Below are 72,089 nucleotides of genomic sequence, written 5' to 3'. Positions count from 1 at the left end.
TGTACTTAATTAACAAGGAATGATTTAATAAGTAAGATTTTAATTGATTTTGAATTCATAAATATTAGAAAAATCACTCAAATTATAATTTTGTCCAATATGATATATATTATTATAGGGTAAAAAAGACGGACGACAATTCGCTAAGGGCCTTCGTGCTTTTAATATACACGCGTTGCGGTGTATCCCGTCTCAATGAGTAAATTTTTTTAAGAAAACATAGAAATATTATATTAAAAATAATGTTCGAATTATAAAATAAAAAGTCTAAACTCTCGAAATTGCTAAATGTTGATCTTATATATATATATATACATAGCTAAATCAATCCATTTCTTCAGCAATCTTGCTAGTGAAAATTTGCAACTAAAGGTCGTAAAAAGAAATATTATGTGAAAGTTAAATGTAAATTATTTCAAATGCCAAAATGTTACACCATAAAGGGAGCGTCATCGGTCCTAACCGTGTTTTCTACATTGTAAACAAAACAGAGCACACATAAGAAAAATAAATCGAAATAACGAATTGGATAATTAATTAAACATTAGTTCCAGACATTATTCGTCCCAACGTTGTCTTTGATATATATAGACTTTTTAAGAGACTGCAAAATTTGAAGTTATCAACAATCAATACAAATTTTACTTTAGAATAATCAACATCTTGACATAAGAAAAATCAAATTCTGCAAAAAGATGGATATTTTCTAGAGAAAATTAAGTTAGCAATGGCTCATGGCCCATGGGACAACTAACACGATAAAGAGTTTTGACTTACATATTCTTTGCATGTTCCTCCATATTTGTTTTGGAACGTGGAGTAAAATTATTGTGTTGGAATTCTAGTTGCCGCCAGATTTCTTAGGTTTCGGGAAGCCATATACTTTGAAGTTCCATAGACTTTAAACTTTGTTTCATTCGTATATGGACAATAAAAATAAAGTTAAACTCTCTTTGTTTGATAAAGGAAGTTGCGGCGAATTGCAGATTTCGTGCATTTAATTTCATTAGGCAAAGAGATATAGTATATTTTAAATATGGAAAGATTTAATAACCAAAATTTTAGCGGAATTTAAATCCTAAAAGTTAGAAAAATAACTAAATTACAATTAAGTTCAGTGTGAACTCTATTTTTAAAGGGTAAAAAAGGCGAACAACATTTCGCTAAAAACCTTCGTACTTTTAATATAGTATAGACTACTAAAATAATTTACGCAAAAATAATACCTCACTCTAGTAGTGTTTTCACATGGAAAAAGATGCACATAACTTGCACATGACTCATTTGTTAACTCCTTTAAGGACTAAAATCTCATATTTACTTTATTGTTGTGAAAATAACTCATCAAGTAACATTAATCTCTCTAGTATGCACATAAATTCTTTTATTATAATATTCGTAATAAGATTTATTTACTTTAAATATATCCATGCCCTGGTCGCGGAGGATGAGTTAATGTAGGTTTAATCTTTTCTCCTTTGGCTTGTGACAAATTAATTACTAAAAATATGAGTGTTCAAGGTTAGTATTATCCAACTAACCATTATTAGCATTTTCTATGTTGTGAAACAGGAAATATCATAATATATAGTTTTAAATCTTTTGTGCTTCATATTGCATGTCACACTTAAACAAGTTACAATCTTGTTGGTGATTCCCATTATATTGAGTGACATCAATGTTGGAAAGTCACCAAAGTGGATTTTCCTTGCTTATAACTCCATGGTGCTTTGGGGCAGTACCAGCACGAAAGCAGTAAATATGGCAGAATCTCACAACTTTTGTTATGGTTGGAGATGGTCCTTTGCCAGTCGTGCGTTTTTTGCTTTGCCACTTCTTGTACTGTCTTTCGTTCTTAGTGAGACTCCGAGGTTTCTCATTAAGAAAGGGCGTATGGAGGAGGCAAAAGCGTCCCTTAAGATGTGGAGGAAACGTGGAGCAGAAGCAGAGCTGCAGATGTTTGCAGGCATGATGGAAAATGAAGGCAAGAGGAAAAGGAAGAAATTGTCACACTCACCTCTTTTACTGCTTAACATATTGGCTCAAATTTTCCAGCAAGTGTTGGGCTTAGACTCAATACATTCTTTGGACCATTACTTCTGCAGTCAGCTAGATACACCTATAATGCCTCATTCATCGCTCCACTCATTGCCGAAATTGTTCGAGCTGGAGTTGCTGGACTTACTTATTCGAGTTACAGCTTCTTCGGCCGACGGATGACTCTAGTCTCGGCATGTTTAGGCATGCTTTTAGCACATGTACTTCTTCATTTCTTTCTTATTTAGGTTTCCTTTGTATAGATTAATTTTTATTAACTAAAATATAGCATATCTAATTTGATATCACTTTTCTCGGATTTTTTCAAGTTTCCTTGCCGGGTATCTTCCTTTTGGTAGGAGACTATATCTATCAACTGAGCCAAAAGAGTGCCTATGTTCGCATGGCATTTGCCTTCCCCCTCACAGGCTGCTATTCAATGTTCTCACGGCCTTCTGAGTGGACTGAAGAATCGTACGCTGAAGAATTAGGACTTTAGGCGCATGCTGGGAGACGAGCATATCTTTGCTCATGCCCCTAAACACGAATCCATTCGTTTTGCTACTCCTTTTTGCTCTCAAGGCTATGATATTCATGCTATTTGCTGCTCTGACATTGGGAATGTACTTCTCAATTTATAAATTTTTGTCCGAGAGAGAAAAGAAAGATGGCGAAGGAGTTGAGGAAGATCTCTTCAAATAACATTGGTTTTGGAAGAGGTTTCTTCCAAAAGATGGCAATGTTGAAGCCGTGTAGCTGTAAGTTATTTGTTTACTGTAAAATTATAATTTACATTTATTGTTCTTATGTATTCCTGAGATTTTGGGTATATATTTTTTTCTAGGATGGCAGCAACACTCTACTTATGTGGCAGCTCAGGAGCTTAATTCTGCATATTAACCAACCGATGGCTTTAGGGAGGTTTCAAGTAACACATTGGTGCGAGAAACAAAATTTTAGTTGATTAACTTGCTAATGTAGGTGTAGTTGAAAGACAAGAGATATTCTTCACTGAGACTCTCTCTCTCTTTGCAAGTGCAAGCCAAAGCCTTACTGAAAAATTATAGAAATGGCTATCAAGTGACTTTGATTTTCTTTCCTATTTAATTAGAATCTACTAAACTAAATTTTATACTAGCATTATGCAGATATTATTATTAATAAAATAATTTACGCAAAAATAATACCTCACCCTAGTAGTGCTTTCACATGGAAAAAGATGCACATAACATGCACATGAATCATTTGTTAACTTCTTTAAGGACAAAAATCTCATATTTACTATATTGTTGTGAAAACAACTCATCAAGTAACATTAATCTCTCTAGTATGCACATAAATTCTTTTATTATAATATTCGTAATAAGATTTATTTTCTTTAAATATATCCATGCCTCGGTCGTGGAGGATGAGTTAATGTAGGTTTAATCTTTTCTCCATTGGCTTGTGCCAAATTAGTATCTGAAAATATTAGTGTTCAAGGTTAGTATTATCCAACTAGCTATTATTAGCATTTTCTATATTGTGAAATAGAAAATATCATAATATATAGTTTTAAATCTTTTGTGCTTCATATTGCATGTCACACTTAAACAAGTTACAATCTTGCTGGTGATTCCCATTATATTGAGTGACATCAATTTTGGAAAGGCACCAAAGTGGATTTACATTGCTTATAAGTCCATGGTGCTTTGGGGCAGTACCAGCACGAAAACATTAAATATGGCAGAATCTCGCAACTTCTGTTATGGTTGGAGATGGTCCTTTGCCAGTCGTGGGTTTTTTGCTTTGCCACTATTTGTATTGTCTTTTTTTCTTAGTGAGACCCCGAGGTTTCTCATTATGAAGTGGCGTATTATCACGTCCCGAAATTCCCACCTTCGGACCGTGATGGCGCCTAACATTTTATTTGCTAGGCAAGCCAACGTTAGAATAATATTATCCATTTTAAAATAATTTTTAAATGTATTAATAACAAGGAAACAAATGCGGAAGTAAAGTTTGAAATATAGTAAAATAATCCATCAAATAACGGTGTCTAAATACCATCCCAGAATTGGTGTCACAAGTGCACGAGCTTCTAGATTAAATACAAATAAAAGTCTGAATAAAGTAAAGCTGTCTGGAAATAAACACACAACTAAAGTGAAAGAGACGGGGACTTCAGAACTGCGGACACCATGCAGTTATACCTCAAGTCTCCTCCGAGTAGCTGAAATCCGAGAAAAACTATGGCACGCCGCTGGGACCAACTCCAAAATTTGCACAAGAAGTGCAGAGTGTAGTATTAGTACAACCGACCCCATGTACAGGTAAATGATGAGCCTAACCTCAACGAAATAGTGACGAGGCTAATGCGGGTCACTTACATTACCTGTATGCAATATTAGATACAACAACAATAATAAAAATAAATCAAGTAACTCATTTATAATAATTGAAGCCAACTCAGCAGTCATAACCAATTATCATTTCCATCAATTCAGTTACAGCGCACAACCCGCTCCTCCAACATATTCATTTTAATCAAGTCTGTTGCGGCATGCAACCCGATCCTCCAATATTAAATTTTAATAAGTCTGTTGCGGCATGCAACCCAATCCTCCAATATTGACTTTTAATAAGTCTGTTGCGGCGTACAACTCGATCCTCCAATATTTACTTTTAATAAGTCTGTTGCGGCGTGCAACCCGATCCTCCAATATTTACTTTTAATAAGTCTGTTACGGCGTGCAACCCGATCCTCCAATATTGACTTTTAATAAGTCTGTTGTGGCGTGCAACCCGATCCTCCAATATATTCATTATAATCAATTATGTTGCGGCATGCAATCCGCTCCTCCAACATTTTCATTTACCAATTCTTATAGAAGAAATTTTCACCATTAATATAACAATTAATATAAAATTACGAGACAACAAGCATACAATAATTATGGTTTAATTATGAAGCAAACAATAACAAATAGCAAATTATTATGGAAATCAGGGAGCAAATAGGCAGTTTAATATTTATTATGCTAAATATCAAATAATAATTAATGCACATAATTCAAATAGTGTGTAACCATTAATGCAGGAATTCAAGAATTTATATTTGCAAAGAATAAGAGAGAAACAGTTATTATAATAATTAATTTATAATTAAAAACAATTTATGATTTTTCAAGTAAGCAGGCAAATAATTAATTTGACGATGTATAGACACTCGTCACCTCGCCTATATGTCGTTATATGCAATTCACATAACAAACAATTTAAGGGTTCTATTCCCTCAAGTCAAAGTTAACCCCGACACTTACTTCGCTTTGCAAATTCCAATCAATTATTCAACCACAACTTTTCCTTTTAAATTTACCTCTGAAAGCTTCAAATCTATTCACAAACAATTCAATATATTCAATACTAATCATAGGAATTAATTCCATATGAATTTACCAATTTTCCGGATAAAAATCTAAAATTTATTAAAATATTCGGCAGTGGGACCCACGTCTCAAATCCCGAAAAAATTCGCCAAATCTGAACACTCGTTCCGATACGAGTTCAACCATACAAAATTTGTCCAATTCTGAGAATGAAAAAAGGATATACTTGCATATGTAGCTCGGTGTCTGAATTGTCAGCAAGTTAAGTACGAGTATCAGAGATATATTGGTTTGCTTCAGAAGTTAGAAATTCCTGAGTGGAAGTGGGAGCGTATCACTATGAATTTTGTTGTTGGGCTCCCACTGACTCAGAGAAAATTTGACGCAGTTTGGGTCATTGTGGATAGGTTGACCAAGTCAGCCCATCGTGATATTGCATTCATGGTTGGAGAACGAATATTGCTCCGGGTTTCACCTATGAAAGGTGTAATGAGGTTCGGAAAGAAGGGCAAGTTGAGCCCTAGGTATATTAGACCCTTTGAAATTCTTGAAAGGGTGGGTGAAGTAGTCTACAGGCTTATATTACCACCTAGTTTATCAGCGGTTCATCCGGTGTTCCATGTGTCTATGCTCCGGAAATATCATGGTGATCCGTCCCATGTGTTAGATTTCAGCTCAGTCCAATTGGACAAAGATTTGACTTACGAGGAGGAGCCGGTGGCTATTCTAGCCCGGCAGGTCCGACAGTTGAGGTCAAAGAGTTATCCTTCAGTTCGGGTGCAATGGAGAGGTCAGCCGGTAGAGGCATCTACTTGGGAGTCCGAGTCGGACATGCAGAGTAAATATCCACACCTTTTCTCCATCTCAGGTACTTTTACTAACTCCGTTCGAGGACGAACGTTTATTTTAGAGGTGGAGAATGTGATGACCCAAAATGTCATTTTTAAATTTAATAAGTAATTCTGTGTTCTAAGACCTCGAAAAGCACCATTTATCATTCCTCGACTTGCGTGCGCAGTCCGTACATTTTTTTCGAAAAGTTTTCATGTGAAAAATGAATTAAAATGTGAAATAGAGCTTTAAAATTCAAGTGAGTTGACTTTGGTCAACATTTTTAGCAAACGGACCCGGATCAATGTTTTGACAGTTCCGGTAGCTCCGTATCATGATTTGGGACTTTAATTTGGAGGTCCCTAGCTCAAGTTATGACCATTTAACGAAACTAGTAATTTAAAGGCTAAATATTTCAAGTTTGACTGCGGAGCTGACTTTTTGATATCGGAGCCGGAATCCGATTCTGGAAATTTGAATAGCTCTGTTATGTCACTTATGACTTGTGTGCCAAATTTGAAGTCATTCCGGATTCATTTAATATGTTTTGGCACGAGATTTGCAAATTAAAAAGTTTAAAACTCAAAGTTTGAATCGAGATGTGAATTGTAATTTCAGCGTTGATTGACATGATGCGAGACCCCGAGTAAGTCCGTATTATATTATTGGACTTGTTGGTATATTCGTACGGGGTCCCGAGTACCCCGAGAGTGAAATGGATCGAAATCGGAACAAGAATTGGACTTAAGAAAAATCTGAAATTTTGAATTCTGGTGTAATCGCACCTGCGAAATTTTGACCGCAGGTGCGAGCTCGCAGAAGCGAGACTTCCATCGCAGATGCGGTCTTTGCAGGTGCGGCCCTTTTGCGCAGAAGCGGACATCGCATGTGCAATATTTTTGTCCGCAGATGCGAAACCTTGCCTGGTAGCCCCACTTCGCAAATGCGAGACCGCAGGTGTGAAAATATAGCCCGCAAATGCGAAAATGCTAGGCAAAATACATAAAATCGGGTCTTAGCCATTTTTACTCATTTTTGAGTTTTAAGTCTCGGATTTGGGCGATTTCAAGGGAAATTTTTACGACTTTGAATTGGGTAAGTTTTCTTTAACCAAAAGTGATTAAATTTCACAAATTCATGTCTATATTACACATTTTTCTCAGATTTAGATGGAAGAAATTGGAATTTTTGTAAACCTTTTCAAAAACGAAAAATTAAGATTTGAATGTCCATTGGATATCGGAATTGGACAAATTTTGTATGTTTGAACTCGTATCGGAACGGGTATTCGGAATTCATGAGTTTTTCCGAGATTTGAGACGTGGGTCCCACTATCGAATATTTTAATGAATTTCAAATTTTTATCCAGAAAATTGGTAAATGCATATGGAATTAATTCCTATGATTAGTATTAAATATACTGAAGTGTTTGTGAATAGATTTGAAGCTTTCGGAGGCAAATTTAAAAGGAAAAGTTGTGGTTGAATAATTGATTAAAATTTGCAAAGCGAGATAAGTGTCGGGGTTAATTTTGACTTGAGGAAATAGAACCCTTAAATTGTTTGTTATGTAAATTGCATGTAAATGACGTATAGGCGAGGTGACGAGTGTCTATACGTCGTCAAATTAATTATTTGCCTGCTTACTTGAAAAATTATAAATTATTTTTAATCATAAATTAATTATTATAATAATTATTTCTCTCTTATTCTTTGCAAATATAAATTCTTGAATTCCTGCATTAATTGTTACATGCTATTTGAATTATGTGCATTAATTGTTATTTGACATTTAGCATAATAAATATTAAACTGTCTATTTGCTCCCTGATTTCCATAATAATTTGCTATTTGTCATTTGTTTGCTTCATAATTAAACCATAATTATTGTATGTTTGTTGTCTCGTAATTTTATATTAATTGTTACATTTATTGGAAAAATTTCTTCTATAAGAATTGGTAAATGAAAAAGTTGGAGGAGAGGATTGCACGCCGCAACATGATTAATTATAATGAATATATTGAAAGATCGGGTTGCACGCCGCAACAGACTTATTAAAAGTCAATATTGGAGGATCGGGTTGCATGCCGCAACAGACTTATTAAAAGTCAATATTGGAGGATCGGGTTGCACGCCGCAACAGACTTATTAAAAGTCAATATTGGAGGATCGGGTTGTACGCCGCAATAGACTTTTTAAAAGTCAATATTGGAGGATCGGGTTGCACAGCGCAACAGACTTATTAAAAGTTAATATTGTAGGATTGGGTTGCACGCCGCAACAGAACTGAATGTGGATATATTATGAGAGCGGGTTGCACGCTGCAACTGAATTGATGGAAATGATAATTGGTTATGACTGCTGAGTTGGCTTCAACTATTATAAATGAGTTACTTGATTTATTTATATTATTGTTGTTGTATCTAATATTGCGTACAGGTAATGTAAGTGACCCGCCTTAGCCTCGTCACTACTTCTTCGAGGTTAGGCTTAGCACTTACCAGTACATGGGATCGGTTGTACTGATACTACATTCTGCACTTCTTGTACAGATTTTGGAGTTGGTCCCAGCGGCGTGCCAGAGTTTTGCTCGGATTTCAGCTACTCGGAGGAGACTTGAGGTATAACTGCATGGCGTCCGCAGTTCTGAAGTTCCCATCTATTTCACTTTAGTTGTGTGTTTATTTCCAGATAGCTTTACTTTATTCAAACCTTTATTTGTATTTAATTTGAAGCTCGTGCACTTGTGACACCAATTCTGGGATGGTATTTAGACACCGTTATTTGATGGATTATTTCACTATATTTCAAACTTTACTTCCGCATTTGTTTCCTTGTTATTAATACATTTAAAAATTGTTTTAAAATAGATAATATTATTCTAACATTGGCTTGCCTAGCAAGTAAAATATTAGGCGCCATCACGGTCCGAAGGTGGGAATTTCGGACGCATATGGAGGAGGCAAAAGCGTCCCTTAAGATGTCGAGGAAATGTGGAGAAGAAGCAGAGCTGCAGATGTTGGCAGGCATGATGGAAATTGAAGGCAAGAGGAAAAGGAAGAAATTGTCACACTCGCCCCTTTTACTGATTAACGTAGTGGCTCAAGTTTTCCAGCAAGTGTTGGGCTTAGACTCAATACTATTCTTTGGACCATTACATCTGCAGTTAGCTAGATACATCTATAATGCCTCTTTCGGCGCTCCTCTCATTACCGAAGTTGTTCAAGTTGGTGTTGTTGGACTCACTTATCCGAGTTACAGCTTCTTCGGCCGACAAAGGACTCTAGTCTCTCCATGTTTAGGCATAATTTTTGCACATGTACTTCTTCATTTCTTTCTTATTTAGGTTTTCTTTATATAGATCAATTTTTATTAACTAAAATATAGCATATATAACTTGATATCACTTTTCTCGGATTTTTTCAGGTTTCCTTGCTGGGTCTCTTCCTTTTAGTAGGAGACCATATCTTTCAACTGAGCGAAAAGAGTATCTATGTTGACATGGCATTTGCCATCCCCCTCATAGACTGCTATTCAATGTTCATGGGGCCTTCTGAGTGGACTGAAGAATCGTACGCTGAAGAGATAAGTGCGTTAGGCGCATGCTGGGAGACGAGCATATCTTACCTCATGTCCCTAATCATGAATCCATCCGTTTTGCTGCTCCTTTGTGATCTCAAGGCTTGGATATTCATGCTATTTGCTACTATGATATTGGGAATGTGCTTCTCAATTTATAAAGTTTTGCACGAGAGAGAAAAGAAACATGGCGAAGGAGTTGAGGAAGATCTCTTCAAATAACATTGGTTTTGGAAGAGGTTTCTTCCAAAAGATGGCAATGTTGAAGCCGTGAAGCTGTAAATTAATTTTTACTGTAAAATTATAATTTATATTTATTGTTCTTATGTATTCCTGAGATTTTGGGTATATGTTCTATTCTAGGATGACAACAACACTCTATCTATGTGGCAGATCAGGAGCATAATTCTGCATATTAACCAACTGATGGCTTTAGGGAGGTTTCAAGTAACACATTGCTATTCCTCATTTTTAGTTGATTACCTTTCTAATGTAGGTGTAGTTGAAAGACAAGAGATATTCTTCAGTGAGGCTCTCTCTCTTTGCAAGTGCAAGCCAAAGCCTTGCTGAAGAATGATAGAAACGGCTATCAAGTGACTTTGATTTTCTTTCCTATTTAATTGGAATCTACTAAACTAAATTTTATACTAGCATCATGCACATAATATTATTACTAAAATAATTTACGCAAAAATAATACCTCACTCTAGTAGTGCTTTAACATGAAAAAGGATGCACATAACATGCACATGACTCATTTGTTAACTCCTTTAAGGACTAAAATCTCATATTTACTTTATTGTTGTGAAAATAACTCATCAAGTAACATTAATCTCTCTAGTATGCACATAAATTCTTTTATTATAAGATTCATAATAAGATTTATTTACTTTAAATATATCCATGCCCTGGTCGTGGAGGATGAGTTAATGTAGGTTTAATCTTTTTTCCTTTGGCTTGTGCCAAATTAATTGCTGAAAATATGAGTGTTCAAGGTTAGTATTATCCAACTAACCATTATTAGCATTTTCTATGTTGTGAAACAAGAAATATCATAATATATAGTTTTAAATCTTTTGTGCTTCATATTTCATGTCACACTTAAACAAGTTACAATCTTGCTGGTGATTCCCATTATATTAAGTGACATCAATGTTGGAAAGTCACCAAAGTGGATTTTCCTTGCTTATAACTCCATGGTGCTTTGGGGCAGTACCAGCACGAAAGCAGTAAATATGGCAAAATCTCACAACTTTTGTTATGGTTGGAGATGGTCCTTTGCCAGTCGTGCGTTTTTTGCTTTGCCACTTCTTGTACTGTCTTTCGTTCTTAGTGAGACCCCGAGGTTTCTCATTAAGAAAGGGAATATGGAGGAGGCAAAAGCATCCCTTAAGATGTGGAGTAAATGTGGAGCAGAAGCAGAGCTGCAGATGTTTGCAGGCATGATGGAAAATGAAGGCAAGAGGAAAAGGAAGAAATTGTCACACTCGCCCCTTTTATTTCTTAACATATTGGCTCAAATTTTTCAGCAAGTGTTGGGTTTAGACTCAATACTATTCTTTGGACCATTAGTTCTGCAGTCAGCTAGATACACCTATAATGCCTCATTCGTCGTTCCACTCAGTGCCGAAATTGTTCGAGCTGGAGTTGCTGGACTCACTTATCTGAGTTACAACTTCTTCGGCTGATGGAGGACTCTAGTCTCGGCATTTTTAGGCATGATTTTTGTCACGACCCAATTTCACCTATAAGTCGTGATGGCACCCAACACTACAGCTAGGCAAACCAACTAATAAATTAAGCATACATTGATAAAATTTAAAACCAAAAAAATATAATAAAACCCAAACTCTACCAATGTGTGTGCCAAGACCTGGTGTCACAAGTGTATGAGCATCTAGTAGATTATAAAAAACTCCAAATACTATCTAAAATGAAATAGACAGAATGTAAATATAAGAAGAGACATTGGTAGCTGCAGAACGACTCAGAAAGGCAGCTCACCACTATGCCTCGGGATGACGTGGATATGTGATGATAGGTCATCCACTAGTACATGTCTCAGATCCTGCACAAAAAGTGCAGCAAGTGTAGTATGAGTACGTAAACAACGTGTACCCAGTAAGTATCAAGCCTAATCTCGAAGTGGTAGAGACGAGATGACCGACTTTGACACTCACTATGGGTCAATAATAATAACTGAAATACAATTAGGATATTTAAATCAGCATGATTTACAGAATTTAAAATAATTTATTTAATCAGCGGAAATAATCAAATTTCTTCAAACGCAACAATTCTCAATATATTAACTGAATCCTTCAATTCAAATAATTTCCAATTTATCAATTAAATATCATTTACACGAATAACAATTAATTCTTTAACAAGCAAGAATAATAATTCATTAAATTCCAAGGATTTTTCAATTTATCAATTTGCTTCGCAAGCTGAAATAAATTATTAAAGTATCGTGTAATTATTATTATTATTAAGCACGATTTCTGCCGAGGACGTACGGCCCGATCCAGAGTGTCGTGTACACTACCGAGGGACGTGCGACGCGATCCATAGATGCATCTATCCTGCCGGGGCGTTCGGCCCGCTCCACTGGAACGGAGGACATTTTTCTTATGTACCTCCGGAATGAGAGTATATTTTTTATAAGATAAATTCAGGAGGAAGAACAATTTCTCTTAACAATTAATTAATTAAAACAAAAAATCAAGTATATAAGATTTCCATCCTTTAATATTTTTAGCTAACAATTTACAATATATATATATATATATATATATATATATATATATATATATATATATCAAGTAATATTAATTAAACAAGGAATACAATTTACACAAGTAATTCATACTTTGAGTCCTAAACTACCCGGACTTTAGCATTAATAGTAGCTACGCACGAACTCTCGTCACCTCGTGCGTACGTAGCCCCCATAATTAGCAACAATTATTTAATTTTAATCACCTATGAGGTAATTTCCTCCTCACAATATTAGACAAGAGACATACCTCGTCTTGCTCCAATTTAATCCACTAGAAGGCCTTTTCCACGATTATCCAACTTTGTCTGGCTCGAATCTAGCCAAAATAATTCGATACAATCACTAAAAATTATAGGAATCAATTCTATAAGAAAATGCTACATTTCCAATCAAAATTCCGAAATTAATTATCAAATTCGTCCATGGGACCCACATCTCGGAATCCGACGAAAGTTACAAAATATGAACATCCATTCAACCACGAGTCTACCCATACCAAAATCACTAAATTTCGATAACAATTCGGCCTTCAAATCCTCAAATCTATCCAATATTGAGTTAGGAACACTTACCCCGTTGTTTTCTCTGAAAATCTCCCAAAAATTACCTAAATCCGAGCTCCAAATCGTTAAAAATGGAAAATATTTTCAGAACTTAAACTCTCTACCCAGTGATTTCTTCTACGCGATCGCGTAGCACAAATTTTCTGCCCAAACATTAACCCTACGTGATCGCATCAAGTCCCACACGATCGCGATGCACCAGGTTCTGACTCTACGCGATCGCATCCCTCTTCACGCGATCGCGTAGCACAAACGCGTGGCCCAGCTTCCTCTCAAATTTCCCCTACGCAATCGCAAACAATGACACGCGATCGCGATACACACACTAGCCAATCCTACGCGATCGCGGACGTGTCCACGCGATCGCAGTGAATAAATTCCTAGCTGCCCAAATTAACTCTATTCGATCGCAACCCCATTCACGCGATCGCGTAGAACAAATCCACCTCTGCCTAAATTACTCTACGCGATCGCAGACCAACTTACGCGATCGCGTATAAGGATACCAGAAGAAAATACCAGCAGCTATCAGTAGTGTTCCAAAGACCAAAAGTGATCCGCTAGTCGTCCGAAATTCACCCGAGCCCCTCGGGACCTCAACCAATTATACCAACAAGTCCCAAAATATCATACAAACTTAGTCGAACCCTCAAATCACACCAAACAACGCTAAAACTACGAATCACCCCTCAATTCAAGCTTAATGAAACTTAAGATTTTCAACTTCTACATTATGTACGAAATCTATCAATTCAAGTCCGACTGACCTCAAATTTTTCACACAAGTCATAAATAGCATAACGGAGCTATGAAAATTTTTAGAACTGGATTATGACTCCGATATCAAAAGTCAACTACCCAGGCAAACTTCCAAACTTAAATTCCTATTTTAGCTATTTCAAGCTTAATTTAACTACGGACTTCCAAATAAAATTCCGAACACGCTCGTAAGTCTAAAATCACCATACAGAGCTGTTGGAATCGTCAAAATTCTATTCCGGGATCGTTTTCTCAAAATGTTGACCGAAGTCAAATTTTGCACTTTAAGACCAACTTAAGGAACCAAGTGTTCTGGTTTCAACCCAAACACTTTCAAATACCGAACCAAACATTCCCGCAAGTCATAAATCATTAAAAGCACATACAGAAAGTTTTATTTTAGCTAACGGGATTCTAAAAGTTAAAATGACCGATTGGGTTATTATATTTTCCACTTCTTAAACAAATGCTCGTCCTCGAACGGGTTTAGAATTGTACCTGGAGTGCTGAATAAGTGTAGATATCTGCCTCCCAAGTTGCTTCCTCGACTGGTTAGCCCATCCACTGGACCTTTACTGCAGAAATCCTCTTAGACCTCAACTGGCGAACTTGTTTATCAAGTTGGCAAATGGCTCTTCTTCATAACCCAAACTCTGATCTAGTTGAAATGTGCTGAAGTCCAACATATGTGATAGGTCAGCATGATACTTCTGGATCATAGATACATGGAAAACTGAATGAACTCCCGATAGACTGGGAGGCAATGCAAGCTCATAAACAACCTCCCCAACTCATTTCAACACCTCAAATGGGCCTATAAACCTTGGGCTCAACTTGCCCTTCCTGCCATGTCCCGCCACGTCCGATGTCGGGCCATGGCCACGTACAACCACGTCCTGCCATGTCCCGTCATGTTCTGCCTCGTGCGATGGCCATGTCCTGCGACGTCCGACGTCGTGCCATGGCCACGCCCTGCCATGTCCTGCGTCCTGCCATGGCCATGTACTGCGTCGTGCCATGGCCATGTCCTACGACGTCCGATGCCATGCCATGGCCACGCCCTGCCATGTCCTGCGTCGTGCCATGGCCATGTCCTGCCACGTCCGACGCCGAGCCATGGCCACGTCCGACGCCGACCCATGGCCACACCCTACAATGTCCTGCGTCCTGCCATGTCCTGCCGTGGCCATGTCCTGTCATGTCCTGCATCGTGCCATGGCCATGTCCTGCGATGTCTGACGCCGTGCCATGGCCACGCCCTGCCATGTCCTGTGTCCTGCCATGTCCAATCTATTAGTCACGGAATGCGATTGCATAGAATGCAGAATGCATTCATAAGTCGCAATTGTAGATTACGGTTTATAAGTCGCAATTGTAGAATGCGATTTATCTCTAAATTGATTATGGCGCAATTGCTGAATGAATAAGTCCCATTTATGTAGTGGAGAAGGCAAAACAAAGTGTTAGTAGCAAAATGATAAGATGGATGAAACCTGACTCTCGATGGCTGAAGCTAAACACAGATGGTTGTCGTAAAGGTAATTCGGGAAGTGCTGACAGAGGCGGTGTCATCAGAGACAACCTTGGACGATGTATTTTTGCATATGCTGAAAACTATGGCAAATGTAGTAATAATATGGCTGAGGCTATAACTTTGAAACATGGAATGAATTTATGCATTGATAGAGGTTTTCTTTATGTGATGGTGGAATCCGATTCCAAATTGATTATTGACATGATTAACAACAAAATGAAGGCACCCTCGCTGATCCAACATATTATAGACCAGATTGTTCAACTCTCTAGCAAAGGTAATTTTGTTTTTGTCTATACTTTCAGAGAGGGAAACACAATGGCTGATCAACTAACTAATTTGGGAGAATCAATAGGAGGTCAGATTATAATGGATGATACTAGTTCTCTACCGGACATAGTGCAATCCCTACTGAAGTTGGATCAAGATGGCATCCCAAATTTCAGATTTAAGACAAAGAAGAACAATTTTGTTATTAATGATGCCAGTTCTACATAATTTTGTACATTGTATAGTGTTGCTAACTATAGGCATAGTATCCTGTAGTTTAGAGCTTAATTGTCAAATTGTTATGGAGGAAATCTCCCAACTTAGGCAGAGTTCTTGGCATCTGTTCACAAGGATGATCCATGTCATTTCTCACCATGTTCTGGAGGCTATGTTCTATGTCCTTCTCTGTGTTTTAGTTCTTTTTGATAATATACGAGTTGGGGTCTATGCCTAAATCCCAACTCCCACCATGGTGAACTTTTTATTAAAAAAGAAAGTCCCATTTATGATAGGAATAAGTCTCACGCAGAAACTCTCTAAAAAAGGCTCCAATTTTCATATTTCGCCAAAACATTATGTCTCATATGATAGCTGTCACGGCTCAATTTTCCCTCTGTATGACGTCGTGACGACATCTAGTCTCTATGACTAGGTAAGTCTAATATTTTCGGAATAATGAAATAAAAACATGAATTAAACAACTAACTGTTCAAAATACACAGTAATCCCAAAACCCGAAACATCGTAAGTCACAAGCTACAAAAAGAAACTAGTATCTCTATACATCAGAGTCTAATAACAGAAGTAAGGAAGGTAAATCACATAGGAAAGAATAGAGAGGGACTCCGAGGTCTGCGAACACGACAGATATACCTTGAAGTCCCCGTACAACAGCAAGCACTCTCTGCTAGTAGCGGGGCTGATAAGAAGTACCTGGATCTGCACACAAAACATGTGCAGAAGAGTAGCATGAGTACACCACAATCGGTACCCAGTAAGTTCTAAACCTAACCTCGGTAGAGTAGTGATTAGGTCAGGTCCGGGCCCTACTGGAATATGATAATAAAGCAAGGCAAAAATGAAATATCGTAGTAAAATAAAGACTGAAATTTAACAAGAAAGAATTTATAGACTGTAACAATTCAATACATAAAAATACAACAGGGGATCTCTCGAGATACCGTCTCGTAGTCCCAAACGTAAATGTGCAAGGGGATCTCCCGAAATACCGTTCCGTAGTCCCAAAGTAAATATGCAAGACAGGGGGATCTCTCAGAATACCGTTCCGTAGTCCCAAAGTAAATATGCAGTACAAAGGGATCTCCCGGAATACCGTTCCATAGTCCCAAAATAAATATGCAGTATAGGGGGATCGCCCGAAATACCGTTCTGTAGTCCTAATGTAAATATGCAGCGCAGACAATAGAAATACAACTACATCACGATATCTTACGATTGAGACTAAGTACAAGTCAAGGAATAAGCAGGAAATTCACTAAGCATGCTGGACAGAGTTCACATAAGCAGTTAAGACACGTAGACATGTTGTATTAGACTAAACAGGATAGCTACACATATTGGAATAACTCAATTAAGAATGAAAATAGATTGTTACTCATTAAAATGGTATAACTCAAAATAAAAGGAAAACAAGTTGTTGCTCAGTAAGAAAATCGAGTTTTTCTACAACTAGCCCGTGTACGTACTCATCACCTCACGTACACGGTGCTCACATATCACAATAGTTTCAAATCTTAAGGGGATTCTCCCACACAAAGTTAGGCAAGCCACTTACCTCGAACCAAGCTCAATCAATCGGTCACAAAGCCTTTCCCACGAATATCCGGCTCTGAATGGCCCAAATCTAGCTAAAAGCAATTACATATCATAAATACAACCATAATAGGCTCATCTAATTAATAAAATCAATACTTTAATAAAAATTCTGAAATTCGTCCTAAAAAGTCGACCCGGGCCCACGTTTCGTAATTGGGTAAAATTCACAAAATTCGAAAGCCCATTCACTTATGAGTCTAACCATATCAAATTTACTAAAATCCGACACCAAATGGTCCTTCAAATCCACAATTCAAACTTTTCAAATCCCTAGTCTCAAACTCCCAAATCCCACCTTAAATACACACTAACTAGGTGGAAAAATAAGTGGGAAAGCAAGATTATTGATCAAAATAAGCACAAGGGACTTGCCTCAAGAAATCTCTCGAAAATGCTCTAAACAATCGCCCTAAACCGAGTTTGCAAAGTCCAAAATGACAAAAATCAAGAAGCCCTTCGATTTTAACCACTGCGCAGGTATTTCCGCACCTGCGGAGCCTGGGCTCGCCCCTGCGGGTGCGCTTGTACGGAAAATATGCGCATCTGTGCAAATCACTTACCTTCTCTGCCTCGGCACCTGCGATGAAAGGGCCGCACCTGTGCGTGCGCGCATGCGAAAATCTCTTCCGCTTCTGCGGACCTTGCGCACGTGCGATGACCCTAACGCATCTGCGGGCATCACAGATACGGAATTCACCTCGCACCTGCGACCCCTGACACTCCTCCACTTTTTCGCTTCTGCGCTTGTCTCTCCGCACGTGCAATCCCGCACCTGCGGTCTCTCCACCGCAGGTGCAAAATACCAGATGCCTGAAGGCTTCAGCAGCAACACAAATCCAACTTTTTGATCCATTAAGCACTCAAAACTCAGCCGAGGCCTCCGGGACCTCAACCAAACACATCAACCAATCCTAAAATACCATACAAACTTAGTCGAACCCTCAAATTACATCAACTAATGCTAAAAATACAAATCATCCTCCGATTCAAACTTAAAGAACTTGAAACTTTCAAATTCGACAACAGATGCCGAAACTAACCAAACCACGTCTGATTGACCCCAAATTTTGCACACAAGTCATATTCAACATTACGGACCTACTTTAACTTTCAGAATCGAAATCCGACCTCGATATAAAAATTTCACTACCGGCCCAAAACTCCAAAAATTTGACTTACGTCATTTCAAGCCTAAATGAGCTACGGACCTCCAAAACACAATCCGAATACGCCCCTAAGTCAAAAATTACCTTATGGAGCTAACGGAACCGATGGAATTCTATTCCAGAGTCGACTTCACCCAGTCCTAATTACGGTCCAAATCCTAAGGCTTAAATCTCCATTTAGGGACTAAGTGTCCCAAAACACTCCAAAAATCAAAACAAAACCTCCCGACAAGTCACAAAAGCAAAAATAAATATGGAAGAAGAAGTAAATAGGGGATCGGGGCTATTACTTTCAAAACGACCGGCCGGATCGTTACAATAGCAATGGCCTCTTAGCTCAAAATCCCACTTTCCCCCTCCTCAAATTGAAGAAATTAGCAAAGGTCGGTTATTTTGAAAAGAATTATACGGAGAATGGTTCAAAGAACCAATTGAGCGGGAGGATGGTTCTTTGCCTGATGTTAGGAATTTGGAGCAAACAAAAACGTTGGTTGCATTACTGGAGGTAGGCTTGAGATTTTCCAATTGTGTGTCTGTCGCAATTGGAGAGTACCAGTAATGGCCTCATCTTCTACCAGTAATGTGGAGAGTACAATTCTTCTATTGATGAGATGTAGACAGTTACAAATAGATGACTCATAGGATTGCCTCCGGAAAATGTTTGTCGCTGGTAATTTTACTTTGTTAGTTAGAGCAAAGGTTGATATCTATATGCTCTTTGTAATTATGGCCAATATTTTGGCTAATGGATTCTATCTCACATAAATATAAGCATCTTTGTAAAGTGTAGACTTTGTTGGCAATATTTTTTGGGACCCAAAAATATTACATTATGTGATGGACATCATTTGCACAAGTTGTATCGCTTCTTTTATACCTAAGAGGCCAAGGCTTTTTTGCATATAAAAGGGAAAGTCATTAGTTGATTTTAAACACACCAACAAGACTTGAGTCTTCATTTCTTGTTTCTTCCTTTCTTTCTTTTATTAAGAGTGTTTTGTATGAGAGTTAAGTGTTGGGAAGCACTTGTGTGAACCCTTTCTTTGGAGTGATCTTGTGGGGTTATTCTCTTGGGGTATTTGAGATTAATTAGAGTATTTAGTCTAATTTTATACTCTCTTTTGTATTCTTGTTGGTATAGTGAAATTACTCCTTTCCGCTTGTGGACGTAGGTCACTTTGACTAAACCACGTTAAATTTGTGTCTTCTTAATATGCTTTAATTATCGTTGTTATCAACTTTCATTTTCTTTGTTATTGTCATTATAACGTTGTTTGGCTAAATTCTGCACTATCCGGGTTCCCGATCCTAACACTATGTAGTGTTGTTTGAGATTATGCTTATTCCAGGTTCTTATTTGTTTAGTTAGTAATCAAGCTTTACTCCAAACCCTGACCTATAGCACCACACCTAGAGGTATTTTCAAGAGACAAAGCAATTTACGAAGCTGTTCAGAATGCTTTCGTTACAATTTTTATAAGGAAGAACCTAGTTGAACTGCTAGGAAACTCGTGAGTCTAGCCGTAGATTCAAGTATTGAAGATCTTGCTGCTCTGGAGTTGATAGTTAGAGCCATGGTGTCAAAAGGCGATATAACTACTAGCACATTATGTTCCTGAACTATATATCTGGCACCTCATTTTACTATGAATGAGCTGATATAATATCACCAATGCCTGGTGTCACGATCCAAAATTCCGTTAAAGGTCGTGATAGTGCCGTACACCACTATCAGGCAAGCCAACAACTAAATAGTTAATTAAATTCACATTTTAATATTTTTTTTTAAATCGTAAATTTATTTTAATTTATCTAGTAAAATATGAATTTACAGAATAATTAACAATGTTTTCCAATTTCAATACAGAACATCCCATAATCATCCCAGAACCCGGTGTCACAAGTCCATGAGCCTTTTCTAGAAATTTAAAATAAAATACAATAACTGTCCGGAATACAAATTTGGATAGGAAAGAAAATACAATACTCTGAAGGAGACTCTGCTGGCTACGGAGTGTCGTATAGAATGCAGCTCACCTAAGTCTCCGCCATAATCGCGCCTCTGCGCCCACAAAGTTGCTAAACATATGTGTACCTGCATAAAAATGTGCAGCAAGTGTAGTATGAGTACGTCAATCAACGCGTACTCAGTAAGTATCCCGCCTAACCCTGAAGAAGTAGTGACGAGGGGTCGAGTTCGACACTTATAATGGGATATAAATAGGATATCAATGATATAATTAAATATGGATTATATGAACGGTTGCAAGCTCAATATTTTGAAGTAAGTAAGCAATTCTTTTATAATTAAGAAATATCCAAAAAAATTTCCCCTTATTTAAAAATTTAACTCAGGCCGAGGAGGTAATATCATTATTTATAAATTTCAAGGCAAACAATACAAGCATGCGCAAATTATGCCGAGGTCATACAGCCCGATCCAACAAATATTTAAATTGTGCACTACTAGAGGGTCGAATAACGCGAACCATAGATGCATCTATTTAACCTGCCGAGGCGAACAGCCTGCTCCCATGAGAGTAGTAGGATATACCCCGCTCGCGAATCATATGTGCGACGCGGTAAAACATAAATTTAAGAAATCACCCCGCTCGCGGATCATACTTGCGATACGGTCAAATATAAATTTAACATTTAAAATCATATCTCTTTATTGGTTCTTTTCAAAATAAGGAAAACTCAACTTGTAGCGTTTTAAGAAAATTACCCCGCTCGCGGATCATACATGCGATGCGGTTACACATAGATTCTTCAGCTATTATATTATTCCTCAATTCTTTTCGAAATTACGAAGTTCAAATGAAACCTTTTAAATCTTAAGTTCTTCAATTTCAACTCCTTTCAAAACATTTAATAAGCAGACTCAATCTCGCTCCCTTTCAAGGCAAACAATAAACATAAATCAATAACAATATCAACAAGGCATAATGTGAGTCTAAAACTACCCAGACGTAGGCATAGCTAGTAGCTACATACAGATTCTCATTACTTCGTGCGTATGTAGCCCCCACAAATAGGAGCACACAATAATTTAGTTCACCTATGGAGTTAATTCCCTCTTACAAGGTTAGAAAGGAGACTTACCTCTCTCCGAAGTTCTATAACCGGCTCCGAAGCCATTCAATCAACTCAAATCGATGCCCAATGCTCCACAACCCATTATAATTGATGAATATGGCACTCCAATGTGCTCCAAAATCGGCACCCATGGGCGAAAATGAAATGAGATACAGCCAAACCCTCGCTTTAAAGGAGACACTACCTAGCCTCGACTTTCGCACATGCGGCCTCTTCGTCGCATCTGCGGTCTCGCAGGTGCGGCCAAAACCTCGCACCTGCGCATTCCCTCTGCCTAGCTCGACTCCGCACCTGCGCCTTTCCTTCTGTGTCAGCGCCTTCGCAGGTGCGGACAAACCTTTGCACCTGCGATCACTGCCCAGCTTCGCCCAAACCGCACCTACGACCATTAGCTTGCACCTGCGGTTCTTTTGCACAGGTGCGATCACACCAGATATCTGCTGCCTCATCTTTTCTTCCAAGTCCAAACTCGATCCGTTGACCATACGGAATCCACCTGAGGTCCTCGGGACCTCAACCAATTATACCAACATGTCCCAAAACACATTACGAACTTAGTCGAGCCTTCAAATCACATCAAACAGCGTCGAATTCATGAATCGCATCCCATTCCAAGATTAATGAACTTTAGAATTTCAAACCTCTACATTCGATATCGAAACCTATCAAATCACGCCCGATTGACCTCAAATTTTGCACACAAGCCACATTTGACATTACAGACCCACTCTAACTTTCGAAATCGGAATCCGACCCCGATATCAAAAAGTTTACTTCCGGTCAAACTTGTCATAAACCTCCAATTTCCTAACTTTCGCCAAACGACTCCAAAATGACCTACGGACCTCCAAATCCACTTTTGTACGCGCTCCCAATTCTGGAATCACCATACGGAGCTATTCCCAGACTCGGAATTCCAAACGGATATTGATAACATTGAAATGTACTTCAACCCAAATTTATGAACTTCTTCCAAATGCTAATTTTTGGAAGTGGGAGTTCTAGTGGTAATCACCCTCCACTTCTAATCAAGAGATTGTGAGTTCGAGTCAGCCCGAGAGCAAGGTGGGAGTTCTTGGAGGGAGGGAGCCGAGGGTCTATCGGAAACAACCTCTCTACCCAAGGGTAGGGGTAAGGTCTGCGTACACATTACCCTCCCCAGACCCCACTAGTGGTATTATAGTGGGTTGTTGTTGTTGTTACAAAATGTTAACTTCCACAGTAGGTGCCGAAACGCTCTCGGGGCATCCAAAATCCGATCCGAACATACGCCCAAGTCCGAAATCATCATACGAACCTACTGGAACCTTCAAATCCCAATTCCGAGGTCGTTTACTCTAAAATCCAATCTTAGTCAATTCTTCCAACTTTAAGCTTTCTAAACGAGAATTTTCTTTCCAACCCGAGTCTAAACTTCTCGAAATTCAATCCCGACCACGCGTACAAGTCAGAATACCTGAAGTGAAGCTGCTCTTTGCCTCGAACCGCCGAACGATGTGCTAGAGCTCAAAACGACCGGTCGGGTCGTTACATTCTCTCCCACTTAAACATACGTTCGTCCTCGAACGCGCTCTAGAGTTGTCTGAAATCACTACTTAACACCCCGTGCACCTACCCATGCTACCACAACTCAGTTGAGCACACTGGATTGAGTAAATCTGAAGATTCCCCTTTTTGCTTAGTCAAATTAGCCTTAGAGCCAAATTCCAACATCTGTAATCTTCTACCAGGCCTGTTTCTAACGTACGATCACCGTGTCAATCACCACACGATGTACCAAAACATGACTGCATTCCTTTGCTGAATTCACACCATGCGCCACATAATTCACATGAGCCTAATAACATCCTCTGATAACAATAGCCGAAATTCTACGAACCTGATGTCCGCAATGCACTTCATGACATATATAAGTCTGGTTCCAACTCTTGTAATGCTGCCGCAACGGAAAAGATGCGTAGAAATTTACAACCAACTGTCGAGTCAACCATTCATTGAGTTTCTCCCCTTGACAAGAACCATTACCTCAATCTGGATTGAATACCGATACTTACTCTTTAACTATGCCTCATACCGATCTGATCACACTGACCCCAGGTCCAATAATCACGTCTCTCCTAATATAAGCTGCCCAGACAATAAGCCACCTCAGACTCTGCCAAAATCTCATATGATGCCACAACGTGCCGAACTACAAACTTAAATGTGATACATAAGGAAAACGCACTCTGGAAAGAACTACTCAACCCACGTAACTAATTAAACAACCGAAAAGGTGTTATGAACCTTCCCCAGAAAATGAGAAACAAAACACACAAGAATAGATATAGGGAGTTGTACTCCACATCACACTGTTGTGGCGCGCAACTCGATCCAAACATAAAATCTATAAAAGGAGATACTTACAGAGTTAGAATGCTCATTATTACAAAATACCCGAATAGCGGCCACAAGCACGCTAAGTGCATAATACCATCCCTAGGGAGACATATAGTACCATACGCTACAAAACTCGAGCACAACTAAAGTGCGATATATGATCTGAAGCTCGAGAGCCATCCCGCTCACACAACACCATCTCTACGCGGAACCTCAACACATAGGAAATTTATCAAGACATTCCACAACTCACACGGCACAATATAGTATTACATGAAATAGTTGACGACGAAATAACATCCAATGTCCGAATATTCCTCCATAAGGAGCGCTATGCCAAAATGAACACATCCGTCCTGACATAGAGCCATATTCACTTTTAAATCCATACACATACCTCAAGCCGATTCTGATCGCACCGTACTAGGCTAATAACCTTTCAAGGGTCCATAATAACCCCTCTTTCCCATAACACATAAGAACAACCGTCATAACCGGAACAACTTCCACAGTCCACCACCAAATAAACCGAGCGCCCTCCGGGCATAAATTCCCAATTAGCGATATTACCAAAATCTTCATACTTGGTTTCCATTCTTCAATCAATCAAGTGACTACATGTCACACTTATACCATCTTCCCGTGGGATATGCTCCCATGACCTTCCGCACCAGGAAACAAGTCTGTACATTCATACTATCGGCCACACCAATTGTTGTAAAGCAAATTCAAGAATCCGCATTCAATATGCAAAGCCTCTTTACACCAGGCACCGATATCAGGTGACGCCAAAGACAATACCAGCTTACTCTAACCATTTAAATCCTTTCCCGCTCATTCGAGCTCTTGACTTTCTTGTCGACACGAAACTGCAACCTTGATCCTCAACTTCTGAATCCCATGCCGATCACTACACTTAGTCATGCCAATACACAACAGTACAGGAATTTCATCTTAACCTCCGAACTACTAATAGAGTAAACACTTCACCACATAGAAACCTTTTACTTAACTCGTTCCAAGAGAACCATCTCAACTTGTGACTAAATCCTCAAATCTGCAGAAAATACCAACCTCAAGTAGTGGTCTAAACCACCACAGTCCTTCAGGAATCCGTCTACACCTAACATGACATAATGCTCGAATGCCCTCAATTAAAATCAATTACGGCAGCCGTCAAACCTCACACGTACTGCCACAAATCACATGCACAAATCAACACGCTTAAGGAGCTAATCATTGCCATCATCATGCCAATTCAACCATTGCTAACCAAAACCCGACTTCTCCTAATTTACTCTGGATCTTCCTTAGAAATAACAACAGCTCCTTTATTAATATAATGAATTCAATCCACACTCATTCTGAGTGACCCTATTTCACGAGACCACATTGTCCCCAAAACCCACGAACCATTTCATACCCTCCTTGTGCGCATAATCGTGTCTTCAACTGATACACCTATTCTGATGATTCTTCTATAAATCCAAAGTTACATGCTCCCCTTCCTCTCATGATACCCCGTAGACCAAAGGTAACACGGAACACTCCAAGTTCCTTTATCATAATCCGCTGCAAAACTCGTTATTCAACCATACTATAGACTTGAAACCCTTAGACACCACACCTTAACTTTTAAATCTACTAGGACCGTTATTGAGAGTCACCCACTCTGACTTGGTCCCGAATATAATCAACTCCAAGGCTCCGCTAGCACATGAGTACCCTCTCAAAGAAGCACCTAGCCGAATCATCTTCCTTGTAACTCGCCTCTACACGAAGCATAAATCTTGAGTCTTCCCAAAGCCTGAGCATGAATCGATAAGGCCAACTATAGCACACATTCCTCAAATAGCTTACTCAAATTACCACTGATATTCTCTTTCCGTAGTCGTAGCAACCCATCAATATGCTGATACCTAAATATCTTACAAATAGACGACCATGCAATCCAACTGTAGGCGGTGGGACTCTCCCACTTAGCTTGAAGCTACTATTGCATAAACCTAGAACCCACCAAGATTCTTCCTTCATCGACATGATCCAGCACAATCAACCCTCCAAATTCCTCGAAATCCTTCTATTAACCTTTAATAAACACTCTGAACCACTAGCCACATTTACATATTAAATCTCTTACCGGGTAGCCAGTAGAATTCTTCGCAGAAGCTTCGTCAATCACCACATGACCGCTAACCTGCTCACAGGAGATAACCCACTTGTGGAAATTACATGCCGACATATTCCAACGTCGCTGCACTAGTTATAATTAGTACGAAATCAGTAGATCATCCTGAGTTTGAGCTCATTCACCAACTGCGCCAGTCTGTTCACTCCTCATAGACATCAACTAAAGGTGCGACAGTACATTCCAATCCAAAGTCATGTGGTATCCTTCTTCATATCATGCAACTATTTTTTGTTGTATCCAATCTACCGCCACATAATAGCCAATATTTCAAATTAAGTCCGTAGACCTAGTCACTGACCACCATGAATTCCAAATCACTCTAAACTTTCCTCAAGACGTGTAGTTATCCTATCATAGAACCACATGCTACTTTGACACTCTCCCACTTTGGTCAAACTCACTCCTTTAAGTAACTACCTGACTCATGTTCCTCACACTTGGCCTTTTATAAGTTTATCCACTGCAAGGCACCTCCCACATGACCTTCCTCATCCTTCGCTGCCCAGTTGTTGCCTTAAATTAAAATCTACCTCTGTAACACTTGAACCGATAGATCGCTACCAACTTTAAACCCTTCCGAAAATAATCTTTCTCGAGCCATCAATATCGGGAATTCCAATTCGATCCTAAACCACTGCATACTGTGACCTCTGACAACCGCTTTCTCGGCAACATATATAATACTTTTCCTCAAGGTGAATAGAAGGAAACCATAACACCAGCGAACTTAACACATCATAACCAATCGAGGACGATGACGCCACATCACAAGCGAAGATTCCACCACGCTCGAAAATATCGAGTCTCGCTACTCCATCAACCCAAGTCTGAACATTCTTAGTTCGATTGCCTTTCCTTCGTCGGAAGTAAAATACTGAATCCTTGAATCATGCACTAAGTAAACCTCCTTTCAAGTCATTCACTGCCCCAAAACATAGGCAAGCATCCTACCATCACATCAATATTGTGTGATAACAACTCATGAGCATCATAGCAACATGTGCATAGCCTCAAAGCTCTCAGAAGTACAACTATTGAGCTGAAATTACAGAATATCCTTCCACAAGGCGACGACAATGGCCCAATCAACTACGCATGGAGAAACATCCCGCATCACATTTGTAGAACCATTACAATTCCTCAATTCTCGATCGATAGCAAGCGTTTCATGTCGCATAAGATTGAATGTGAAGGAAATGAAGGCATAAGCCTCAAAGGAATCAAATCCCACGATGATAATCAAGATGGGAATTGCTCCTAACAACCTTGTAACCTCTCGAAAATAAGTACAGACGTCTCCGTACCGATCCGCAAGACTCTACTAGACTCGCTCATGACTCGTGAGACCTAAGTGAACCTAGTGCTCTGATACCATGTTGTCACAACCCAAAATTTCATTAAAGGTCGTGATGGTGCCGGACACCACTGTCAGGAAATCCAACACTAAATAGTTAATTAAATTCTCATTTTAATTTTTTTTTAAAATCGTAAATTTACTTCAATTTATCTAGTAAAATATGAATTTATAGAATAATTAATAATATTTTCCAATTTCAATACTGAACATCCCATAATCATCCCAGAACCCGATGTCATGAGGGGTCGACTTCAACACTTACTATGGGCTATAAATAGGATATCAATGATATAATTAAATATGGATTATATGAACGGTTGCAAGCTCAATATTTTGAAGTAAGTAAGTAGTTCTTTTATAATTAAGAAATCTCCAAATTTATCTCTCATTATTTAACAATTTAACTCAGGCTGAGGAGGCAATATCATTATTTATAAATTTCAAGGGAAGCAATATAAGCATGCGTAAATCATGTCGAGGTCGTATGACCCGATCCAACAAATATTTAAATTGTGCACTGCCATAGAGTCGAATGGCGCGAACCATAGATGCATCTATTTAACCTGCCGAGGCAAACGGCCCGCTCCCATGAGAGTAGTAGGATATACCCCGCTCGCGAATCATATGTGCGACGCGGTCAAACATACATTTAAGAAATCACCTCGCTCGTGGATCATACTTGCGACGCGGTCAAATATAAATTTAACATTTAAAATCATATCTCTTTATTGGTTCTTTTCAAAATAAGGAAAACTCAACTTGTAGCGTTTTAAGAAAATTACCCTGCTCGCGGATCATACATGCGACGCGGTTACACATAGATTCTTCAGCTATTATTTTATTCCTCAATTCTTTTCGAAATTACGAAGTTCAAATGAAACCTTTTAAATCTTAAGTTCTTCAATTTCAACTCCTTTCAAAACATTTAATAAGCAGACTCAATCTCGCTCCCTTTCAAGGCAAATAATAAACATAAATCAATAACAATATCAACAAGGCATAATGTGAGTCTAAAACTACCCAGACGTAGGCATAGCTAGTAGCTACATACAGATTCTCACTACTTCGTGCGTATGTAGCCCCCACAAATAGGAGCACACAATAATTTAGTTCACCTATGGGGTTAATTCCCCCTTACAAGGTTAGAAATGAGACTTACCTCGCTCCGAAGTTCCATAAACGACTCCCAAGCCATTCAATCAACTCAAATCGATGCCCAATGCTCCACAACCCATTATGATTGATGAAGATGGCACTCCAATGTGCTCCAAAATCGGCTTCCATGGGCGAAAATGAAATGAGATAGAGCCAAACCCTCGCTTTAAAGGAGACACTACCCAGCCTCGACTTCCGCACCTGCGGCCTCTTCGTCGCATCTGTGGTCTTTCAAGTGCGGCCAAAACCTCGCACCTGCGCCTTTCCTTCCGCGTCTGCACCTTCGCAGGTGCGGACAACCCTTTGCACATGCGATTACTGCCCAGCTTCGCCCAAACCGCACATGCGACCATTGGCTCGCACCTGCGGCCCTTTTGCGTAGGTGCGATCACACTAGATATCAACTGCCTCATCTTTTCTTCCAAGTCCAAACTCGATCCGTTGACCATCCGGAATCCACCCGAAGCCCTCGGGACCTCAACCAATTATACCATTACGCCCCAAAACACATTACAAACTTAGTCGAGCTTTCAAATCACATCAAATAACATCGAATTCATGAATCATATTCCATCCCAAGCTTAATGAACTTTAGAATTTCAAACTTCTACATTCGATGCCGAAACCTATCAAATCACGTCCGATTGACCTTAAATTTTGCATACAAGTCACATTTGACATTACGGACCCACTCCAACTTCCGAAATCAGAATCCGACTCTGATATAAAATATCCACTTCCGGTCAAATATCTCAAAAACCTTCAATTTCCTAACTTTTGTCAAACGACTCCAAAATGACCTATGGACCTCCAAATCCACTTTTGTACATGCTCCCAATACAAGACTCACCATACGGAGCTATTCTCAGACTCGGAATTCCAAACGTACATCGATAACATTGAAATGCACTTCAACCCAAATTTATGGACTTCTTCCAAAATGCTAACTTCCACAATAGGTGTCGAAACGCTCCCGGGGCATCCAAACCCCGATCCAAACATACGTCCAAGTTCGAAATCATCATACGTACCCGCAGGAACCTTCAAATACCAATTCCGAGGCCATTTACTCTAAAATCCAATCTTAGTCAATTCTTTCAACTTAAAGCTTTCGAAACGACAATTTTCTTTCCAAACCGACTCTGAACTTCCCGAAATTTAATCCCGGCCACGCGTGCAAGTCATAATACCTGAAGTGAAGCTGCTCATGGCCTCAAACCGCCGAATGACGCGATAGAGCTCAAAACGATCGGTCGGGTCGTTACACCTAGTCTATATTTAAGAATAATGAAATGTTGTTCTATTAGTCTATTATACTCGCAACTGTCTATCGGAAATAGCCCCTCTATCCTCATAAGGTAGGGGTAAGGTCTGCGTACACACTACCTTCCCCAGACCTCACTCGTGGGATTTTATTGGGTTTATTTTTGTTGTACTCGCAACTATCTGTTTTTAAGAACAAGATGTGATCATGGTCATGACTCCCTATTATTTTCTCTAGTTTGTTGCCCTACGGCCTGGTCTCCTTTGCTCACTAATTGCTATACTTAATTAGTAAGTGTGGACAAAATCTGAAAGAACAAGAACTTAAAAATTTATAAGCACAAAAAAAGTATAAAAGAATTTGAGATTAGTGGATCTAAATTATAGCGTCAAGCAGTTATTATTGAAGAATAGAGAATGTAAAGCAGTACAAGTGAGATTGGATAGGTGGTGGGGATGATGCAAATAGGCCTTCTACAACTCAGACCACTATACATATGTTGCTATCAACACTTTCATGAGCTGAATAACTTTGAGATTAGAGGATTCAATACAAGATGCAATTAATGGAAGAGATAAAGCAGTACAAGTGAGATAGGATAAAGTAGGAAAGCTATGATACAAGTCCAAAGTGGATAGGTTGTGCGGACAAATGCAAAAAGGCCGGTTACAGCACAAACCACCATAGATGTCAACACTTCAACTGAATACTCCCATGTTAAGTCTTTTGCATACAACACAAATAACACTGTTGACATCCCCATAATGTTGTTCAAGATTACTCGGACATAGATCTGCTTGTAAAAAAAATTAAATAATATTAGAGTTGTCAACGCAAAATTACAAATACAAAAGAAAGCAAGTACTCTGCCGGAGGTTTCATGAGAAAATAAAGAGAAAAGAATCTACTGAACATAGTAACTGTGTTGGAGAATTTGAGATAGATGAGAAGAGATGTAGACCTCGGAAAATGTCAAAGAAGAAGTTGTGGAACTCTGCTGGCTTGTTGAAGATAATAAAGTTATTGCTGTTATTGCAGTTCTTGCATTGATAGCCAGAGGTACTATGACAAATGATAGGAAGAAAGAAGGCGTGCCAATTGCATTTGCGAGTCGTATAATATTATCCATGAGTGGATCAGCACACAATGTTAATATAGCAGTGCCCAAAATCACTTGCAGCACAGACTTGCAGAATGCTCCTTTCAACACCAAAGAGTAGTCGAAACGTTTATGTTTTTCTCTTTTAGCCTCATCCAAGAACTTGTCGACTTCTCCCCATATCATCTGCAAAAATAAATTCCAAAACAAATCTAGCTGTCAAAATATCTTGTACATATATACATCAGACACAAGACATATAGGACTATTTAGTTAGCAATATATTTTACTTTATCCTGAAGTTCTTCGGTAGTCCTCTTGGCATTACGAAGCCAATATTTCACACCATCGAGAAACTCATTTTCGTCTATCTTGTTATCTTTATTTTGATCAAAATCCTTGATGATTTCCTCGATAGAGCCTTGGTGATCTAGATGTACTTCTCTGATTTTGACATTTTCCGTTAGTTTCTCCAGTTCTGAAGGTGTTAAGTAACTGTTTTGATCATCATCTAACTTTTGGAAGAGCCTGTAACACGATCAGATGATAAGGATTAATGAGACATTGATTCTTAGGAGCTTGTGAAATTTCTCCTCTGAACTTGAAAAAACATTGTTGGTTTTTCAAAAGATGGTTCAGCAAAAAAGGTTGGAAGATTTATTGAAAGTTTCTCTCTTGAATTTTATTAAGCATGGAGGGCTTTAAATAGCCTACTCTGAAAACAGAAAATTTGTAGAATAAAATTCAAAAGCCTAAAATATCTCAACTAAACTTATCTAACTAAAATTAAATTCAAACAAAGAGTCCTCCTACAACTAAACTACTTATTATTCTAGTAAATCAGCAGTAACATATGCAAAATCCAACAAACATTACCTTTTAATAGCTTCTATGTTGGGGCTACCGTCATCTTTTAAAAGGCCTTCGGATTCAATTGCCTGGTTCTGTATTTGTGTGAGAACTCTTGGCATGAGCTCCTGAATCTTAACTATTTCTTTTTGTTGTCCCTCAGTGTACGCCTTAACTACCTGCATATATATGGAGTTGCAAAAATTAATCATTTTACATAGTACTAGCTCAAATTATGATCGTATTCCACCTTGTTTCTATCAACATCCTTTTATTTTGACTAACTAAAAGTAATTCTTTTTGTCACAGATAGAGCCACTAGTGTCTATATTAGTGAAAGAGCAAAAGAAGATGATTTTTTTTTTGCCTCATCAAAATGTTTCTTGATGGAGGTGGAATCGCCCTTGGATTCCTGTATCAATTTCTTGCATCCCTCAATGAACTCTTCCTCATTTATCCTTTCATCTCCATTTTTGTCGAATATCCTTGACAGTGTTGACAGGGCAAAGTTACTGTCCACTTTAACCTTTCCTGATTCAAGCTGGTTTACCAGTTCTTCTAGTTCAGTGAGTGTTATGGAGTTGCTCCTATCTTTATCGGCTTTGATAAATAATCTGCACGAGTGAAATTATCTTGACTTAAATAGATCAAAATGCTGCTACTTTAAATGAATTGTAGTATTAACTGTATTTCAACAACAACAACAACAACCCAGTAAAATCCCACAGGTAAGGTATCTGGGGAGAATAGTGTGTATACAGACCTTAACCCTACCCGTTGGAATAGAGAGGTTATTTTCGATAGACCCTCAACTCAAGATAGTATTAACTGTAAGTCTTGATAAATATATGAGGAAACAAGACTTTTCATAAGAGTTTAACTTCTACACAGTGACTTGTAAAAGTAAGATGTTTACACTTCCAGGTGACTTAAAAGTATGGGCGGTAGATTTAACTCATTATTTAAGGGTGTCAAAAAATGTTACCCTTTGAGCGCGTTAATGTCAGGACGTCCACCTTTAAAGAGATTTCCTCTTGCCTGCCTTTGGATATGCTCCACAAACACTTTCACCAGGTTTTCGTGTTTTATGTATTCTAAACACTTTTCTTGAATCAATGGATTCCACATCTACATATATCAGAAACATAATAAACAGACATGTTTTTACAACCTGAAGTACACAAAAGAGTGACTTATATATGAGCTTAAGTTAATTTGACAGTGATCAGGATTATCAATTGGATAATGAACCATAAATTAGGTTGTTGATGATAACCTGATATGCGAAATATGACAGCAACAATGTGACTGATACTATGAGAGCAACAAGAACGGTAATGCGCTTTCCTACTGATGAACTAATGATATCGACGAATAGCATTATTATGAATGGTGCAAGGGAGAGAAACATGACTCCAGCTATATAACCAGTTAGATCATTTGTTATGATTCCAGTACCTGTAAAGAAAGATCTCATTCTTATGATGCTTAGTTATATCTTTTTCCAAACTTCATAGTATGAAAAGGAAATTAACATACGCTTTAAGTCTTTCATTTTCAAAGTAGAAGAAGATGAGTCTGCACTTTGTGTATTTGAATTTCCTGAGATGTTTTGTCTCCCAAGTATGACACATATGCCCCAGAGCACAGTAAGATTCAAGACACTGGAACCAACATTCGAACCAAGTGCAGAAGATACCGATACTTGAGCTTGCTCTCTGCTAACCAGTAGTCCAGATACTGGAAAATCAATGGCTAGTTAGAATTTTTCGACAAGGAAGAATTTAGAGATTGTGTGCATTTTGTTCCAATGCTTAAAGGGATGAGAGGCAGGGGCAGAGCTAAGCTACAACCAGATGGCCAGTCGAATACCCTTCATCTGAAAATTATGTTGTATATGTTGGGATTAAACCCTCACAGAAATAATATTTACGGTACTAAAAGAGGAATAATAATATAGCACCGACATACGGTAATTAACAAGAATAAAAGAGTGACAACGATATCAAGATTTTTACGTGGAAAACCCTTTTGAATAAGGGAAAAAACCACGGCCCTGAGACGAGCAACTAATATCACTATAGCAAGGAATTTTACACTTTGTAGGTCCGAGTAAAATACTCCAAAAATCACTACAACACTCAAAAGAAATAACCCTTTTTTGATATTCTCACTTCACTATAATATCGCTCACTCTTTATTTTCCTCTATAGAGTTTATTTCTCACAATGCCTGAGAAATACTCTCTGCAACTATTGTGTTGCTTCTCTTTCTGTGTGGTGAAATGAAGAAGCCGAAGCTCTCCTTTTATATGAGAAATAGCCTACCTCTTGAACCAATCATAATGAAGGATTGGTTGAAAATTTGTAATGCAAATTATTTTTTTATCCGCCTAACAATTTGATATTTTCCTTGAGAAAAGATGGTTGTCAATCAAAGGAAAGAAAGTTATCTTCCTTAATTTATGGGATAGACCCTACAGTATATAAGGTCAAAATATTATTGTTTGCACATATATTTTATAATTTTGAACACCATTAGCAATATTACTAGCTTCGCCACATGGGATCACTAATTCACAATTGTTAGAAGACGTGGATCAAACATGTTACTTATCAGTGACGTAGCTAGAAATTTGGCTAAGGATGTACAGGTTTTCTTACCTATGACAAGGTGGGTTACTCTGATGGTAAGCACCCTCCACTTCCAACCAAGAGGTTGTGAGTTCGAGTCACCCCAAGAGCAAGGTGGGGAGTTCTTGAAGGGAAGGATGCCGATGGTCTATTGGAAACAGTCTCTCTACCCCAGGGTAGGGGTGAGGTCTGCGTACACACTACCCTCCCTAGACCCCACTAGTGGAATTATACTGGGTTGTTGTTGTTGTATTAAGGGTGTACAAAATTAAAAATACACTCATAATAGCTAACAGTTAACCTCTGTACACACATAATTTCGGTGAAGGGTGTGCACCAGGCCACTCTTAGCCTAAGGTGGCTCCGCCCATGCTACTTATATGTACAAGAGTTTAGGTTTTCTGCATTGATAGTGTATGGATTTGAGTTGACTTATAGTAATAAGTAACTCATCATAGCAAACCTGATATGGTAACACGAAATAGGATAATAACTTGGTATATATAGTTGGTTAAATTACATTTGTATTGTAAAATCCTTTATGATGTAAGTGTAATATATATATATATATATATATATATATATATATATATATATATATAAATAAATATGGTACTTGAACATTTCCTTGGAAAGATAAAAAAAAGTTATAAGGAATAGATAATTACCAAACGCCATAACAATTCTTGGCCAAGTTATAAGGGCTGGAAAGATACTCGCACCAAAAATTCCAGTGTCAAGAATACTAAAGAGCCTGTTGCTTCCTATGGACTGTACTTTCTCACCAAGAATTAGCAAGTACTGAAATATGACAATCATGAAAATGTACCCTCCAATATTTTCTACACATGGAAAGAAACCATATATATGTTTACATTCATCCCCTGAAGTTATAAGTGCCTTTGAGCTGCCTGGGCTTAGATATTCTGATTGATTCTTGAAGTGTTCAACTCCATCTGAGATCAATCTACTACTTTCTGAACCTTCAAGTTTCAGAATACGCCCTTCAATAATGGGAAAAACAAAGATCAAGATTGTAATAAAGAAGAAAGAAAAGCTAGCCATTCTTGAGAAAATGAAGAAAATTTTGTGCAAGTATGAACCTCAATGTTTATTATTCCTTAGCTGCTACTGGTTAATATTTATAGTACTCAACTGGAGAAGTGAAGTTGTAGAATAAGACATCATGCTCACATCAGGAAGTTGCATCATCGTAATATTTTATTTTGTCCACCAATAACATAGTTAATTAAGACCCGAAAACTTGAAGACTTAATGCTTGTTTGGATGGTGGTAATATGGTTTCATAGTGTATCGTATCATATTGTATTTTATTGCATTGTATCGTTTAATGAATATGATGTTCGGATAGATTGTGTCGTTTGTCATCATTTCATGATATCACGCACCAGCAATATGAAGAATAAACTTGTAATATTATAAAAAAAAATTATCATACAGGGTAAAATCACTATATAAAAAGGTAGGGTAAATAATAAAATAAAATTATTTAATAATAATGAAGGGTGAGATTGAGAGAAAAAAATAAGGTAACGACGCGACCACACCAAATCAGTCGTTACATAAAGTGACACATTTCATCGTTACGTAACGACAGATTTAACGATACGATAATATTTAACTAACAATCAAAACAAACATAGTATCGTATTTAAAGTAACAAAAAATACAATAAATAACAATCATCCAACCAAGCTTTAGCGAAAACATAAATAAAGAAGTACAATTGAATAGGACATCATGCTCACATCAGGAGGTTGCATCATCGTTATATTTTATTTTGTCCATAAAAAAATGTTTAATTAAGACCCGAAAATTTAGGGTCTATATTAAATTTAATGAATAATTGAAGACTTAGGGAGAACATAAATAAAGTAGTACAATTGAATATTCATATAAGTATGGTTGTCTAGTGGAGGTGCTAGAATCAATATTAATTTTCAGTTTGTGGTGCAAAATGTGGTTAATAATGGACGAAGAGTGGTGGCGCGCGCATGTGATTAATGCTTTAGCTCTAATAGTCTAATTTAATGATTTCTCACATGTTTTAATTCGAAGACAATTAAGTTATAGGATTTCTTTTATCCCTAGTACACAACTTGGTACAACGTTGTTCTTTCTTAATTTCCACCATTTAATTATTGGCATGGAAATAAGATTTAAAAAGACATTAATTCATCAAAATCAGAAAATTAAATGTATCCACGAAATCATCTTTCACTCGGTGGTTAGATCAATTCCCTCCAAGAATATTTAAATAGTAACAAATTTTACCAGTAACTAGTTGATTTAATTTTTTTTTGGGTCTTCTGGTAACCACTCTAAATATTTTATAGAAATAATCAAACACCACAATCTTTAGCTGGCTTCATCAAACCCACTTGTCTGGGTATCACCGAAGAAAAAAAGTAAACGAAAGAACCCTTTTGATTGGTAAGATATTGGCGTGGCAAAAATACTTGCATTAACCAGGTGCTTGCGCCAAACTAATATGTGTAAGTATTTCGAGTTTTATCAATTAATTATAGTTAATTAATATATATTATAATAATATTAAATGACTTAATCATGATAAATTAATATGATTTGACGTAAATATCGGGTGCAGAAAAAAAAAAAAAAAAGGTATAATACATATATTAATGTGTATATCACTACATCCAAATTATGTCACATTTGCCACCTACATGACAAAAATATTAATCACTTACTATTCTCGTGTTCGAATACACATCGTTTATGGCAATATTGTTTACCCGAAAAATGGATAGAGTTGAATTTGTACATAGTTCTAAGGGTACGTGGTATAATTTGACACAAATCGTAAAGGGAAGTATGAATATCTTATATTGACTGTAAAGAATGAAATACAAACAAAGTTGAATGGGGGATGATTTATGGATAAGCAAGATGAATCAATCTATAAAAGCTAAAAGGGATAATCCTTCAATATGGGAGTGTATCAACAGTATCTGAGTTATAGTGTGTTAATGCCTTAACAGTCGTCCCCTTACAGAAATAATAGTCATCCCTCTTATAGTGGAGGGATCCTACTTTAGATATAATTAAAAATACATAGTGGGAAACCCATTATAAATCAGTTTTTTCCTAATTTTCGCCGAGATTCTCTCCCTTAGTGCGGCTGTAACGGCTCTTGTCTATGAGCTCGATATTGACTCGGGGCCCGATTTTGATTCGGGCTCAATATCGGTCGGTCTTTGGCTCTTAAGCTCGATAACGTCACTTCGCATCATAGTTCGATTTGGATTCGAGCTCGATAATAACTTCGAGCTCAGTATTTATCAGTCCCTGGAACTCTTGATCGATCCCTAGAACTCGAAACTCGGTAACCTGGCTTCGGATCTCATCCCGATATTATGAAGACGTTCTTCGGTCCATTATGTTCCCATCTCGACCAGTCGTACGAATGTTGAAATCGGTTTTGACCGTATACAGATAGTCCCCTAGTTTCTCGGGAAGGATGTGGCAAGAAACGACGTGATTTTCCAACGGCACTATTAGATATACACTGACATTTGCATCGAGACCGACCATGACGTACGTGATAGTTGTCTCGTCGGTTCAGTTTACCAAGGCATTTTATGTGAGTCAGACGATGGTCGGCCACTGCTGATATTGAACTGTCATTGCTCAATCTATAAATAGTCCCTCTTTTTACCATTTATCACTTTTACATCTCAAATTTCCAAATTTTCTAAGTCCTTTCTTGCATCTTCTGAGTTCTTCATTTGTGAATCTGTGATTTTCACTGCAAAATCTCCCTTTAAGGCACCAAATTTTATCATTTTCTTCTATCTTCAACCTTCGGATTCAAATGGCAAAAACATCAAAAATCGTTCCTCAAAAAGAAAAAGCTTCTTCTTCACGGCCCACCGCCCGACAAAACACCAGTGGAGCCACAACCGGAGGAGTGCGTTCCCGGGGGGTGCGTTCTTACTTCTGATTTCAAGGTCGATAAAGACTCGTCGGTTCCTGGTCGATGTGAACCAGTATTGAGGTATATGTACTCGATAACTAAGGGACACTTCGAGCAGCTGAGAAAAGATTATAACTGGGAGAAAATAGAAGTGATAATACCGGTTCCCGAAGAAGATATTACTACTTATGTGAAAGGGTTTTTAAGTGTGTATACTTACCATTTCACATTTGGCCCCCTCGACCCTGTTGTTATCGATTTTTGTCTCCAATACCAAATAATCCTAGGCCAAATCCATCCTTTCTTTTGGTGGATCGTTATTGTATCCGCTTCTTCGTGAACAAGATCGGGGGGATGCCTTTTACCCTCGACCATCTTATTAGACTGTACAACCCCCGCCTCTATCGAGGTGGGTTAATAAAACTCTAGTGTCGGGCTACCAAGGTGTTGTCCTCAAGCATAGACGAGGAAAAAGATCGAGATTGGATGGGCAAGTTCGCTCGAGTGAAGACTTCAGACCTAATTCCGACCGAGAAGATGTCATTTCCCGAGGAATGGAACATGAAGCGTAAGTGTAATTCTGTTGTTATCTCCTATTGTTTTGCCCCTTTGTTTCTGTTACACCCCATATTTTCATACGTGAAAGTACGCCATAAATAAATTGATATAAGTTCGGAAATGAGATGTCCCATCCCGCATTTTCGTACGTTAAAATTTTATCGTAAGCTAATCGACGTAAGTTTGGGAATGAGATTATTTGGAGATTATAAGCATTATGCTACTTCAAACAAGTGATGAGTAAATTCGTGAAGGTGAGAGGGTAAGCAAATAAAAGAAAATATTTTTTTGTCGAAATTTGACATTTTGAGATAAAATACAGTCCAAACTACAATACCCCATATTTATGGACTAGTGTCATACAAGGTACCACATGGCCATAATAGAAAGATGTGCAAAGTGTGTTAAAAGTGAGTAGTATTTTAAGTAATTTGAGATAATTCCTAATTATGTAGATAATTGGGTAATTATTGGATAATGGGGGAATTAACAAGTTAATTAATAATGAGTGGATGATTAATTAAAGTCTTTGGACAAAGACTAAGGAATTAACGTGTAAGCCACATACATGAGCCATTAAGTGACTCTTGAACAACTTTGCAAGGTGGCAATCTTTAAAGAAATGATTGAAAGATGACTTCTCAAATTCAATATTTGCATTACTCACAAAGATATGGAATTCACAAAAAAGCCATAAAGACTCTAACGTTATTGCTTTAGTAGGTATCTTACAAGGTTGTGATCAAATTCACAAAGTGATCATACGGAATTTGCTACAAAAATTCATACGAGATTTCATAAGGTAATAGCAACGGGATTTTGCGATTCTAAGGGAGTACGGTGCAATCTTTCTCAAGAATATCATACGGATTTTTCCCTACTCCGATCTTGCCATCACGAATTTTGTCACAATTGTCGTGTGCTAGAAGGGTTGTCCAGATAACCGGCTCAGGTATGTTAAGGCTAAGTCCTTCCTTCATTTTGGCATGATCTCATAATTACATGTGTTTAATAACGAGGTATAAAGAGAAGTTCATACTCCCGAATTTATATACATTATCCTAGTCTCATAAATCATAGTATTCTCCTTATCGGGACTTCATATTTAATTGAGTATTGTCTTCTTTCAGTCAAGAGAGCAGAGAGCCTATATATACAGTATTATAGTATTTTCATTACCATCGAGCTATAATCGATGGGCAGGCCCTTATTGGGTAACCTCTGATCAGATGGTAAGTTATATACCGAGCCTATTGTGGTCGAGCGCCTATGAGAGAGCCTACTACGGCAGAGCAATTATATATATGTCGAGCCTTATAAAGTCGAACAACTATTTTACTTACTATATTGAGAGAGTTGAGTCAGTATCAGCAGGTAAGCATATCTTCAGATTATCTTTGACACCTAGTTACTATCAGTTATTATATTATCAGTCCAGTTTCAGCTTTCAGTATATTTCCTTATATACTCGGTACATTATTTTGTACTGACATCCCTTTTCTAGGGTCGCTGCATTTCATGCGTGCAGGTTCACACAGACAGACGGGTAGACCTCCTCATTAGGTGTTGCTCGAGTTCAGCTTGATCAGTAAGCTCTATGCCCTTCGGAGTTGCTGGGTCTAGAGCTTTATGTACATCTTGTGTATATATGTATATATGTTATGAGTAGGTCGGGGCCCTGTTCCGATCACAGTTCATCCATCATAAAGGCTTGTAGACATTTATCTTGTCAGTTAGTGCAGTATGTTGGGCTTGTAAGCCGTTTATGTATATTTTATTGGTTTGTCAGTCGTAGTAGTTATGGCGTCCTTATTGTCCCAACTTTATATTGATGTTTAGTCAGCATTTGCAATTGTCCTCCAATGTGGCCCATGGACAAAGTATGACATTATATGTTCAGAGCCCCTTAGTCGCAAGTTGGTATGCAAGGATAGGTGAGGCACCGGGTGCCGGTCTCTCCCCTCCCCCCCCCCAGGTTCGGGGCATGACAAAAGTGGTATCAGAGCAGTTCTGTCCTAGGGAGTCTAGTAGAGTCTTGTTTATGGGTGTGTTGTGCACCACACTTATAAGTAGGAGGCTACAGGGCATTTAGGACTATCACTCTTTCTTCTTACTCTAGATCATGTGGTAGAGCTCAGTTGTAAGAACTCAATTTCCTAAACTCTATCTTATTCATAATATGATGATGCCTACATCCAAAATGACAATTGGTAAAAGATTGAATGTGGCTATATAAGAGTTGAGTCAGAGGAACTCGATTTTTCATGATGCTTATGATGAGTAAATGTAAGGTCTTCAGTAGATCATGTGTGTACTAAAACGTGTAAGCTTCTTGAAAATGATCCCTAAGGCAAGAATGCCTATCCACTCTTACGGTAAAAAGGAATAAAAGAATCGGAAGGTAGACACAAGTTTCAGCAAGTAAAAGAAGCAAGGTGAAGAAGGGTACGAGATACCCAGTTAATAAAGATTAACAGTATTTACAATTCAAGCAGAAAAATATAAGCATTTTGAGTTACATTCAACAGTAACAGAGGTATGTACAATTGGCCACACCCATCTCATTTATGTCGTATGGGAGCTAACAGAAGTAGTATAAGAGAAGGACGGATATCAAGATCAGGTTGGGTTAGAGTAACCCAGAATGGTGAATGGATTGTTTGTGTTAATTGACATTTCCGAAAGATATTGCAAATATGACAATAGATCTCCTTGTGAGACACCCATATGGTGCATTCTAAAACAGTACAGCTAGATATGAGTACTACAAAGATAGGCACTAGAAGCCTTGAAGGGATAAATATTACCTTAGTATGGATCTCGTCCCTAGTAGGGAGAAAATGTTAGGCAATTCAAAGAACCAGTGGATAGAGCAAGGGGAGCTAAAAGCAAAAGAATGTCTTGTTAAATTTTTCAGAATAAAGTGATAGAAAGAAATGTTAGCAGGAAAAGAAAAAGAGAGTTAATTAAGCATTACGAGTAAGAGGTGATACATGGATGACAATGGATGATTAAAAAAAATGAAATGAATGACAGTATTACAGAGTCTATAGTCAAGTGAAGGAAAAGACGATAGGTGACAGGCCTTGAGACAACAAAAGAGTATAGGCCATAAAGTCATATCCTCATTTCGAGAAATAAGTTCATGACTCCAACGTGATTACCAAAAGGAAAAAAATTGGACCCCAGAGTAATAAGAAATCAGCATGGACTAATGAACAAGATAAACTAACATGAACTAGGGACTGAGTAATAGTCGGCATCATGAGAATTTCAGAGATTGCATCTCGACGATAATAGAATGGACGACAGAAGAATACTCTTTAAAGGTCATTCAGGAAGACGCTTCCCTAAAGCAAGCAAGGTGAGTAAAGTTAAGCTTAAGGGACTATATGTGCCAGATACACTAAGTGTCACCCTCGTGAGTGAGGAATTTCATTATCTTTGGTACAGAAGGATTACCGTGAGGCGAGTAAGGATCATCGATGATGTGAAAAGATGCCAAAGATGAGAAGGTAAAACATCTATATGTAGATCATCGTAGCACTAAATCTTAGTGCACCCCTAAAGGGAGAATATGGAGTTATGTGGCATTAAGTCAAAATTAAGTAATTCTAGTAACTATGGAATGGTAAAGGAAGAGTGCGACAAAAATGAAAAGGAGATGAGATTGCACTTATTCAAATCCTACAGATGTGCTACGATTCCAGACTATTACGCAAGCACGACGTCAAGGAGAGGAAGTAAGGGTTCCTTCCTGAGATATTATTAATAAATAAGGAGTCAGTGCGAGAGGTAAGTTAAGACAAAGGAAATAACCCAAGAAAGATTACGCGAAATATTGATATGAGAATGGGACAACGAGTAGTTAGTAATTGATTCGTGAAGAGCCTAGATATGGCTAGATAAGAGGATACAGACAAATCAATAGATTGTGCAAGATAAACATAGTGAACCCTAACATGGGGAATTCAGTCTCGCAGATATGACATTGTGAACCTTGAGAAATATTCAGATAGGAGTTGGGGTAGATAAAGATACCGTATGAGTGTTACGAATAATTATAGGCGGGGAAGAACATCAAAAGTTCTGTCAAGTATACAATGTGATAAGCTTGCAGCTTTACAAGAGTCAGAGGATTCTCCCTAAATACTACAATGAAAGACTAGCTAAGGAAATAAGGAAAAAGGCTTCAACCTAAGCACAGTGATCTAAAGAGGAAATGGTCGTGTAACAACAGTCTCACTACAAAATTTTATGCACTCCAAAAGAAAGTGGCACCTGCCATGGCTAATGAGCAGGAAATAAAATCAAAAGTAATATTCGAGACCATATGAGTTGCACAAAAATTTTGGCATGCGTGATAACTCAGATAAACTAAGCATGTACCCAACAAGGGGGCAAAAAGACCAGGAAGAGCAATTGCTTACGTTTGAAGGAAGCTGAGATAGAACGAAGGAATTATTCGATTAATGATCAGTCGTAGAAGACTCCAATATAAGTTAAAAGAAGAAATTGGGTCCAGGTCATAGAAAAAAGATTGAATCATTAGAAGATTGTATCATGGTTTTCCATAGCGTCTATGAAAGGCTAAAGTAATACCATGAGCCACAGATCGGAAGATAACTTACGCCTACATAAAGGCCGATTAGAAGGAATAGGAAACTAAAGAGTTACATCAACAAAGTAAATCAGGAGTCTGATTATTGGACCCAGAAAATTATAGAAATCATGATTGAGGACACTGCAGAATCACTCTTAATATCAGAGGTACAAAAGAGATAGTACAACAACCATATTCTATTACGGCTCTACGATAAAGCCAGTTAGAAAAGTACCAGCCTCATAAGAAGTCAGTATGAAGCTCCCACCGGATTGTGTATGTACTAGAGGTGCAAGTATTATAATAGAGCTTTAAGTCGTGGATGTGAATTATACCTATGTGGAAGGGAGGTCATAAAAGAGATAGAAGGTGTGAGGCAAGATTTTAAGGTAAGTAAGGTAAAGGTGAACAACGTACGAGATACTCAGGTGTAGAAGGTTGTGAATAATCTATACTTCAGATAAAGGTCTAGAAGTGTTGGGATTCGGTATCCAAGAATGATAGCGGCGGCGTCAGTGACATATCTTCGAGTCGATGATTTATAGGTATCGAGAGGTCTAGTTAAAAGAATAAAGAAGAGTTAGAAATGATGTGATGTCTCGCTTGATGTTCCAGGATGACATAAGGAAATCTATGATGCAAGTAAGTTGAAGGAAGATTACGAGTAATATAAGTAGATATGTGTAGGTCGCAAGCTAAAATATGGTAAAGAGACAAGGTTTTAGGAAGACGGGAATAAGGATAAGAAAGAGCGAGTGAGAAGGTGACGAGAATGGATAAGTCCTCGGGATTAAGCCCATGAAAACAAGAGAGCTTATGGTTTGTCTAAGTCATAGATAGCTCAGTATAGCCTGAATGAACTCAAAGGAGTCTAAGACTAGTAGCATTTAGAAGAAATGGAATATTGCCCCGGTAGTAGAATGACGGTGTAATTGTGATAAATGAAGGATGACGTTTGGGCCTTCGATTGAGTAATGATTTCATGAATTGTACAGGGTTAAAATACCCACGTAAGGTGAATCACATTGGGATGCTATGAAATACGGTTATGTAAGTATAGTATCGCCCCTATGTGGATCAGTCTAATTACTTCAAATGTTCCACGATGCAACGTGAGCTCTAGTGATTACATAAGAGGTTCCAAGTTATAAATGGTATATTGTAGATCAATATGGAGGTGAATCAACAACGGATGGACAAAAGTCGCAAAGTATGAGATGAGATTAGGTCGTCATTCTTAAGATAAACAGTAATGAGGAAGCATTAAAGGACTTAGACTTATACATATAGGATAAGCAACGAGAGTAACCTGGAGTTTGGTAGCAGACCTCAGTAACGATAAATCGAGGTAAGAGTTATGGTTTAGTATGACCTACCTAAATACAGTAAAGTCATACGGATGGATAACCGGGAATATGAAACAAGATATAGCAATAGTCGTAAGTTCAACAAAGTACCGAGCAGAGAACTTCAGTGTACTTATAGATGCCCAGAGGAAAATATTATCAAGATCTGTATATGCTTACAAAGTGAGGCCTAGAGATTGGCTAAAAACTGGAGGAAAAGGAGAAAAGAGTCGTATAGGCGCACATACAAGGAAAGAGTCGTATAGGCGCACATACAAGGAAAGAGTCGTACAGGCTGCATGATAGAAGGTACCAAGAGTTACGAGATTGGAATAATTTCGACCACAGACCGTGGTGTGAGAAAGAGGCCTAAAGGGGGGAATGCCCTGGCCTTTGGATTTATTCACAGAACAGTTACCTAAATGGTAAGGAGAATATTAAAGTATCCGCAAAAGCTATGGGTTATGAGAATGATAAGTGCATCAATCGACATTCGAGGACGAATGTTCCAAAGGGGGGAATGATGTTACACCCCATGTTTTCGTACGTGAAAGTACGCCATAAATAAATTGATATAAGCTCGGAAATAAGATGTCACATCCCGCATTTTCGTACATTAAAGTTTTGTCGTAAGCTAATCGACGTAAGATTGGGAATGAGATTATTTGGAGATTATAAGCATTATGCTACTTCAAAAAAGTGATGAGTAAATTTGTGAAGGTTAGAGGGTAAGCAAATCAAAGAAAATGAATTTTCGTCAAAAATTGACATTTTGAGATAACATACGGTCCAAGCTACAATATCCCATATTTATGGACTAGTGTCATACAACGTACCACATGACCATAATAGAAAGGTGTGCAAAGTGTGTTAAAAGTGAGTAGTATTTTAAGTAATTTGAGATAATTCCTAATTATGTAGATAATTGGGTAATTATTGGATAATGGGGGAATTAACAAGTTAATTAATAATGAGTGGATGATTAATTAAAGTCTTTGGAAAAAGACTAAGGCATTGACGTGTAAGCCACATACATGAGCCATTAAGTGACTCTTGAACAACTTTGCAAGGTGGCAATCTTTAAAGAAATGATTGAAAAATGACTTCTCAAATTCAAGATTTGCATTACTCACAAATATATGGAATTCACAAAAAAGCCATAAAGACTCTAACGATATTGCTTCAGTAGGTATCTTACAAGGTTGTGATCAAATTCACAAAGTGATCATACGAAATTTGCTACAAAAGTTCATACGATATTTCATAAGGTAATAGCAACGGGATTTTGCGATTTTAAGGGAGTACGGTGCAATCTTTCTCAAGAATATCATACGAATATTTCCCTACTCTGATCTTGCCGTCACGAATTTTGTCACAATTGTCGTGTGCTAGAAGGGTTGTGTAGAGAACCAGCTCAGGTATGTTAAGGCTAAGCCCTTCCTTAATTTTGGTATGATCTCATAATTACATATGTTTAATAATGAGGTATAAAGAGAAGTTCATACTCCCGAATTTATATTCATTATCCTAGTTTCACAAATAACAGTATTCTCCTTATCGGGACTTCATATTTAATTGAGTATTGTCTTCCTCCAGTCAAGAGAGTAGAGAGCCTATATATACAGTATTATAGTATTTTCATTACCATCGAGCCCCTATTGGGTAACCTCTGATCAGATGGTAAGTTATATACCAAGTCTACTGTGGCCGTGCGCCTATGAGCGAGCCTAGTTGGTCGAGATACAGAGCGTAGTAAGGCCAAGCGCCTATAAGCGAGCCTACTATGGCAGAGCAATTATATATATACCGAGCCTTATAAAGACGAATAATTATTTTACTTACTATATTAAGAGAGTTGAGTCAGTATCAGCAGGTAAGCATATCTTCAGATTATCTTTGACTCCCAATAACTTTCAGTTATTATATTATTAGTTCAGTTTCTACTTTCAGTATATTGCCTTACATACTCAGTACATTATTTCGTATTGACGTCCCTTTTATGGAGGTGTTGCATTTCATGCGTGCAGGTTCACACAGACAAACAGGTAGACCTCCTCATTAAGTGTTGCCCGAGTTCAGCTTGATCGGTAAGCTCCATGCCCTTCAGATTTGTTGGGTCTAGTGCTTTATGTACATCTTGTGTATATATGTATATATGTTATGAGTAGGTCGGGGTCCTGTTCCGATCACAGTTCATCCTTCAGTAGAGGCTTGTAGACATATCATGTCAGTTAGTGCAGTATGTTGGGCTTGTAAGTCGTTTATGTATATTTTTTTGGTTTGCCAGCCGTAGTAGTTATGGCGGACTTGTCAGCCCCGCTTTATATTAATGTTTAGTCAGCATTTGCAATCGTCCTACAATGTGGCCCATGGCCAAAGTATGACATTATATGTTTAGATTCCCTTTGTCGCAAGTTGGTACGCAAGGATAGGTGAGGCACCGGGTGCCGGTCTCGCCCTCTCCCCCTCCCTCGGGTTCGGGGCGTGATAGTTCCTTGGTTACCCAGTGCAATTCCTAACCTTAAGTGTTGGGTACGGGACCTGGGTTCGACCTTTACATACGCCGAGCGCTCGTGGCGTGATTTATCAAAGGGACAATGGGAGGCCAAATATCATGGTAAGCCTCATTCCCATGTATTTGATGGATCAAACATAATGTTTTCCATATACTTAACCAAATTTCTTGTGCGTAGGGTTGGGCAAAGATGCGGTTATGAGGCCCCCGTCTGGTGAGGAAGAGACTTTAGCCCCGGTTCCGAAATCGGCGAAGGGAAATAAGAGAAAATGGGCCTATACTTCCAAGGATCCAGACCTTAAGACGAGGACGACTCGTAAGCCGAGGAGGAAAATCATCCCTCTGACCGAAGAATCTGTTTGGCGTCTAAGGGATGAAGACGAAGAATAAGAAGAAGACGGCTCCGTACTGGTGGCTCGAGTGAAGAAAATCATTGATGCCCCAAAGGCATCTGGATCGATGGTGGTTTACGAGGCTCCGCCTCGAACTGAGGGGATATCGGAGAAAGATTTGTAAAAATTCCCCGAGTCGTTAGAGATCGAGGATGCCTCCCACCGAAATCAACAAATGGTGGATATATCTGAAGGGGCTGGCCCTGAACCTCTTCGAACCAAAGAGAATTCCTCAAGTGACTCACTTGGGGCAGTAGTAATCGGAGACTCGCCCACTCTCCCTGCTTTTTCCGAAGGGACGATACCGGAAGCACAAGCTTTGGGGGACCTCGAGGTAGACGGGTCTCATGAGGGAGAGGACCCTTTCCGTAATCTGTTTACCAGTATCGAGGATGTTGCCAGCCCTAGTGATGCATCGGGTCTTTTCCACGAAGTGCAGCAGGCTCTGAATTAGGGTTTTTCCCATTTTGATTTTTTGTGTAAGGTCCTAATCGGATGTTGTAAATACTCTCATATATATAAAAAAAATCTTTTCCTTTCCCGACTTGTCTCTGTTTTATTTTTTGCCTTGTGAAGATTTTGTTTCATTCATGCCTTATGAAAGTTTTCATAAGTTCAATGCTTTAGGCAATTTGATCGAATTCGGGCCTTGTAGTCTTTATAACCGAGTGAGTGCTTGCTCGAACTCGAAGTAAGAGTAGACCTTAGGCTTTATGGTCGAGTGAGTGCTTTGCTCGAGCTCGGAATAATTTTTAGCCCGTAGGCTTAGTAGTCGAGTGAGTGATTGCTCGAACTCAAAGTAAGGTAGCCCGTAAACTTAATAGTCGAGTGAGTGATTGCTTGAATTCAAAGTAATAGTTAGCCCGTAGGCTTAGTAGTCGAGTGAGTGATTGCTCGAACTCGAAGTAATCTTAGCTTGTAGGCTTAGTAGTCGAGTGAGTTCCTGTTCGAACTCGAAGTAATAGTTAGCACGTAGGCTTAGTAGTCGAGTGAGTGATTGCTCGAACTCGAAGTAATGTTAGCATGTAGGCTTAGTAGTCGAGTGAGTGTCTGCTCAAACTCAAAGTAATAGTTAGCCCGTAAGCTTAGTAGTTGAGTGAGTGATTGCTCGAACTCGAAGTAATGTTAGCCCGTAGGCTTAGTAGTCGAGTGAGTGTCTGCTCGAACTCGAAGTAATAGTTAGCTTGTAGGCTTAGTAGTCGAGTGAGTGGTTGCTCAAACTCGAAGTAATGTTAGCCCGTAGGCTTAGTAGTTGAGTGAGTGCCTGATCGAACTCGAAGTAATAGTTAGCATGTAGTCTTAGTAGTCGAGTGAGTGCCCTCTCAAACTCAAAGTAATAGTTAGCCTGTAAGCTTTTGTGGGGCTTAGTCTCGTTGATTTTTTGGTTGGCGGTCCCCGAATTTTGGGGTAATGGTCGGCCCTTAAGCCTATTCACATAATAGATCATGAAATAGCGTATGGATTTTGAGACATGATATATCGGAAAAAAAGAAATTTCTCTTTATGTCATTATATATGTGTTCATGTTTTGTACCAAGGATCGAGAAAACTACACGAGCATGGTTCGTTTAGACCATTTGGCTCTTACATTTTTTCCTTTCGAAACCCTATTGTTATGAAGTAACTTTTTTGTATCGAACTTACGTGATATATTTGAGGGTAATGCCCCCCAGTATTCGAGATTGATTGTAAGGAGGCCTCGGATACTATTGAATTGTACTAAGTTAGCACGATCAATGGTTGCCTCATTAAAAACCTTGCCGAAAAACCCATTTAGGACAAAAAACGTTCAAAGAGAAAAAGAATGCAACGCGTGCTTTCAGGCCTAAAGGCTTCGAGTTGAATAATCCATTCTTGTTTCTGATCGAACACCTGCAAGGGTTAATTTCAAAATATAAATGAACATAGGAGGTTGTACCTTAACAGTAGTATCGTTTTAGTGCGACACTTTCCAATTGCTTGGTAGTTGTTTTCCGTTTATTACACTGAGCTTCTAGGATCCTTTACCGACGATTTCGAGGACCTGATATGGTCCTTCCCAGTTCGGACCCAGTTTTCCTTCGTTCGAATTTCGGTTGTTGAGGGTAACTTTCCTTAGCACTAAGTCCCCGATCTTAAAATGGTGAAGATTGGTTCTAAGATTATAGTATCTTTCGATATGTTATTTTTGGGCGGCTAAACGGATGAGAACTGTTTCTCATATTTTGTCCAATAATTCAAGGTTCGTGTTCATTGTTTCGTTATTCGAATCATTTGTCGCATACCAAAATCTAATGCTAGGTTCTCCGACCTCAGCCGGGATAAGAGCTTCGGTGCCATAAACTAACGAGAATGGTGTTGCTTCAGTACTAGATTTTGATGTTGTTCGGTATGCCCATAGGACCTTGGGTAGTATCTCTCTCCATTTACCTTTAGCGTTGGTTAATATTTTCTTAAGATTTTGGATGATAGTTTTGTTTGTCGATTCAGCCTGTCCGTTTTCGCTGGGATGATAAGGTGTCGAAAGGATCCTTTTGATTTTGTGGTCTTCGAGAAATTTAGTCACTTTGCTTCTGATAAATTGCTTTCCATTATCACATACAATCTCGGATGGCATCCCTAACTGATATATGATGTGGTCCCAAATGAAGTCTATCATCTTATTTTCTTTGACTTTTTTGAAATCATGTGCTTCAACCCATTTAGAGAAATAATCAGTAAACAAAATAAACTGAGCCTTACCTGGGGCCGATGGGAGGGGGCCCACGATGTCCATTACCCATTTCATGAAAGGCCAAGGAGATATGACCGAGCAGAGAAGTTCCCCGGGTTGAAGAATCATGGGTGCATGTCTTTGACATTTATCGCATTTTCGAATGAACTCCCTTGCATATTTGTCCATATCGATCCAATAATATCCTGCTCTGATTATTTTGTGGACTAATGAATCGGCACCGAAATGATTTCCATAAGTGCCCTCGTGAATCTCACGAGGGATGTAGTCGGTATCTTCCGGTCCCAAACATATTGCCAGTAGACCATCGAACATTCTTCTAAACAGCGTTCCATCATTGGATAAGGTGAACCGTGCAGCTTTTGTGCGTAGAGCTCTCGATTCCTTTGGATCCGATGAAAGTTTCCTGTTCTTGAAGTATTATATATATTTGTTTCTCCAATCCCATATTAAACTTGTGGAGTTTATCTTGGCATGACCTTCTTCGATTACCGATTTCATGAGTTGCACGACAGTCCCCGAGTTGAGTTCGTCATCCTCGACCGGAGACCCTAAATTTGCAAGAGCATCGGCCTCACTGTTCTGTTCTCGAAGCACGTGTTGCAAAGTCCACTCCTTAAATTGATGTAGAGTCACTTGTAATTTTTCCAAGTACCTCTGCATTCGATCTTCACGGACTTCAAAGTCCCGTTGACTTGATTTACCACGAGGAGGGAATCACATTTAGCCTCTGCGACCTCAGCTCCCAAACTTTAGCTAATTCGAGACCTGCAATTACGGCCTCATACTCGGCCTCATTGTTAGTCAATTTTGTAGTTTTAATAGACTGTCTAACTACATTATATGTGGGTGATTTTAGTACGATGCCCAGTCTGGACCTTTTTGCGTTCGAGGCACCGTCCGTAAAAAGGGTCCATACTCCCGAAGTGGTACCCGATTTTATTAGTAATTCCTTTGCAATTTTGGGTACGAGGGAAGGCGTAAATTTGTCCACAAAATTCGCTAAAATTTGAGATTTAATAGCGGTTCGAGGTCGATACTCGATGTCGTACCGGCCGATCTCTATGGCCCATTTGGCCAATCGACCTGAAAGCTCAGGTTTGTGTAAAATATTTCGTAAAGGATAAGTTGTTACAACATGTATTGGATTGCACTGGAAATATGATTTTAATTTCCTAGAAGCACTTATTAAAGCAAGCGCTAATTTTTCTAAGTATGGATATCTAGTTTCGGCTTCGCCTAAAGTTCGACTGACATAATAAATAGGGAATTGTGTACCTCGTTCTTCTCGAACTAGGACTCCACTTACCGCTATCTCCGAGACAACTAGATACAAATAAAGATGTTTGTCTTCCTTCGGGGTATGAAGTAATGGTGGCCTCGATAAGTACTGTTTTAGTTCTTCCAGAGCCTGCTGACATTCTAGAGCCCACGCAAAATTGCTTTTCTTCTTAAGCAAAGAGAAAAGTCGGTGGCTCCTATCTGAGGACTCGAGATGAATCGTCCTAGGGCGTCTATCCATCCCGTTAGCCTCTGTACGGCCTTTACATTATCTACCACTGTGATGTCCTCGATATCTTTGATTTTATCGGGGTTAATCTTGATTCCTCGATTGGACACCATGAAACCGAGAAATTTGCCCGAACCAACCCCTAATGCACATTTTTTGGGGTTGAGCTTCATATTATATTCCCTCAGTATGTCGAAGGTTTCCTGCAAATGCTTTAAATGGTCCTCTGCTTGCAGGGACTTAACTAACATGTCATCAATATAAACTTCCATTGATTTTCCTATTTGCTTTTCGAACATTCGGTTTACTAAGCGTTGATAAGTTGCACCTATATTTTTTAGACCGAATGGCATTACATTATAATAGTAAGTCCCGAATTTAGTGATAAATGAAGTCTTTTCCTGATCCTACGGGTTCATCTGTATTTGGTTGTACCCGGAATAGGCATCGAGAAAACTGAGAGTCTTGTGGCCGGCCATGGCATCAAACATACGATCGATATTAGGCAAAGGAAAAGAATCCTTAAGGCATGCTTTGTTCAGGTCTTTATAATCTATACACATTCTAAGTTTGTTCCCCTTTTTAGGGACTACCACTATATTTGCTAGCCATTTGGGGTACTTTACTTCCCCGAATGGACCCTATTTTAAGAAGTTTGATTACCTCGTCTTTGATGAAGGCATGTTTGACCTCGGACTGGGACCTTCTTTTCTTTTTTACCGAGTGGAACTTTAGGTCCAATCTTGTCGGAGAAACTTAAAATTGGAAATGGAAACCAGCAAAAAGGAAAATACTAATATGTTGACATTACCAAAAGCTAGAAGCTAATGCCAATGAGTATTGACATAGATTAATGGCAATCCAGAAGGTTTTTTCTGACATTAGAAAAGCCAACAAGTATTGGAGTTGATAGAAAACACTTCCGGATTGCCAAAATAATTGGCCACAGGCGCGCGCCGCTGGAATGGTCATGGATCAAAAGGTCATCAAAGAAAACTGAGAGTCTCGTGGACGGCCGTGGCATCGATCATACGATCGTTATTAGGCAAAGGAAACGAATCCTTAGGGCATGCTTTATTCAGGTCTTTATAATCTATACACATTCTAAGTTTGTTCCCCTTTTTAGGGACTACCACTACATTTGCTAGCCATTCGGGGTACTTTACTTCCCGAATGGACCCTATTTTAAGAAGTTTGGTTACCTCGTCTTTGATGAAGGCATGATTGACCTCGAACTGAGGCCTTCTTTTTTGTTTTACCGAGTGGAACTTTGGGTCCAAGCTTAGCTTATGAGTGGTGATTCACGGTGGGATCCCTGTCATGTTAAGATGGGACCAGGCGAAACAGTCTATATTAGTTATAAAAAATTGAATAAGCTTTCTCCTGAGCTCGGGTTCTAACCCCGTGCCCAGGTATACCTTCCGTTCGTGTAGATATTCTATTAGTATGACTTGCTCAAGCTCTTCGACCGTTGATTGGGTAGCGTTGAATTCATCGGAGACCACGAAGAATCGAGGGATCCCTTACTCATCATCTTAGTCAATCTTTTGATTTTCTAGTTGGGTCGACGCTGACATATGTGATTGTTATTTGGCATCATGTTCCCCCTTCGAGTACGACCCATTTGTGTATGAAGGCGAGGATATCAGAATTGCTTCGTCAACGGCAAACATTTCTCTTGCGGCCGGTTGTTCTCCGTACACTGTTTTGACTCCCTCCGATGTTTGGAATTTCAGAACCTGGTGGAGGGTCGAAGGTACAACTCTCATATTGTGGATCCATGGCCTTCCAAAGAGGGCGTTGTACCTCATATCGCCTTCGATTACGTGGAAATTCATTTCTTGGATGGTCCCCGCCACATTTATCGGCAGAATTATCTCGCTTTGGTAGTTTCACATGCCATATTAAATTCGTTTAGAACCAGGGTTGTGGGTACGACCTGGTCCTGTAGACCGAGTTGTTCTACGACCTTCGATCTAATAATGTTGGTCGAGCTACCTGGATAAATTAACACACTCTTAACTTTAGTTTTATTCATAAGTACGGATATGACCAGTACATAGTTGTGAGGTTGCATGATTCCTTCTCATCTTCATCATTGAAGCACAGGGTTCTTATGGGTGTGTAATCCTGAGTTCGAGGTTGCTTCTCTCTCATAACTGACGTCTTAGTGCATTTAAACACCGGTCCTTGAGGGGTATCGACGCCACTGATGATCATGTAGATGATGTGTTGTGGCTCTTCCTGTTCGTTTTGCCTACCGAATTCCCTGTTTTTGAAATGGTTTTTGGCCCCGATGCTTAAAAATTCTTGAAGGTTCCTTTTATTGAATAACCGGGCTACCTCCTCTCTTAGTTGCCTGCAATCTTCCGTTCTGTGGCCATGAGTGCCATGATATTCACACATTTGATTGGGATTTCCTCTGGAAATGATCGGTCTGCATAGGTCGAGGCCATTTAGTATCTTTGATGCGTCCGATAGCCGACACGATGGCGGATGCATTGATGCTAAAGTTATACTCCGATAACCGTGGTGCTTCTTTAGGTCCAGTATGCCTGTCGAACCTATTTCTGTTCATCATCCCCTGAGACCCTTGACCTCGATCACTTCTTTTATTGCTTTGTACGAGGTTACGTCTCGGTTCGTTCCCCCTATGGTTTCCACTATATGGTCGGTATCGGTCCTTGATCGGCCCTTGTTCTCAATTGATGTCCCTTCTAACAGCGAGTCCAGAACCCAACTAATCATCTTAGACTCTAATTTTCAATTGATACCGACTGTGCACGTCGGCCCAAGTAATAGTTGGGTACTCGGTCAGGTTATACTTTAACTGTTATGAAGCCATCGAACTTCGTTCGTTCATACCTTGAGTGAAAGCATGAACAACCCAATTGTCTGTGACTTGTGGTAGATCCATTCGTTCGATTTGGAAACGAGATACGAACTCCCTTAACATCTCGTTATCTTTTTGTCTTACCTTAAACAGGTTTGACCTCCTCATATCGACTTTAAGGCCCCAGCGTGTGCTTTTACGAAAGAATCTGCAAGGATAGCAAAAGAATCGATAGAGTTAGACGGTAAATTATTATACCATATCATTGCTCCCTTTGACAAGGTTTCACCGAATTTCTTCAATAATACAGATTTGATTTCATCGTCCTCTAGATTGTTCCTTTTAATGGCACATGTGTAAGAGGTGACATATTCATTGGGGTCTGTCGTTCCGTTATATTTAGGAATCTCGGGCATGCGAAACTTATTTAGGATCAGTTTAGGAGCCTCGCTCGGGGGGAAAGGCTTTTGTACGAATTTTTGGAATCTAAGCCCTTCAATATCGGTGGTGCCCCCGGGATCTGATCGACCTGGAGTTATACGTTTCCATTTTTTTGTCGTTTGCTTCGGTCCTCCTTTCTCCTGATTCTATTCGTTTGGTCAGTTCTTCGAACATCTTAGCAATTTTTGGGATTAGTCCCCGACTCTTGCTCATTTGACCTTACTATAGTTGGTTCCGTTATGTGGGTGACTTCTCGGGGTAGACTGGGCTCCGGTATGCTCGATATATGGATTTGACTCTGCAACTAAGTTATTGCTACATGTTAAGCTTGCAACATTTCGAAAATCATACGCAAGCTGATTCCGTTTTCCTCAACGTTATGGGTATCTCGAGCTGCAAATCGAGTACCACCATGAATGCTATTTTCAGGTTCAGAACGTTGGTTTGCCTCAATGGCCACATACGAATTAACGTCTAATGGCATTTCGACTCGAGCTCCAAAGGCATCGACAAGCAGCCTTTCAGCCCTAGGCGTCAAGTTGTTGTTCTCACCTTGAAGGCCAGCTTCGTTGTCGATAGGTAAGGCCATTTAATTGAGAGTTTGTCGTTGCTAATCCGAAATCAAAGACACTTCCAAAAACAAGCATAAAATAGTGTGTTTTACAGATTCGTATTAAATAACCACTATTATCCTTAGCCACACAGTGGGCGCCAAACTGTTTACCCGAAAAATAGATAGAGTTGAATTTGTATGTAGTTCTAAGGGTACATGGTATAATTTGGCACAAATCTTAAAGGGAAGTATGAATATCTTATATTTACTGTAAAGAATGAAATGCAAATAAAGTTGAATGGGTGATGATTTATGGATAAGCAAGATCAATCAGTCTATAAAGCTAAAAAGGATAATCCTTCAATATGGGAATGTATCAACAGTATCTGAGTTATAGTGTGTTAATGCCTTAACAGTCGTCCCCTTACAGAAATAATAGTCATCCCTCTTATAGTGGAGGGATCCTACTTTAGATATAATTAAAAATACATAGTGGGGAACCCATGATAAATCACTTTTTCCCTAATTCCCGACGAGATTCTCTTCCTTAGTGTGGTTGTAATGGCTATTGTCTATGAGCTCGATATTGACTCGAGCTTGATTTTGACTTGGGGCCCGGTTTTGATTCGGGCTCAGTATTGGTCGATCTTTGGCTCTTAAGCTCGATAATGTCGCTTCGCATCATAGTTCGATTTGGATTCGAGCTCGATAATGACTTCGAGCTCGGTATTGATCGGTCCCTGAAACTCGAAGCTCGGTAACCTGGCTTCGGATTTCATCCCGATATTATGAAGCCTCTCTTCGGTCCATTATGTTCTCATCTCGACAAATAGTACGAAGGTCGAAATCGATTTTAACCGTATACAAATACATTGGCCTCTCTCACGTAACCCAAATATTGGGAACAAACGATGAATCTCCTCTGACGAACATCAACACACTTCTTCATGTTACACACCCAATGCCTCACAACATCCCACCAACTATCCTCTTAACATACGCACTCTGGCATACTGGGGCGAATCTATGCAGTGGAGATGGGGTGCTACGCCATCCGGACGCGGACGCTCGGGTAAAATTTAATGTATATACTGGTATTTCACACAATAAAATGGATATAAGTAAAGGGTGCCACCCATAGTAACAAAGTGATGGTAGGTGCCAATGGTCAAAGCTCCATTTTTCAGGCCTTTAGCCCAAGATCGAAACTCATTTTGTATGTAGTGTCTCTTTTTGGTTCAAGATAGATCTAACCGAACCGAGATATTCAAAATATAGTGAATCGATCAAACATTACTCTTTTTTAATATTCTTGACTTGTGGTAGCTTGGCATTAAAATTTAAATTGAGCGGCACCGGCTAGCATGAAATCCTGGATATATATATATATATAACTGTCGCAACAAATTGTTTTTTGAAAACAGAACGGAAACTCCAAATCCTAACAAAATCATTTCACATGCGGCAGAATACTACTATATTATCCAAAAGGGGTCCCACAATCATCCACATGCTATATCTTATATCATATGGCATCCACCTGGGGCATTCTATAAACTAAATACCGATGGCTCTTCAAAAGGAAAACAAACTAGGAATGGTTTGGGGGTGATTCATAACTCCACAGGAAATTTTATAGTAGGTTTTTTACTGGAAGCAGGCAAGCAGCGCATCGCTTGGCGCGATGACCAGAAAATCAGCCACCCAAAGCCCAGCCTTCAGGATCAGCCCAACATTCCACCACATTGTTTTCCCACTTGGGTCACAAGCCCACGTTATAAGGCTCGGCGATAGAATGGTTTCTCATATCCACATATAAATAAAAATAAGTTACTTTACCAAACGATGTGGGAAATGAAGACCTGTTTGATGACACATGAGTGATGGTTATGAAACTCAACTTTATACCTTTTCTCTTTCATTGGAATGCAGGTTCCTACTCCAACGGCTGGGTAATCCACGTATAATGCATACCTACAGGGAGCAGAACCGAGTCGCACACCTCCTAGCCAAGCATAGAGCAACTTTGGAACACATCGAATCCTCAACTACACTCTTTCTACTGCCAACCTTTTTGTTAGAAGAATTCCGGGGCAGATCAAAATGGAACAGCCTATAAAGGCAAGCTTAATGTCACTGCTCCACCAGATCCACCCTCATTTTGTCTAGAAACAAATCACGCTGCTTGTACTAGCATGGGATCCTATATGAGACCACCCATTGCATTATGTAGTAATAGTTTTGTAATCCACGGTCGATACGACCTACTGCTCTTTGTAATCGTTAAATCTATAATATAACGTTCTTTGGTTGACAAAAAAAAAACATTGCTTGACGTTTACTTCTTATTTGTTTAAACATATTATGGTTACTAACTTATTTTAGTGACAGCGATGAAAATGACAAAAACTAGGAGGACAACCAACTTGTGAATTGATGGGACTTTTTGGCAATTTTGGATTTTTTTAATTATTTTTAGTATCTTTCTTGTTGTAGTGCAATTTTTATACTATATTTTTTGAAATTTGATAGTACTCTCCTCATGTTTAAGGTTAAATATTTGTTAACAGTTTCCGTCAAATTTAACGAGCATAAATTGTTAAATATTTGACGAAGACTAAAAGTATTAGATTTTGACAAACTTAAAGGACCAAAACTGTCTAGTACATGCTTAAAGGACTATTGTTAACCTATCTTCAAACATAAGGGGCCATTAATGTAAAATATTTGACGAAGACTAAAAATATCAACTTTTAGAAAACTTAAAGAACCAAGACTATTTAGTACATGCTTAAAGGATGACTTTGAACATATCTTCAAACATAATGGACCATTTTTGTCATTTACTCGAAACTACATACTTGTATGTATTTTGATTCTCTCTTTTTGACTGCTAGTTCCCCTCTTTAATTTCCCGATCAAAAACCTCTCCCCGTCCGACAGATTCTGCCATAATCGGCGGCATTGCAGTGCTCTCTTCCCAAGCTTCATTGAAAAATCTCCAACAGTGAAAGCCTACGGCCCACGCCTTCTGCCGTGGGCCCGGTCCCCGGACCCGGATCGTTTAATATTTTTTCGGTATGTCAAATACGACCTAAGGACCATACTCACCGTCCCGCCATGACAAATTACATTTTATGGCATTTTAAGACCATAAAACTGGAATTTCGCCCGAATCATATAATTTCGTGTGCTTAGCCCACGCCTTCCACCGTGGTCCCGGGCCCCTGGACCCAAATCGCCTAATATTTTTCCGAAAAATCAAATACAACCTAAAGAACCATATTCACCGCCCCGCCATGACCAAATTACATTTTTTGGCATTTTACGGCCATAAAACTAAAATTCCGCATTCTCATATTTTAGTGTGCTATAACCCACGCCTTCAGCCGTGGGCCCGGGCTCCCAGACCCAGATAACCTAATATTTTTTCGGAAAATCAAATACGACCTAAGAAACCATATTCACCGCCCCGCCATGACCAAATTACATATTTTGGCGTTTTACGGCCATCAAACTTGAATTCCACCCAACTCCCATATTTTCGTGAGTTATATAGCCCACGCCTTCTGCCGTGGGACAGGGGCCCTGGACCCGGATCGCCTAATATTTTTTCGGGACATCAAATACTACCTAAGGAACCATAGTCACGCCCCTCCATGACAAAATTATATTTATTGGCGTTTTACGACCATAAAAACTAGAATTCCGCTCGATACTCATATTTTCGTGTGCTATAGCCCACACCTTCTGTCGTGGCCCGGATCCAGGACCTGGATCGCCTACTATTTTTTCGGGACATCAAATACGACCTAAAGAACCATAGTCATCGCCCCACCATGACCAAATTACATTTTTGGCATTTTACGGCCATAAAACTGGAATTCCGACCGATTCCCATATTTTCGTGTGCTATAAACCACTCCTTCTGCCTTGGGCCCGGGTCCCCAGACCCGTATCACCTAATTTTTTTGCGAGACATCAAATACGACCTAAGAAACCGTAGTCACTGCCCCGCCATGACCAAATTACATTTTTGGCATTTTACGGCCATAAAATTTGAATTTCGCAAGATTCCCATATTTTCGTGTGCTATACCACAAGCCTTCGCCGTGGGCCCGGGCCCCTGGACCCGAATCGCCTAACATTTTTCCAGAACATCAAATACGACCTAAGGAACCATAGTCACCACCCCGCCATGACCAAAGTACAATTTGTGGGTTTTTACAGCCATAAAACTGGAATTCCGCTTCATTCCTATATTTCTGTGTGCTATAGCCCATGCCTTCCGTCGTGGGCCCGGTCCCCCGGACCCGGATCGCCTAATATTATTCCAGGATATCAAATATGACCTAGTAAACCATAGTCACCGCCTCGTCATGACTAAATTACATTTTTTGGCGTATTACAGTTATAAAACTGAAATTCCTCGTGATTCCCATATTTTTGTGTGCTAAGCCCACGCCTTCCGCGTGGGCCCGGGCTCCCGGATCCGGATCGCCTAATAATTTTACAGGACATCAAATACGACCTAAGGAACCATAGTCACCACCCCGCCATGACCAAATTACATTTTTTGGCGTTTTACGGCCATAAAACTGAATCCCGCCGAATTCTCATATTTTCGTGTGCAATTAACCACTCCCTCTGTCGTAGGCCCGGACCCCGGGCTCGGATCACCTAATATTTTTGAGGGACATCAAATACAATCTAATAAGCCATAGTCACCACCTCGTCATGACCGAATTACATTTATTTGCGTTTTACAGCCATAAAATTGAAATTTTACCCGATTTCTATATTTTCATGTGTTATAGGCCACCGCCTTTCGCAGTGGGCCAGGGCCCCCCGACCCGGATCGTCTAAAAAATTTTCGGGACATCAAATACTAACTAAGGAACCATAGTCACTTTCTCGCCAAGACCAAATTACATTTTTGGTATTTTACGGCCCTAAATTTGGAATTCCGCCCGATTCCCATATTTTCGTGTGCTATATCCCACGCCTTCCGCCGTGGGCTCGGTCCCTCGGACCCAGATCGCTTTTTTTTTTCGGGACATCAAATATGACCTAAGGAACCATAGTTACTACCCCGTCATGACCAAATTATAATTTTTAGTGTTTTAGGGCCATAAAAATAGAATTCCATCTGATTCACATATTTTCGTGTGTTATGGCCCACGACTTCCGTCGTGGGCCCGGTCCCCTGGACCCGGATCAGCTAATATTTTTTTGGGACATCAAATAGGATATAAGTAACCATAGTCAACGCCCTATTGTGACCAAATTACATTCTTTGGCATTTTACGGCAATAAAACTAGAATTCCACCCAATTCCCATATTTTCGTCGTGGGCCCGGTCCCCCGGACCTGGATCGCCTAATATATTTCCGGGACATCAAATATGACCTAAGGAACCATAATCACTTCCCCACCATGACTAAAATACATTTGTTGGCGTTTTACAGTCATAAAACTGGAATTTCGCCTGATTCCCATATTTTCGTGTGTTATAGCCCACGCCTTCTGTCGTGGGCCCGGACTCGGATCACTTAATATTTTTTTGGGACAAAACATATGACCTAAGGAACCGTAGTCCACCCCGCCATGACCAAATTACATAATTCGGCATTTTACGGCCATAAAACTGGAATTCTGCCCGATTATCATATTTTCGTGTGCTATAGCCCACGGCTTTCGTTGTTTGCCTAGGCCGCCGAACCCAGATCGCCTAAAGTTTTTCCGAGACCTCAAATAATAACTAAGTAACCATAGTCACTACACCGCCATGACCAAATTACATTGTTTTGGCGTTTTACGGCCATAAAACTGGAATTCCATCCGATTTCCACATATTCGTGTGCTAAGCACACGCCTTCTGACGTGAGCCCAGTCCCCCGGATCCGGATCGCCTAATATTTTTTCGGGATATCAAATACGACCTAACGAACCATAGTCACCACCCTGCCATGACCAAATTACATTGTTTGGCATTTTACGGCCATAAAACTGGAATTCCGCTAGATTCTCATATTTTCGTGCGTTATAGCCCACGCCTTCCGTCGTGGGCCCGGTCCCCCAGACCCGGATCGCCTAATATTTTTCCGGGATATCAAATACGACCTAAGGAACCATAGTCATTTCCCCACTATGACCAAATTATATTTTTTGGCGTATTACGGTCATAAAACTGGAATTCCGCCTGATTCCTATATTTTGGTATGTTTTAGCCCACTCCTTCCACCGTGGGCCCTGTCCCCCGTACCCGGATCGCCAAATATTTTTTTGGGACATCCAATACGACCTAAAGAACCATAGACATCACCCTGCAATGACCAAATTACATTTTTGGCGTTTCACGGCCATAAAATAGGAATTCCGCCCGACATCAATATATTTGTATGCTATAGCCCACACCTTCGGTCGTGGTCCCATGCCCCCAGACCCGGATCGACTAAAATTATTCTAGGAGATCCAATACTTACTAAGAAACCATAATCATTTCCCCACCATGACCAAATTATATTTATTAGCGTTTTAAAGTCATAAAACTGGATTTCCGCCCAATTCCCATATTTTTGTGTGCTATAGCCCACGCCTTCCGTCGTGGGCCCGGTCCCCCGGACCCGGATCGCCTAATATTTTTCTGGGACATCAAATACGACCTAAGGAACCATAGTCACCGCCCTGCCATGACCAAATTACATTTTTTGGCGTTTTACAACCATAAAACTAGAATTCCACCCAATTTCCAAATTTTCGTGTGCTATATAGCCCACGCCTTCTGCCGTGGGCCCCTAGACCCGGATCGCCTAATATTTTTTCGGGACATCAAATACTACCTAAGGAATCATAGTCACTACCCCTGATGACAAAATTAAATTTTTTGACGTTTTACGACCATAAAACTGGAATTCCTCCCCATTCCCTTATTTTCGTATATTATAGCCTACGCCTTCCGCTGTGGGACCTATCCCTTGGACACGTATAGCCTAATATTTTTATGGGACATCAAATACGACCTAAGGGATCATAGTCATCACCCCTCCATGACCAAATTATATTTTCTGGCATTTTATGGCCATAAAACTTGAATTCTGCCCGATTCTCATATTTTCATGTGCTATAACCTACGCCTTCCTCCGTGGGCCCGGCCCCCGGACCCGGATCGCCTAATATTTTTCCGGGACATCAAATACGACCTAAGGAACCATATTCACCACCCCTCTATGACCAAATTACATTTTTTGGCGTTATATGTCCATAAAACTAGAATTCCGCTTGATTCCCATATTTTCGCGTGATATAGCCCACGCCTTCCGCCGTGGTCCCGGTCCCTCCAACCTGGATTGCCAAATATTTTTCTGGGACATCCAATACGACCTAAGGAACCATAAACACCGCCCTGCCATGACCAAATTACATTTTTGCATTTTACGACCATAAAACAGGAATTCTGCCCGATTTTCATATTTTCGTGTGCTATAGCCCACGCCTTCCGCCGTGGGCCCAGGCCCCCGGACCTGGATAGCCTAATATTTTTCTAAGACATCAAATATGATCTAAGTAACCATAGACAACGCCCTGTCATTACCAAATTACATTATTTGGCATTTTACGACCATAAAACTGAAATTCCGCCCGTTACACATATGTTCGTGTTCTATAGCCCACGCCTTCCGCCGTGGGCCCGATCCCCCGGACCCGGATTGCCTAATATTTTTTCGGGACATCAAATAAGATCTAAGGAACTATAATCACCTCCCCACCACGACTAAATTACTTTGTTTGGCATTTTACGGCAATAAAACTGGAATTCCGCCCGATACACATATTCTTCGGGTGTTACAGCCCACGCCTTCCGCCGTGGGCCTGGGACCGAAACTAGATCGCCTAAATTTTCCGGGACATCAAATACTAACTAAGGAACCATAGTCACTTCCCCTCCATGACCAAATAACATTGTTTTGGCGTTTTACGGCCATAAAATTTTAATTCCGCATGATTCCCATATTTTCGTGTGCTATAGCCCACGTCGTTCGTCGTATGCCCGATCCCCCAGACCCGGATCGCCTAATATTTTTCCGAAACATCAAATACGATCTAAGTAACCATAGTCAACACCCTGTTATGACCAAATTACATTGTTTGGCCTTTTATGGCCATAAAATTGGAATTCTGCCCCGATTCCCATATTTTCATGTGCTATAGCCCACGCCTTCCGCCGTGGGCCCGGTCTCCATAACCTGGATTGCCTAATATATTTCCCGGACATCAAATATGACTTAAGGAACCATAGTCACCTCCCCGCCATGACCAAAATACATTTGTTGGCGTTTTACAGTCATAAAACTGGATTTCCCCCTGATTCCCATATTTTAGTGTGCTATAGCCCATGCCTTCTCCCGTGGGCCCGGACCCCCGGACCCGGGTCGCTTAATATTTTTTAGAGACATCAATTACGACCTAAGGAACCATAGTCCACCTCGCAATGACCAAATTACATATTTTGGTATTTTATGGCCATAAAACTGGATTTCCGTCTAATTCCCATATTTTCTTGTGTTATAGCCCACGCCTTCCGCTGTGGGTCCGGGCCCCCGAACCCGGATCGCCTAAGGTTTTTCCGAAACATCAAATACTAACTAAGGAACCATATTCGCTGCCCCGCCATGACCAAATTACATTATTTTGGCATTTTACGGCAATAAAACTAGAATTCCGTCCGATTCCCATAATTGCGTGTGCTATAGCCCACGCCTTCTGTCATGGGCCCGGCCCCCCGGACCCGAATCACCTAATATCTTTCTGGGATATCAAATACGACCTAAGGAACCATAGTCATCGCCCTGCCACCATCAAATTACATTGTTTGGCATTTTACGGCCATAAAACTGGAATTCCGCCCGATTCCCATATTTCTGTGTGCTATAGCCCACGCCTTCCATCGTGGGCTCGATCCCCCAGACCCGGATCGCCTAATATTTTTTCGGGACATCAAATACGACCTAAGAAACCATATTCATCGCCCTGCTATGACCAAATTATATTTTTGGCATTTTACGGCCATAAATCTAGAATTTCGCCCGATTCCTATATTTTCATGTGTTATAGCCCATGCCTTCTTTCCTGGGCCCTGTCACCCAGACCTGGATCGCCAAATATTTTTTCGGGACATCCAATACAACCTAAAGAACCATATACATTGCCCTTCAATGACCAAATTACATTTTTGGCGTTTCACGGCCATAAAATAGGAATTTTGCCAAATTCCCATATTTTTGTGTGCTATAGACCACGCCCTCCGCCGTGGTTCCGGGCCCCCAGACCCGGATCGACTAAAACTTTTTCGAGAGATCGAATACTAACTAAGGAACCATAGTCACTGCCCTGCCATGACCAAATTACATTGTTTTGGCATTTTACGGTCATAAAACTGGAATACCTCCTGATTCCCATATATTCGTGTGTTATAGCTCACGCCTTCTGCCGTGGGCCCAGTCCCCCGGACCCGGATTGCCTAATACCTTTTCAGGACATCAATTAAGACTTAAGAAACCATAGTCATCACCCCGACATGACCAAATTATATTTTGTGGGGTTTTACGGCCATAAAACTGGAATTCCGCCCGATTCTCATATTTGCGTGTGCTATAACCCACGTCTTTCATCGTGGTCCCGGTCCCCCGGACCCGGATTGCCTAATATTTTTCCGGGACATCAAATACGTTCTAAGAAACCATAGTCACCATCCCACCATGACTAAATTACATTGTTTGGCATTTTATGGCCATAAAACTAGAATTCCTCTCGATTTCCAAATTCTTCGTGTGTTATAGACCACGCCTTCCGTCGTGGTCCCGGGCGCCCGAAACTGGATCGCCTAAATTATTTCGGGACATCAAATACTAACTAAGTAACCATATTCACTTCCCCTCCATGACCAAATTACATTGTTTTGGCGTTTTACGGCCATAAAACCTTAATTCCGCTTGATTTCCATATTTTCGTGTGGTGGTCCCGGTCCCCCTAACCCGGATCGCCTCATATTTTTCCGGGACATCAAATATGATCTAATTAACCATAGTCATCGCCACGTCATGACCAAATTACATTATTTGGCCTTTTATGGCCATAAAACTGGAATTCCGCATGATTCCGATATTATTGTGTGCTATAGTACACGCCTTCCGTCGTGGGCCCGATCCCCAGGACCTGGATCGCCTAATATATTTTTGGCACATCAAATACGACCTAAGTAACCATAGTAACCACCACACCATGACAAAAATACATTTGTTGGCGTTTTACAGTCATAAAACTCGAATTTTGCTTGATTCCCATATTTTCGTGTGCTATAGACCACGCCTTCTGTCGTGGGCCCGGACCCCCGGACCCGGATCACTTAATATTTTTTAGGGACATCAAATACTACCTAAGGAACCATAGTCCACCCCGCTATGACCAAATTACATATTTTGGCATTTTACGGCTATAAAACTGGGATTCCGCTTAATTTCTATATTTTCGTGTGATATAGCCCACGCCTTCCATTGTAGGCCAGGGCCCCCGGACCCGGATCGCCTAAGATTTTTTCGAGACATCAAATACTAACTAAGGAACCATAATCACTGCCTCGCCATGACCAAATTACATTGTTTTGGCGTTTTACGGCCATAAAACTAGAATTCCACATGATTCCCATATTTGCGTGTGTTATAGCCCACGCCTTTTGTCGTGGGCCCGGTCCCCCGAACCCGAATCACCTAATATCTTTCTAGGACATCAAATACGACCTAAGGAACCATAGTCACCGCCCTGCCATGACCAAATTATATTTTTTGGCGTTTTACGACCATAAAACTGGAATTCCGCCTTATTCTCATATTTCCGTGTGTTATAGCCCACGCCTTCCGTTGTGGGCCCGGACCCGGATCGCCTAATATTTTTTCGGGACATCAAACACTACCTAAGGAACCATATTCATCGCCCTGCTATGACCAAATTACATATTTTGACATTTTTGCGGCCATAAATATGGAATTTCACGTGATTCCCATATTTTCGTGTGTTATAACCCATACCTTCCATCGTGGGCCCTGTCCCCTAGACCCGGATCGCCAAATATTTTTCTTGGACATCTAATACGACCTAAAGAACCATATACATCGACCTGCAATGACCAAATTATATTTTTGGCGTTTCACGGCCATAAAATAGGAATTCCGCCCAATTCATATATTTTGTGTGCTATAGCCGACGCCCAATTCATATATTTTGTGTGCCATAGTCACTGCCCCTCCATGACCAAATTACATTGTTTTGGCATTTTACGACAATAAAACTAAAATTCCACTTGATTCCCATATATTCGTGTGCTATAGCCCACACATTCTGCCGTGGGCCCAGTCCCCCGGACCCAGATCGCCTAATATCTTTCCGGAACATCAAATACGAACTAAGGAACCATAGTAACCACCCTTCCATGACCAAAGTACATTTTGTGGTGTTTTACAGCCATAAAACTAGAATTCCGCGTGATTCCCATATTTTCGTACGCTAAAACCCACGCCTTCCGTCGTGGGCCCGGTCCCCCGAACCCAGATTGCCTAATATTTTTCTGGGACATCAAATACGACCTAAGGAACCATAGTCACCGCCCCGCCATGACCAAATTATATTTTTTGGCGTTTTACAGTCATAAAACTAGAATTCTTCCCGATTTCCATATTTTTGTATGTTATAGCCCACGCCTTCCGTCGTGGGCCCAAGCCCACAGACCCAGATCGCCTAATATTTTTGCGGCACATAAAATATAACATAAGGAACCACAGTCACTACCCCTCCATGACCAAATTATAAGTTTTGACGTTTAACGGCCATAAAACTATAATTCCGCCTGATTCCCATATTTTCGTGTTATAGCCCACGCCTTCCGCCGTGGGCCCTGTCCCCGGCACCCAGATAGCCTAATATTTTTTCGGGACATCAAATACGACCTAAGGAACCATAGTCATCGCCCCTCCATGACCAAATTACAGTTTGTTGGCTTTTTATGGACCATAAAACTTGAATTCCGCCCGATTCTAATATTTTCGTGTGATATTGCCCACCTTCCGCCGTGGGCCCGGGCCCCCGGACCCGGATCGCCTAATATTTTTACGGGACATCAAATAAGACCTAAGAAACCATAGTCACCACCCTGCCATGACCAAATTAGATTTTTTGGTATTTTACAGCCATAAAACTAGAATTTCGCCTGATTCCCATATTTTCGAGTGTTATATCCCACGCCTTCCGCCGTAGGGACGGACACCAGGCCTGAATCGCCCGAAATTTGTCAGGACATTAAATATGACCTAAGGAACCATAGTCACTGCCCCGCCATGACCAAATTACATTTTTGGCATTTTACGGCCATAAAATTGGAATTCCACCCGATTCTCATATTTTCGTGTGATATAGCCCACGCCTTCCGCCATGGGCCCGATCCCCCCGGACCCGGATCGCCAAATAATTTTCAGGGACATCCAATACGACCTAAGGAACCATAGACACAACCCCCGCCAAGACAGAATTACATTTTTTTGGCATTTTGCGACAATAAAACAGGAATTCCGCCCGATTCCCCTATTTTCGTGTGCTATAGCCCACGCCTTCCGTTGTGGGATCGGGCCCCCGGACCCGGATCGCCAAACGCTTATTCGAGACATCAAATACTAACTAAGGAACCATGGCCACTACTCCGTCGTGACCAAATTACATTGTTTTGGCGTTTTACGGCAATAAAACTGGAATTCCGCCTGATTCACATATTTGTGTGTGCTATAGCCCATGCCTTCCGCTGTGAACCCGGCCCCCCAGACCCATATTGCCTAATATTTTTTTGAGACATCAAATACGACTTAATAAACCATAGTCACCGCCTCGCTATGACCAAATTACATTGTTTGGCGTATTATGGCCATAAAACTAGAATTTCGCCTGATTCTCATATTTTCGTGTGCTATAGCCCACGCCTTTCGCCATGGGCCCGGGCCCCCGGATCCGGATCGCCTATTATTTTTGCAGGACATCAAATACGACCTAAGAAACCATAGTCACCTCCCCGACATGACCCATATTACATTGTTTAGCGTTTATGGCCATAAAACTGGAATTCTGCCCGATTCTCATATTTTCGTGTGCTATATCCCACGCTTTCCTCCTTCCGCCCGTGTCCCCGGACCCGGATCGCCTAATATTTTTCTAGGACATCAAATACTACCTAAGGAACCATAGTCACCGCCCCACCATGAACAATTTATATTTTTGTCATATTATGGCCATAATACTGGAATATGCTATAGCCCACGTCGTCCGTCGTGGGCCTGGGCCCTCGGACCCGGATCGCCTAATAATTTTGCGAGACGTCAAATACGACCTGAGGAACCATAGTCACTGCCCCCCCCCCCCCCATGACCAAATTACATCTTTTTGCGTTTTACTACCATAAAACTTGAATTCTGCGTGATTAATATATTTTCACGTGCTATATAGCACACGCCTTCCACCGTGGGCCCGGGCTCCGGACCCTGATCTCCTAATATTTTTTCGGGACATCAAATACGATCTAAGGAACCATAGTCACCGCCTCTCTATTACCAAATTACATTGTTTGCGTATTATGGCCATAAAACTAGAATTCCGCCCGATTCGCATATTTTCGTGTGCTATAGCCCACGCCTTCCACCGTGGTCCGGGGGTCCCAAACACGGATCGCCTAATATTTTTGCAGGACAACAAATACGACCTAAGGAACCATATTCAATGCCCCGCCATGACAAAATTACATTGTTTGGCATTTTACGGTCATAAAACTAGAATTCCGCCTGATTCCCATATTTTTGTGAGCTATAGCCCACGCCTTTCGTCGTGGGCCCGGGGTCCCCGGACCCGGATCGCCTAATACTTTTCTGGGACATCAAATACGACCTGAGGAACCATAGTCACCGCCCCGCTATGACCAAATTACATTTTTTGGCGTATTACGGCCATAAAATTAGAATTCCGCTTGATTCCCATATTTTCGTGTGCTATAGCTCACGTCGTCCGTCGTGGGCCTGGGCCCCCGGACCCGGATCGCCTGATATTTTTGCGGGATATCAAATACAACATGAGGAACCATAGTCACTACCTCGCCATGACCATATTACATCTTTTTGCGTTTTACTACCATAAAACAGGAATTCCGCCTCATTCCCATATTTTCACGTGCTATATAGCCCACGCCTTCTACCGTGGGCCAGGGCTCCGGACCCGGATTGCCTAATATTTTTTTGGGACATCAAATATGACCTAAGGAACCATAGTCACTGCCCCGCTATCACCAAATTACATTGTTTGGCTTATTATGGCCATCAAACTAGAATTTTGCCCGATTCTCATATTTTCGTGTGTTATAGCCCACATCTTCCATCGTGGGCACGGGCCCCCGGATCGCCTAGTATTTTTGTGGGACATCAAATACGACCTAAGGAACCATAGTCACCGCCCCTCCATGACCAAATTACATTGTTTGGCACTTTACGTCCATAAAACTAGAATTACGCCTGATTCCCATATTTTCGTGTGCTATAGCCCACGCCTTTCGCCGTGGGCTCGGGTCCCATGACCCGGATCGCCTAATATTTTTGCGGGACAACAAATACGACCTAAGAAACCATAGTCATCATGCCTCCATGACCCAATTACACTTTTTGGCATTTTACGACCATAAAACTGGAATTCCGCCCGATACCCATATTTTTGTATCCTATAAGCCACGCCTTCCGCTGTGGGCCTAGTCCCCCGGGTCGCCTAATATTTTTGCGGGACATCAAATACGACCTAAGAAATCAGTCACCTCCCTACCATGACCAAATTACATATTTTGGCATTTTACGGCCATAAAACTGGAATTCCGCCTCATTCCCATATTTTCGTGTGTTATGCCCACCGCCTTCTGTCGTGGGCCTGGGAACTCGGACCCGGATCGCCTAATTTTTTCCAGGTCATCAAATACTAACTAAGGAACCATAGTCACTGCCTTGCCATGACCAAATTACATTTTTTTGCGTTTTACGGCCATAAAACTAGAATTTCGCCCAATTTCCATATTTTCGTGTGCTATAGCCCACGCCTTCCATCATGGGACCGGACCCCCGGACCCAGATAACCTAATATTTTTGCGAGGACATCGAATACGATCTAAGGAACCAAAGTCATTGCCCTGCCATGGTCAAATTACATTGTTTTGCGTTTTATGGCCATAAAACTTGAATTCCATCCAATTCCCATATTTTCGTGTGCTATTCCGTCGTGGGCCCGGTCCCTCGGACCCGGATCACCTAATATTTTTCTAAGACATCGAATACGATCTAAGGAACCATATTCTCTGCCCCTACATGACCAAATTATATGTTTTGGCGTTTTATGGCCTTAAAACTAAAATTCTGCCTCATTCCCATATTTTCATGTGCAATAGCCCACGCCTTCCACCGTGGGCCCGACCCCCCAAACCCAGATCGCCTTATATTTTTCCAGGACATCAAATATGACTTAAGGAACCATAGTCACCACCCTGCCATGACCAAATTACATTTTTTGGTGTTATACGGCCATAAAACTGGAGTTCCGCACGATTCCCATATTTTCGTGTGCTATATAGTCCACGCTTTCCGCAGTGGGACCGAGCCCCCTGACTCGGATCGCCTAATATTTTTCCAAGACATCAAATACGACCTGAGAAACCATATTCAATGCCCCGCCATGACCAAATTACATTTGTTTGTGTTTTACGGCCATAAGACTAGAATTCCGCCCGATTCCCATATTTTCGTGTGATATAGCCTACGCCTTCCACCGTGGGCCCGAGCCCCCGGTCCCGGATTGCCAA

General features: G+C 39.9%; 2 protein-coding genes across 2 annotated transcripts; one reads left to right on the top strand and one right to left on the bottom strand.

The window, feature by feature from the left end:
* The first annotated feature begins 11,050 nt into the window (after positions 1 to 11,050).
* Positions 11,051 to 11,503, top strand: LOC138900459 (probable inositol transporter 2). The gene has a single exon (XM_070187204.1). The coding sequence runs from the start codon at positions 11,051 to 11,053 to the stop codon at positions 11,501 to 11,503; it is 453 nt and encodes a 150-aa protein (XP_070043305.1).
* Positions 11,504 to 30,542: 19,039 nt separating this feature from the next.
* Positions 30,543 to 35,877, bottom strand: LOC104119642 (sodium/calcium exchanger NCL1-like). Its single transcript, XM_009631205.4, has 9 exons — positions 35,420 to 35,877; positions 33,658 to 33,858; positions 33,395 to 33,576; positions 33,104 to 33,246; positions 32,486 to 32,732; positions 32,146 to 32,297; positions 31,560 to 31,797; positions 31,132 to 31,455; positions 30,543 to 30,963 (listed from the first exon to the last, which is right to left on the bottom strand). The coding sequence occupies exons 1-9, from the start codon at positions 35,814 to 35,816 to the stop codon at positions 30,733 to 30,735; spliced, it is 2,115 nt and encodes a 704-aa protein (XP_009629500.1). The 5' UTR covers positions 35,817 to 35,877; the 3' UTR covers positions 30,543 to 30,732.
* Between the last annotated feature and the right edge of the window lie 36,212 nt (positions 35,878 to 72,089).

Source organism: Nicotiana tomentosiformis, chromosome 10, assembly GCF_000390325.3.
Source record: "Nicotiana tomentosiformis chromosome 10, ASM39032v3, whole genome shotgun sequence".
Lineage (NCBI taxonomy): Eukaryota > Viridiplantae > Streptophyta > Magnoliopsida > Solanales > Solanaceae > Nicotiana > Nicotiana tomentosiformis.
Note: the sequence above shows the minus strand (reverse complement) of the source record. Positions and strands in the feature narration are given on the sequence as shown.

Coding starts and splice junctions, on each gene's coding strand:
- LOC104119642 (XM_009631205.4), bottom strand. CDS start 35,816: ATGGCTAGCTTTTCTTTCTTCTTTATTACAATCTTGATCTTTGTTTTT. Junction 33,247..33,394: donor TGTCATATTTCGCATATCAG/GTTATCATCAAC, acceptor TGATATATGTAG/ATGTGGAATCCATTGATTCA. Junction 31,798..32,145: donor AACATAGAAGCTATTAAAAG/GTAATGTTTGTT, acceptor ATCGTGTTACAG/GCTCTTCCAAAAGTTAGATG.
- LOC138900459 (XM_070187204.1), top strand. CDS start 11,051: ATGGCAAAATCTCACAACTTTTGTTATGGTTGGAGATGGTCCTTTGCC.